The sequence below is a fragment of the Apium graveolens genome, chromosome 10 (assembly GCF_009905375.1).
Source record: "Apium graveolens cultivar Ventura chromosome 10, ASM990537v1, whole genome shotgun sequence".
In the NCBI taxonomy this organism is placed as follows: domain Eukaryota; kingdom Viridiplantae; phylum Streptophyta; class Magnoliopsida; order Apiales; family Apiaceae; genus Apium; species Apium graveolens.
The window spans coordinates 101,016,911-101,088,999 of record NC_133656.1 but is presented as its reverse complement, the minus strand read 5'-3'; the positions used below and the strand labels follow the sequence as shown (position 1 = coordinate 101,088,999).

The window sequence follows — 72,089 nt, the reverse complement described above, 5'->3', positions numbered from 1 at the left end:
TTAGGAAAGATGGCCAGACTCCAGCAGACCCAGCGCAAGCGCGTGGGAAGCGTTCCGCATCTTCCCGTTGGTGTTGTAGCTGCTATAGCTGCAGAGGTAGATCTATTGTAGATCAGACCATCTACTTTTGAGAATCAATTATGTATAATTATAACTTGTGGCAGATAATGGCAATTAACTGTAAATTTATCAAGTAATCATTTCGGGTTGTAATAACTTTTAAATTGTGGATTCAAAGACTTGTACTTATTTAAATTTCATCTCTGAGACTATAACGGGTTGTGGTGTGTGTTAGCGTGGGGTCACAGTATAAGGTTATTTATTATTAATTAAGTGAAGTGATATTGTGGAAAGAAAAACCGTGACGACCCGGATCCCCGACCCCGGATCTGGGGGTGTTACATGAGATTTGAGAATGAAGATTTAAATTCTGATCCTGAAAATTCTGATCCTGTAAGTTCTGATGGATTAAGTTCTGATATCATTGAAACTGTGGTAACAACTCCAAAGGAAAATGCACCTGTCCAGGGGGAGCAAGAAGAAGATCCTACCACATCTCAAGACTCTCGACAAGCATCAGAACCTGTCACTGGCTATTCAAGTTTTGATTCATCTAGTTCTGATGAGCCAAACTCTGATAATTCTGGAAGCTCTGATTCTTCAACTCCTGAAAAATCAAATTCAAATTATGAAGTCTCAGAGAGCATAACTACAGGGGGAGCATCAGAAAATGCTGATGGAGATAGCATGGATGATGGGGGAAGATCCAGTTCTAGAGATCAACTTCCATCTGCAAGGAAGTGGACTAAAGCACATACACCTGATTTAATCATTGGAGATCCTGAAGCAGGTGTCAGAACTAGAACTGCAACTTCAAATGAATGTCTCTATCATTCTTTTCTATCTCATACTGAACCAAAGAAAGTGGAAGAAGCTCTTCAAGATGCTGATTGGGTACAAGCAATGCAGGAAGAGTTAAATGAATTTAAAAGAAATAGAGTCTGGACCCTAGTGCCAAGACCAAAGAATAGATCAGTTGTTGGTACAGAATGGGTGTTCAGAAATAAAACTGACAGTGATGGCATAATTATAAGGAATAAAGCAAGATTGGTTGCTAAAGGTTACTCTCAGCAGGAGGGTATTGATTATGATGAAACATTTGCACCAGTTGCTAGATTAGAAGCCATAAGGATCTTTTTGGCTTATGTTGCTCACAAGAAGTTTAAAGTCTTTCAAATGGATGTGAAAAGTTCTTTTCTCAATGGAGAATTGAAAGAAGAGGTATATGTTGAACAACCTCCAGGCTTTGTAGATCCTAAATTTCCCAATCATGTCTACAGGCTTGACAAAGCACTTTATGGCCTTAAGCAAGCTCCAAGAACATGGTATGAGACTTTAGCTCAATTCCTTCTAGAAAGTGGATTTCACAGAGGCACAATTGACAAGACTTTATTCTACCTCAACCATGGAAAGGACTTACTTTTGGTACAGATATATGTTGATGATATCATATTTGGTTCTAATAATTCCAAACTGTGTGAGAAGTTTGCAAAGCTAATGCAGTCAAGATACCAAATGAGTATTATGGGAGAACTCAGCTATTTTCTGGGCCTTCAAGTCAAGCAAACTGAAGAAGGCACTTTTATCTGTCAATCCAAGTATACCAGAACTTTACAGAAGAAATTTGGAATGCAAGATTGTTCAACTGCATCCACTCCCATGGCCACTGCAACCAAGTTAGATAAGAATACTTGTAAATCAGTAGATATTACTAACTACAGAGGTATGATTGGCTTATTACTCTATCTAACTGCAAGTAGACCTGATATTATGTATGTTACCTGTCTTTGTGCAAGATTTCAGGCTGATCCAAGAGAACCTCACTTATTAGCTGTGAAAAGAATTTTTAAGTACCTTAAGGGTACAGCTGATCTAGGATTGTGGTATCCTAGAGAATCAGACTTTAAGCTAATTGGTTACTCAGATGCAGATTTTGCAGGATGCAAAATTGACAGGAAAAGCACTAGTGGAAGCTGCCAATTTCTTGGAGGCAGATTGGTTTCTTGGTTTAGCAAGAAACAAAAGTCAATTTCCACATCAACTACAGAAGCAGAATATATTGTTGTAGGAAGTTTTTGTGCACATATTCTTTGGATGAAGAATCAGTTACTGGATTATGGGTTAGAATTTTCTAAAATCCCTATTTACTGTGATAATCAAAGTGTTATTGCTATGACAGGTAATCCAATTCAACACTCAATGACAAAGCACATCAGCATTAGGTACCATTTCATAAGGGAACATGTGGATGAAGGTACAGTTGAATTACATTTTGTTCCAACAGATCAACGGCTAGCAGATATTTTCACAAAACCACTATGTGAAGCTACTTTTATAAGATTGGTAAATGAACTTGGAATGGTTTCAGGTTCTTTCTCTAAATCTGCTTAGTTTTTGTTCTCATGCATCAGACTTTAAAATCAGTCTTTACATATTGTATTATCTATATGTAATCTGTGCTTAATTTGAAAATTCATTAAATTCTGATTGTTATCTGATGTGGATTTATATACTCTGATAACTGTTTTGAATGTTCTGTGACTATTCAATCCAATGAGGATAACTGTGCTAGATGATGACCTAGTAGTCTTTAACATACTAGAAATCCCATGTTTGAATTAGTTGTTTATGTGGAAACTTATTAACACAAGCAGATTCTAATATTGAGCTTAGTCAAGTTTACTTTGTGTATCTTATTACTAAGTCACAAACTAGATTCTTGTTTCTTATCTGTCAAATTCTGATGTCAGTAAATCTTAAGAATGAACTAAGTGCTGATAAACCTCACTTATCAAAAGAAAAGAAAAGAAAAGAAAAGGATAAAAGTCAGGTACTCCTTTGAGATCTAGAGTAAAAATATGGAAGGGAAGACCCAAGTGCATTGCTGGTATTAAGTAATATGTATTAGAAAAGCAAATATTTTTTTTGGTGACTTTTCACACTCTATGATTACTAGAGAAATACTCTGATAACAGCATAAATTCTGATAAGCAGTTGTGACTCACTTACACTGAGAAGCCACTGTAAAAAGGAATTTCAAAAGATTCATAAAATGAGCACAAATAGTTGAGGTAGACTCATGCATAAATTTGTTCTATAGTAGACATCATGACTGATGACAGATTTTAAGCATTTTTCTTAGTTATGCCTTATTTCTAAGATGTACTGAAGTTGAACAGACTTTAATCTTTATCTGATATTTTGTTGAATGCACACACTTTCACTCCAGATGAATGATAAAAATTACTGTGGTGATTAAGTTATTTTTGACAAACAGTTAAGTGTCATTTGCATAAATTCTGAAGACAAGTTCTGATGGAAGTTCTTATGATTAAACTCTGAAGAAAACAAGTCAGTATTTGTCTGAAGAATCACAGAAAAAGATATTCACTATTTGAGTACAGAAGCCATGTTCTGATGACTGTTAAAATCCGATATAAGTTAAGTTCTGATATTAAATCCTGATGGAATCCTTGATGCTTACGTGGCATTTTTCTTTACTTGACTTATTTGTGGTAAAATATGGAACAGTCATATTTAAATCAGAATAAAATTGGGGTGAGATAAAAATAGTCATAATCAATATGGGTTAGTGGTTAACGTGTATGTCTTGAAAAACTGCATGTGCACGGTAATTGTTAATTATTTCCCGTGCCCATTAACTCTTGCTTTAGATCTTTTACTGACTGTTATTATTACACATCAGTCGAGGGATCATTATTTTTACTTGTAATTGTTAAACACCCCTCGCGTCCCTTGGTATTCTATTGGCTATTTAAACCGACTATTCTTTCAGCCAAAATATCTTCTATTTTCTCACAAACTCATTCTCTTTTTATTCTTATCAACAAAAATGGTTTGTTTCAACCTATTCCTGAACTATAAAACCTTCAATATTGAGTTGAGTTGTGATGATTGGCAATAGGAGTGGCATATCACTGCCATTCCTGAAGAGATCTGGAACTTTGTTCCACAAGAGGTTCATATAGACCTCTTGTTCTTTTCGATGGACTACCACCTCCATCTTGATCGTCTGGAAGAGGAAAGGAGAGAAGCTCTCCGTCAGCAAGAACGGATCATCCGTATTGCAGTGCTCTTCGTCAACAGCAGAAGGAGCTAGTCGATAGGTCTTCTTAGACTAGGACTAAGGCTGTTGATGTTAAGATTCTTAGAATAGGACTATCTTGTAATTTTTGCATGTAATTGATAAATTTCATGAAATGTACTCCTCTGATATATTAATGAAATTTCATTTAATTGCAAGATTTGTTCTTTGTTTCTCAAATTATATGATTGTGCATGTTTTAATTGTAATTTCTTAATCTTTACTTCATCATTTTTAACTTTATCATGTGATGAATGTTTTGATTTAATAATGGTCAATAATAAATTTTTATGATTTGAGGAAATAATTGAAGCACGGGTTCATGCATCTGAACCTGTGATAATTGAAGCTGGGAATGTTACTTCTCAGAAAGAAATAGCAGCTCAAAGTTCTGATACTTTGAAAAGGAAATTTGTAAATTCTGATGTTGCTGAAGCAACTCCTTTATTGGCAAGGAGATTGAAGAAAATGAAGGAAAGGAGGTATTTGGCTAAGGATATATCAGAAGATAATGAAGAAGCTGAGGAAGGGGATCAGGAATCTCTGATCTCACAAGAAACAATTATCATTGAAGCCCTTGTAGCTCAAGCCAAAGACACTGTTAATAACACAGTTCTTACCCCTCTTGTCTCTCCTATTAAAGCTACAGATGATGCTAAAGAACAAACTGATAATTTTGAAATAGATATTCATAATTTGAATATACCTGAAGTTCTTTATCTGGAAGCTCCATCTACATCAAAGACACCAGCTCTTGAGATAAATTCTGTTGATTAGAATTTAGATGATGTTATTCCTGAATCTCCAGTTGCTTCACACACTGTTGAGCTATCAGAACAGAATGAGTCTTCCTCAAGTTCTGATGACAGTGTTTTTGTTCAGACTCCAGTACCTACTCTGGGCAAGGAAGAATTGGTGAAGAAATTTGATGAAAGGGAAGCACCTATTCCTTGGGAGGATACTCACAGAGGTGTTGAGTGGACCAAGAAGTGGAATGAATCAGATTTTATTCCATGTTCTAAAGTTCTGATAGAGCATATTGCAAAAGCTGATGAGTTGCTCACAAATGCTGATTTCAAGACACAACTCAAGATCACAGCTCTGTCTACAAAACATCTTCAAGGTCTACATACTGCTACTCATGAAAAGGTTGATACACTCAGAGAACAAGCTAATAAGCTCGATCAAGTGCTCAATCTTGATAAAAACAGGTATATCATACCTATTTCTGAAAAAGTTGCAGCCATTGAGAAAACTCAAGAGAAGCAACAGGCCCAAATTGCTGAGGTTCTGGTTAATCAAGCTTCTCAGAAAGCTCAATTGGATGAAATCCAATCTTCAGTTGAACTTCTTCTTTCTCTCTTACTTCCTGATGATGCCAAAAAGGGGGAGAAGGTAGTTAAGTCCAAATGCTCACCTACTCAAGAACTGAAGAAAAAGGATGATAAAGGTGATGACCAGGGAAACTCTGAAAAGAGCAAAGGTCAAAGAAAAGTTCAAGGAAAATCTTCTATTCAGAACAAGTCAAGTTCTGATGATGTGAATACTCAAAGACTGAAGTCAAGTGGTGATAAGCAAAGTCTGATGTCAAGTTCTGATATTCTGATTCAGTCAGGATCTGAAGACTCTCAGAAGTTTTTGCAAACTCTGAAGTTAAAGGGGAAGCAGACTACTGTTTATTACAAAGATCCTAAAATCCAGACACTTGATGAGGAGATAGCAAGAAGATTATTTCTGAAACACAATCCAGGAATAGATTTAGAAAATCTCAAGGAGGAAGAAGCTAGATTTGCTGCTGAGAAGACAAATCCTAAGTCTAAAGCTTCGGATGCAAAGAAACCTCCAAGGCCAAAGGAAAAGGGCATTGTGATCAAGGAAAAGTCAAATTCTGAAACTTCAAAGTTCAAGACTAGATCATAGAATGAGAGCAATCCCAAAGACAAAGGGAAAGGAAAAATTGATGAACCAACCAAGTCACTGGACTTGAAAACTTCTCAAGATCTGATGAAACCAATGTGTAAAATGGTTCAAGTATCTGGTGATAATCTTGTTGAAGATAAAACTGTTCAAATTCTAAAAAGAAGAAAGATAAGTGAAGATTCTAAAATAACCTCTGACACTGCTCAAGTTTTTGTTCAGAATAAAGGACAGGAAGGTACAGAAGAAATAGCAAATTATGATCAAGCTATCAAGACATCAACTGCTGACAATGCTCAAGTTGATTTGAATAAATTGACAATTACTGATAAGAAGAAGCTGTTATGGAAGAAAGCTACTCCAGTTGAACCAAAGTCCAATCTCATGATTAATCAACTTGTTACATTTGGGTTGAAAGACAAGCAACCTAGAGATAGAGCTGGATTAGGTTCTGATGAGGAAAAGATTCAAACAGGAGTAGAGGTTACTCTAAGAGATCCTTTCATATTGACAGACAAACCATATGAACAAATCAAACAAAGGTACCTTGACAAGGTGTTGTCTGCTCAAGTTGTGATAGATGCTCATGATAAGGAGAATCTGAAAGAGAAATTAATCTTATTTCTCAATGATGGAAGGACTTATAGATTAGCTGCTTTTGATGTATTAAAAAAGTCTATCAGAGAACTTCAACATATTCATTATCTTCTGGAAGTAAAATCTAATGTTACAAGAATATGGTCATAATATATTTTAAAAGCTATAAGAGATCTATTCAAAATCTCTGGTATAAAGACTTCTCATTACAGTCCAATGATTACTGAAGGTGATGGAAGAGAAATTCATATGTTGAAGAATTCTGCTAAGGTGGAAGTTATTCTGAAAGGAAGATGCTTATGTTATAATGAAAATACTTCACATCCTAAGGTTATCAGACTTGGTGATGGACTTGAAAGAACATCCATTCAAGCTCTCAGAACAGCCATTTATCAAATTGGTGATAGTAATGAAAAAGAACTTATGCAGGTCAAAGCACAGTTAGCTGAAGTTCTGAAGAAAGCTGAAGATAATCTGATAAATGATTTTGTTAAGAATCATTATGGATTCAGATTGATTCAGTAATGTTGGTAAAGCTGGATATTTTATAAGTTGTAATTTATAGTCTTATTAAACTCTTATTGCATTTGAACTTAAGTGTTTTTGACATCATTAAATCTATTAACTTGTATATTCTTGCATAATTACAAGTTGGGGGAGATTGTTGGATATATTTGAGATGTCATGTCTAATATGTTTCATGTTTAGTTTTCAGATCTTAACTAACAGGAAATATCAGTACTTACTGGAATCAGGACTTACTGGAAATCAGGACTTAAGGATATCAGGACTTAAATTATCAGAAGATAATATCAGAAGATGGATATCAGAACTTAAGTACTGGAGGACTAACAGTTAAGGAAGGAAGTTGATTCACAGGAAAGAAGATCGAGACTAATACAAGAAGAAGATATGCATGGAAAGAGTTCGAGGACTAGAAGAATTATATAAGATATCTGGTTGATATATTTTAGGAGATAAAATTATATTCCATAAAAACTACAAGTTATCTTGTAATTGTGTGTCTATATAAACATATACACATGTTTACTCTATAAGAGTTACGATCATCGAGAAGATCATATATTGTAACCTAGCAGCTCTCGTGATATTTGTTCATCACTGAGAGAGAACAGTTCTATTGTAACAGAGTTTGTTATATCGAATACATCTGTTTTATGTTATTTATGTTTGAAATCGATTTGATTGCATTCTACACTGTATTCAACCCCCTTCTACGGTGTTGTGTGACCTAACATAGATTATATAGTAGCATATGAGTCATGTTGACTACTGTTTATGCAGAATAGGTTGATTAATTGTAAATATGAGATGTCTTGTAATTCTGCATAAGTGAAAAGAAATCAAGTGTCAAATAGCTACCCGACGGATGATCAACAAAGCTACCCGACGGATGATCAACAAAGCTACCCGACGGATGACAAGCATGTACCCGACAGATGATTAATTCAAATATTTGTTGAAAGTGACAACACAGTCACATGCGTTGGGTTTCCAAAAGGAATGGGGCATCCTGTTTAACAGGAAATTGAGAACAAAGAAGCATTACCATTTCTGTTGTGTATATGTTGTGTACTTGATGATTACATAAACAAAACACCTAAGTAGATTTTACTTAGTGAAATAATTTAGCACTCGACGGATAAGGATTATAGTCCCGACGGATAAATCATTATAGTCCCGACGGATGATGACTAATTATCCATCGAGTGAGTAGCTTATGTAATAATGAGTCTGTAGCACATTTCTGCATACACCTTTGTATACATTCTGTAGTAGTATATAAGTCATGTTGACTTTAACTAGATATGCAGAATAGGTTGATTAATTGTACATAGATGATGTCTTGTAACTCTGCATAAATGAATTGAAGTCAAGTGCCAAAATAGCTACCGACGGATGACTAACAAAGCCATCGACGGATGATCAAATAGCTATCAACGGATGTTTAATATAGAAGTCGGCGGATGATCAATGAAGCCATCAACGGATGATCATAAAGTCGACGGATGATCATGTACTCAACGGATAAAGAATTCAAATATCAGTTGACAGTGACAACTGGTCACATGCGTCGAAGTGTATACAAATGGAATGAGGAAGCCTATTAACTGGGTAATAGAGAACAAAGTAACAAAGCATTAGACGCGATAGTTTTTACAATGATCCTGTCTTTTGACTTTGTAATCTTGGTATTATATAAACCAAGAAGTAGCAAATAGAAACTAAGATCTGAGATACAAAAAGTGAGAAACATTTGTAAGCAGAATTATTAGCATTTCTCTGTATTCTCAGTAGTTCATATTTGTAAGCAGCTGTGAGCTTTCTTGCACACAGAGTTCTCTCGATATAATATATATCTCTGGTGGAATTGTTTAAATCCACCAGAAAGTTTTTAAAGACTCTTGCTTTTAATTGTGTTTTGATTCACTTAAGTTTTTATTCCGCATTGTGCTAATCAACACACTTATATTTATATTCGAGTTCGAACATTTTATTTTAAGAAAAAGGTTCAAGAATTCCATTCAACCCCCCTTCTGTAATTCTTGCTATATTGTTAAGGGACTAACAATTGGTATCAGAGCAAGCTCTTAACTTATAAAGAGTTTAAAGATCAAAACAATTCAGCAAGATGAACAAGAAGGATGTTGGAGTCAAGATTCCTTTTCTAGATAAAGATAATTACCATCATTGGAAGGTAAAGATGCATCTTCATATGCTTTCTGAAGATGAGGCCTATGTGGACTGCATAGAAAGAGGCCCTCATGTTCCAATGAGAGCTGCAACAGGAAACGAGCCATCAGTCCCCAAGCCAAGGCATGAATGGTCTGATCCTGACATTGAACAAGTCAGGAAGGATAAAAAGGCCATGAATACTCTGTTTAATGGAGTTGATGCAGACATGTTTGACAACATTATCAACTGCAAAACTGCCAAGGAAGTTTGGGATACTATACAGATAATCTGTGATGGCACTGAGCAAGTTAGAGAAAATAAGATGCAGCTCTTGATTCAGCAATATGAGCATTTTCACAATGAGGAAAGTGAGTCACTCACTGACATTTTTAGTAGGTTTTAAAAACTACTAAATGCTCTGAAATTACATGGAAGGGTCTATCAGACTAAAGACTCTAATCTGAAATTCCTTAGATCTCTTCCAAAGGAATGGAAACCAATGACAGTCTCATTAAGAAACTCACAAGATTATAAGGAGTTTACTTTGGAGAGACTGTATGGCATCCTAAAAACCTATGAGCTTGAAATAGAGCAGGATGAAAGGATGGAGAGAGGAAAGAAGAAAGGAGGATCCATTGCACTAGTTGCTGAGTTGGAAAAGGAGAAGGAAGTGAAGATAGAAGTTGTTGAATCAACTTCAAAGGTCTGTGAGAACAAGGGCAAGGAGCTTGCAATAGAAAGTGAAGACTCATTGAGCCAAGATGACATGGAGGACATTGATGAGCACCTAGCATTTCTTTCCAGGAGATTTTCCAAGCTCAAGTTCAAGAAGAACTTTGGAGCAACCAAGCCAAATAGAAACATGGTGGATAAGTCAAAATTCAAATGTTTCAAATGTGGCTTGGCAGGGCATTTTTCCAGTGAGTGTAGGAAGTCAGATTCCAGTAAGAAAGAGTTTGAGTCTGTGGATTATAAGCAAAAATATTTTGATCTACTCAAGCAAAAGGAAAGGACTTTTATTACACAAGAAAATGACTGGGCAGCAGATGGTCTGGATGAAGATGAAGATGTCAGCTATGTCAATCTAGCTCTAATGGCCAAGTCTGATGAAACAGAGACAAGTTCCTCAAGCAATCAGGTAATTACTACAAACCTTGCATATTTATCTAAAGCTGAGTGTAATGATGCCATTAATGACATGTCTACAGAGTTATATCATTTGCGTGTTACACTTTAGTCTCTTACTAAAGAAAATGCTAAAATCAAAGAAAACAATTTGTTTTTAAGTGAGAGGAATAATGAACTTGAGTCTCAATTTATTGATTTTGAGAAATTAAGAATTGAGTGTAAGATTGCTAAGGAGGAATTAACTGAGTCCTTGAAAAAGGAAGAAATTTTAAAGAAGCAGCTCGAGCGTGAACAAGAAGTGATTAAATCATGGAAAACATCCAGGGATGTCCATGCTCAAATCACCAAAGTTCAAGGAATCGAGTCTTTATGTGATGAAGCCTGGAAAAAGAACAAAGAGAAACTAGAACCTAATTTGGTAGATGGTCTGCTAACAGATGTAGACTCGACGGATGATGAGGAGTATCCGTCGGATAACAAAAAGTGTTATCCATCGAATGATGAAAATCCTCATCCGTCAACTATGAGCAAGCCCATTAGCAAAGCCAAACTAGTTAAGCTGAATGAGATGTATGGGTCCGTTTCCAAGAATTTTGTTTCAGGAGAGTCAAGTCAAGTTAAGAAAGGGAAAAAGGCTAATGTTGGTCACATGACTGTCAAACAGTTAAGTGACAGACTTGAAAAGATTGAGGTAAAAATAGAGACTAAAAGGAAAAATAATAGGAATGGTAAAGTAGGGATTAACAAACATAATAACTACACACCTGATAAATATGCTCCCAGAAAAATCTGTGTAGTGTGGTAGTGTAAATCATCTGTCTGTTAATTGCAAATCTGCCATGCCTACTTTTATGTCTGTGCAGCCTCAATTTCCTAACACGAATGCCATGCCTCCCATGCCTGTTAATGCTATGTCTACACAGAACATGAATGCACAGTTTGCTAATATGCCATTTGCACCTAATCCTTATTATGCTGCATACAGTATGCCACAAATGCCATTTAGCATGCCTTACTAGAATAACATGTTTACCCACAGCATGCCATTTCCTGTTAGTCATAGTATGCATGATAATTCTGTTGCAATGAATGGTTTCAAAGGCCTAACTCAAATGACTAAGAATGAATCTGAAATTCCTAAGTCAAATGAAATAAGGCCTAAGAAACAGAAAAAGAAAGCTAACAAGGCAGGACCCAAGGAAACTTGGGTACCAAAATCAACTTGATTTGATTTTGATGTGTGCAGGGAAACAGAAAGAATCTTTGGTACTTGGATAGTGGTTGTTTAAGACACATGACTGGTGATTCTACCCTGCTCACAGAGTTCAAGGAGAGAGCTGGCCCAAGTATTACTTTTGGAGATGACAGCAAGGGTTATACTGTGGGATATGGCCTGATTTCAAAGGACAATATCATCATTGAGGAGGTTGCCTTAGTGTATGCTCTCAAACATAATCTGTTGAGTATCAGCCAGCTTTGTGACAAAGGCAATTCAGTAACCTTCAACTCAGAAGCCTGTGTTGTGACTAATAAAAGAAGCAACAAAGTGGTTCTCACTGGTGTGAGAAAAGGAAATGTGTACCTAGCTGATTTCAACTCATCTAATGCAGAATCTGTAACTTATCTTCTCAGTAAAGCAAGTCAAGATAAAAGTTGGGTATGGCACAAGAAGCTATCCCATTTAAACTTCAAGACCATGAATGAGCTGGTAAAGAAAGAACTAGTAAGAGGCATTCCTCTAGTGGAGTTTTCAAAGGATGGACTGTATGATGCCTGCAAAAAAGGGAAGCAGATTAAAGCATCATTCAAGAAGAAACTTGATTCAACAACTGAAGAGTCTTTGCAACTGCTTCACATGGATTTGTTTGGACCAGTCAATGTATTGTCCATCTCAAGGAAAGATTTTGCCTAGTAATTGTAGATGATTTCTCAAAGTTCTCTTGGACATATTTCCTAAAGTCTAAAGATGAGGCTAGTGAAATCATCATCAATCACATAAGGCAAGTCAACAATCATCCTAATTTCAAGGTTAGAAGAATCAGGAGTGATAATGGAACTGAGTTCAAGAATTCAGTCATGAGAGCATTTTATGAGGAAAATGGGATTCTGCATGAGTTTTTAGCAGCAAGGACTCCACAAAAGAATGGAGTAGTGGAAAGGAAGAACAGATCACTTATTGAAGCTGCAAGGACAATGCTTGAAGAATCTAAACTGCCTACATATTTCTGGGCTGAAGCTGTAAATACTGCATGCTACACTCAGAATATTTCTCTGGTTAATCAAGCAAGATGCATGACTCCCTATCAATTGTTCAAGAACAAAAAGCCAACTCTAAACTTTCTTCATGTCTTTGGTTGCAAATGCTATATTCTGAGAAATCAAACTGATCAAAATGGGAAGTTTGATGCTAAAGCAGATGAAGGAATTTTTGTTGGATATGCTGTTGGTAAAGCATATAGAGTCTACAATCTAATAACCAACATTGTTGTGGAATCAATACATGTTGTGTTTGATGATAAAAATATTGAAGGACTGAAAGATGGAGATTACCATGAGAGCCTCAAATTTGATAATGTGGAGATGGTTAGTGATGACAGTGATGATGAAAGTGATCAAGAGAATGTATCTAAGGATAATGCAGATAAATCTACCACCAATGAAGCACAAAACTCAACATCTGTCGAGTTGCACAATGCTTCATCCGTCGGAAGGCAATCTGCGTTATCCGTCGGGAGACAACCTACTTCATCCGTCGGTACTCAAAATTCACCATACATCGGGTTATCAAAAGGAGCAGGAAGTCAAGACAGATCACCTATAGAAAGTTCTCCTTTCTCAAATCAAAGATCCACAAACTCAGGGGGAGTTTCAAATAGTCAAAACTCAATCACACATCAAGACAACAATGAGGTCTCTTCATCTAGAGCTAATCTACCTCAACAAAGGAAATGGACAAAAGATCATCCCTTTGAGCTCATCATTGGTGATGTTTCTTCTAGAGTTCAAACAAGAAGAGCAACTCAGGAAGAATGTCTATACAGCAGCTTTCTTTCCAAGGAAGAACCAAAGAAGGTAGAAGAAGCTTTGTTGGATCTTGATTGGATACTAGCTATGCAGGAGGAGCTAAACCAATTTGAAAGGAATAATGTGTGGAAGCTGGTACCCAAGCCTAAAGGAAAGAATCCAATAGACACCAAGTGGGTATTCAGAAATAAGATGGATAAAAATGGCATAGTTGTCAGGAACAAAGCTAGATTGGTTGCTAAAGGCTATTGTCAACAAGAAGGAATAGATTTTGATGAAACATTTGCTCCTGTTGCAAGACTTGAAGCCATCAGAATCTTCTTAGCCTATGTAGCCCATGCCAATTTCAAGGTCTATCAAATGGATGTCAAAAGTGCCTTTCTGAATAGAGATTTGGAGGAAGAAGTATATGTCAGTCAACCTCCTGGTTTTGAAGATCCAAATTTTCCAGAACATGTCTATTATCTTTTGAAAGCACTTTATGGACTGAAGCAAGCACCTAGAGCCTGGTATGACACTTTATCAAAGTTCCTTTTGGAGAATCACTTTACAAGAAGAACTGTAGATAAAACTTTATTTTTCAGGAATGTTAATGGCTCTAGTATACTTGTTCAAATTTATGTAGATGATATTATTTTTGGCTCTACAGATGAGAAACTTTGCAAAAAGTTTGTCAAATTGATGCAAAGTAAGTATGAAATGAGTATGATGGGAGAACTAACTTACTTTCTTGGTTTACAAGTTAAGCAAGTTAGTGATGGAATATTCATTAGTCAAACTAAATATATTTTTGATCTTTTAAAGAAGTTTGATCTAATGGATTGTACATCTGCAAAAACTCCCATAGCTACAGCAACTAAGCTTGAATTAAACACTACTGAAAAGTCTGTGGATATTTTTAAGTTATAGAGGCATGGTTGGCTCACTTCTGCACTTAACAGCTAATAGGTCAGAAATTATGTTTGCTACTTGTTTATGTGCTAGATTTCAGGCTGATCCTAGAGAATCTCACTTAATAGCTATTAAGAGAATTTTCAGATATCTCAAGGGAACACCAAACCTTGGCATTTGGTACCCTAGAGATTCTGGTTTTGATCAAACTGGTTATTCAGATGCTGAATTATGTAGGTTGTAGAATTGATAGAAAGAGTACAACAGAAACCTGTCAATTTCTAGGAAACAAGCTTGTGTCCTGGTTCAGTAAAAAGCAAAATTCAGTTTCTACTTCTACAGCGGAAGCTGAATATATTGCTGCTGGCAGTTGCTGTGCACAGATTTTATGGATGAGAAATCAATTGATGGACTATGGTTTGCAAGTTGAGAGGATTCCAATTTTCTGTGATAATACAAGTGCAATTGCCATCACTGAAAATCCAGTACAACATTCAAGGACAAAGCATATAGATATCAAGTACCATTTCATAAGGGAACATGTAATGAATGGTACTGTGGAGCTTCATTTTGTTCCAAGTGTGAAGCAACTTGCAGATATCTTTACCAAGCCACTGGATGAATCCACCTTTTCAAGGTTGGTAAGTGAGTTAGGTATGCTTAATTACTCTTAAATCTATCTGAGTTATTTTGTAAGTTGATATGCAGCCAGAAATTTAATTAATTTTTCAGTCCTGGATGAAATTTTGGCTAAGTCAAAATTTACATCTCGACGGATGACCCTTATCCATCGAGTTTGGTCATCCGTCGACACACAATTTGCTAATAAAAATCAATTACTTTTCTGGAATATTTTATGTCTCGACGGATAACAGTTTATCCTCATCCGTCGAATTGTCTTAATCTCAGCCGTTAATTCCCTATACATTATCCACCGAGTATACTTACAGTTTGTAAGCATTACACGACGGATAATGGGTGGAATTTTTACAGTTTATTTTTAAACGGCTATTTTAGGCAATTTCTATTGGTTAATTTATTTTACTTTATTATTTTTATCAGTTATTTTTGAGATAGTATAAAAGCTTATTTCATTACAATTGTTTTCTTTTATCATTCTCAAATTTAACTGCTCTAATTTCATTCTCTCTCAAGCACTTACTCTCCTTCTCTTCAAGCTTTTATTCTCTAAACAATGGCACCTGTTGTAAAGATTATGTCTCAAACTGGGTTCATTTATGAGAAGAATAATTTCACTGCATTAGTTAACAAGGGTATTCAGCAATCGGAAGACTATCACAAGATGATGGACTTTGTGAAGAATTGCAAGCTCAATTATGCCATGTTGGAATCACCCACAATCTTCTGTGAAGTTGTTGAAGAGATGTGGACCACTGCTACCTACAACTCTACTGACAAGACCATCACTCTAACCATCAAAGGTAAAGAATTCTGTATCAATAGTGATGTGATAAAAGCATGTTTCAAAATTCCTGATAACAATGTAACTTTACCACACAATGACACTGATATCATAAATATGCTTAATTCCATGCACTATGCACTTCCTACTTCTAAACTGAGTGATATTAGGAGAATGAGTCTTAGGAAGGAGTGGAGTTTCTTGTGTGATGTAGTTACAAAGGTTTTCTCAGGAAAGATCAGTAATTTTGATTCAGTGAATATTTCCATGCTTAACATGCTATATATGCTAGTTACAGATAAATTTTATAATTTCAGTGACCTTGTCTTGTTTGAGTTAGGTTTTAAATTAGGTGAGTTAGCTAAAAGAGGTAAGAATGTGTATTATGCTAGATTTCTTATGTTATTGGCTAACCACCTCTGTGAAGAGATTGTGCTTGAGAACCCTAACAATAAACTGGATTGTTGGGTTCAAGAGAGAAGGCTCATTGCAGATTTGAACAGGGCCAATCATCACAAGGATGTGCCAATGTTCTACTTTCCTGTAATGCAGGCACCTCAGGTAAGTGAGGTAAGTTCATCCATCCCTACAACTATTCCAACCTCCACAATTTCTTTGAGTTCAGGAGTAGTTATGGCAACTGCACCAATGACCAAACAGTTGCCTACCAAAGCTGCCAAACCTGCTACTATTTCCAAATCCAAATCAAAGAAAACCCCCTCTGGTATCTCTCAAAAGATGCCAGTTGAAAAATCCACCAAATCCAAAGAGGGGAGTGTGAAGGAGGGTAAGTTAGGTGAGGGAAGGGGTGAACATAAAAGAAACCCCAAGAATAAGGTGGGAGAGTTGAGTGAATCCCAGCCTAGCCACACTGCAGTGCTTAAAAAAGATAAAAGCTCACTTCTAGCTGTATCCTCCCAAAAGGATGTATTTATTGAACAAAGCTCTCAACCAAGAGCACAGGCTAAGAGGGTTAGGGACACAAGCTCACCCCAAACTTATACAAGAAAGAAGAAATCTAAAACCTCTGGGGATGCACAGGATACACACACAGTGCAAACTGGTGCTAAAGACACAGTCACTGCACCTTCTCATGTTCAGTTTGATGTGGCTCCAATAAATTTGGAGTCAAAGCCAAAATCTCTAGTTATAGAAGCACCTCAAACACCATACTCACCAACAAATTCTCTGGATGTGGATATGATAAACACATCAATTCCTGATTCCCCTTCTTTAACTCTGTTGGGGAAGCCAAAATCCAGTGCAAGTGAGCATCATCTTTTAGATGATTTGTTGGCTCACTTGCCAATTCTTTCAGAAACTGTTGTGTCATATGTGCCTAAAATTTCTTCAATCAGCACAGAGTCAACAATAGTTTCTCTTCCCACCTTATTCATTTCTACTCTCTCGACGGATATTGCTCATCCTTCGAGTAGTGATTGTATCCCGACGGATAAGCCTAACAGCAGTTATCCGTCGGATAGCAAAACCACTCACTCGATGGATATCACTCATCCGTCGAGTATCTCTGCACAACTTCAAACTTTAATTGTTTCAAGTGTAGAAGATTTAGTGGTTGTACAGTCACTCTTAGGATTGAGAGAACAGAGTGTCTTGAGTGAGAGGCTGGGTTGCTCCCAGGCAAAAGGAGAGGAAATGAGTGAAAACCTGCAATCCATTTCTTCAGGATTGGCAAAAGGGAGTGAGAGGAGTCCCACCTTAGTAGGTGAAGGTGAGGGTGTGAGGGTGGGGAGCTAGGGTGAGACCCTGATGCAACAAAAGAGAGAACATGAGAGAAAAGCAGGTACAGAGGATATAAGGGTGGATCCAGCCATTGCTTATGAGTCAATGATTGTGGATGATGCTGAAAAGGAAAGACAATTTCAGCAACATTACAAAGCTGTAATTGATAACATTTCCTTGGATGCTGACACTTTTACTCATCCTGTGTCAGCCTATCAACTGTTGGCTGCTCAGGGCAATAAGGAGGCAGAGAAGACTTTAAATCTAGTACATACTTCAGAATCTCTACAAAGGGATAAAGCTGCTGTCAATTTAATGCCTTCTACAGCTGGTGAGCCATCTGAAGAATTTGGAGTAAATTCTAATGATGATAACTCTATTTCATTTGATGGAAGCATGAACTTAGGGGGAGATGAAGGCCCAAGTTCCATTCGAGATCTACCTGAATGGGCATTGACAAAGGAGTCTATACCAGGATAATTCAATGTATCCTTAGTCAAACAAATCATGTCTATCCAAAAGGCCATTCAGAACACCTCAAATCCTGGTACCAAGGCTATTCTTCAAGCCCACCTAGATTCTCTACATCTCATGAAGCTACAACAATTAAGACAGAATCTGAGTGTGGATGAACTCAAAAAGGATATAGCAGACTTGAAGATCTATAATTCTGAGAAGCTGGATTCAATAATGCCCTATGGTACCATGCAGGATCTGCTCCTGAGACTGAGAAGAGAATCAGATGCTGAAAAAAAGCTGGCCAAATTGGAGGACAGAGTTCAAGTTATTGAAAACTCTGTAGCCACCATTCTTCAAAATCAACAGTATCAGACCAGTCTTCTAATACAACTGGCTAAAGCACAAGGCTTGACTCCTCAACTTGATGATAACAAAAAGGGGGAGAAAGGACCAAGTGAGGGGGAGAAACTTCAGATACAGATCAGTAAAGTAATTGTGCCTTCAATTACTGTCTCAAAGCCACCAGTTGCAGATGGTATAGATCTGATTCAAGCAGCAGCAGCTAACTTGAAAGTTGTTGAGAAAGAACAGTTGAGTTTGGTCAACTGGAAGAAGATTGATGAGGAGATACAGAAAAAGTTTGAACTTGTCAAGGAGCCAGTTAAGTCAGCCATCCATCACTCTCAAGTCAAACAAATTAGTGTGAATGAGATGAGCATGAACTATCTGGAAAGAGGACAATCTTCCTGCATCAAGTCTCTAAAGGCTGAAATGATTCTTAAACCAAGGGCAAACTACTCAAAATCATCCTTGAAGAACCCCTTGGACACTGTGTATGAGACACCCAAGCCTGATAAGAAGAAGCTTATGTCAGGATCAATTGTCTTCTATAAAGATCCAGCTGATTCAGTTTCTAAAAGGAGGATTGCTAAGATTTTCAGAAATGGGAAAGAAATTTGTGTGGTGGCTGGACACCCTCAATTTGCTCAAGCAAAGAGAGAAGAAAACGCAAGATTGAAGCAGGAGAAGAAGCAGGCTGCTCTAGATGCTAAAAAGGCTAAACAAAAGAGATAGCAGATTGCTATCTTGGCCAAGCTACATGCTGTAAATTCATCACAACAAATTCCCTCTCAACCATCTGAAGCAACTGAATCAAGGAAGCAAGTTGAAGAACAGCAGAATTCTCCAAATAAGAAGCAATTGGCTAAAAGAACTAAAAGGAAACTGGAAATTGTTGACAAGGAATTGGAAGATCAATTTCCTAAGGAATCCACACCAGCCACAACTCCAGCATCAAAACCCTTTGTGGCATTTAAAAACATAAGGGTGGTGGATCCCTACAGGAATATTCATGGTGAACCTATTGTGCCCAAGGATGAGCCAATAGAATGGGAGAACATACCAATTCCAGACTTCAATCTACCAATCCTTAGCAAGCCAAAAAGGACAAAGTCAAGAGCAGTCAAGAAAGTGAAGCTGTCACCTCTAAAATCCAAGTCTGTAGTTAAAGCTCAGCCCAAAGTCAATAAGGGATACTACTTGTACTTGTGTGACATCAAAGAATTTTCTGATCTAAACCTCTATCTGGATGAACTAGATGAAGTAAGAAGTATTGATGCATATAGGAACCTACCTGAAAGGTTAGTGTTCAAGTACAAAGGAGGAAAGGAGATTTAGTGGCCACTTCACAGGATTCTTCAAGAGAGCCAAGCTGTACTGATTAAAGTTTATTCATCCTTCAAGAAGAACTTTGGGTTCAACATCACAGCAAGAAGACTAGTATTGAAGAAGATTGAAGAACTAAGGAGTGTTAGAGCTAAAGATGCACTCCCAAAGACTCTTATCATCCCATACACAGGGAGAAGAGTGCATCTAAGGCCCTACTGGCTGATGGAGTTCTTAGATGACAAAGGGGTGAGAATATTCTTCAGATTAGAAGACCAATTAAGCATCTCCAGCAATGAGACTCTCTTGGAAATGCAAGAAAAGCTAAATCTCTCAGAATCTGATGAACTGGAATTCCACAGGCAGCTCCAAAATCAGATTGATGAAAACAACAGAAAGCTTGGAAGAAGATCCAGACCTTCAATAAACTAGAAAAATCTGCTCAGGCTAAGAGGAGCATCTTGAAAATGACTGTGAGCTAAACTTTGTATATTTTGTTATTTGAAGCACTTTTCAGTATTATCTACTTTTCTTTAAAGCTGTATATTTAGGGTGTTTTGTTATCATCAAGTATCTCTTAATTTATGGCTATAATTCCAGTAGACATAAATTGGGGGAGATTATTGTGCATATGTTGTGTACTTGATGATTACATAAACAAAACACCTAAGTAGATTTTACTTAGTGAAATAATATAGCACTCGACGAATAAGGATTATAGTCCCGGCGGATAAATCATTATAGTCCCGACGGATGATGACTTATTATCCATCGAGTGAGTAGCTTATGTAATAATGAGTCTGTAGCACATTTCTGCATACACCTTTGTATACATTCTGTAGTAGCATATAAGTCATGTTGACTTTAACTAGATATGCAGAATCAGTTGATTAATTGTACATAGATGATGTCTTGTAACTTTGCATAAATGAATTGAAGTCAAGTGCCAAAATAACTACTGACGGATGATTAACAAAGCCATCGACGGATGATCAAATAGCTATCAATGGATGTTTAATATAGCAGTCGACGGATGATCAATGAAGCCATCAACGGATGATCATAAAGTCGACGGATGATCATGTACTCAACGGATAAAGAATTCAAATATCAGTTGACAGTGACAACTGGTCACATGTGTCGAAGTGTATGCAAATGGAATGAGGAAGCCTATTAACTGGGTAATAGAGAACAAAGTACCAAAGCATTAGACCCGATAGTTTTTACAATGATCCTATCTTTTGACTTTATAATCTTGGTATTATATAAACCAAGAAGTAGCAAATAGAAACTAAGATCTGAGATACAAAAAGTTAGAAACATTTGTAAGCAGAATTATTAGCATTTCTCTGTATTCTCAGTAGTTCATATTTGTAAGCAGCTATGAGCTTTCTTGCACACAGAGTTCTCTCGATATAATATATATCTCTGGTGGAATTGTTTAAATCCACCAGAAAGTTTTTAAAGACTCTTGCTTTTAATTACTTGTGTTTTGATTCACTTAAGTTTTTATTCCGCATTGTGCTAATCAACACACTTATATTTATATTCGAGTTCGAACATTTTATTTTAAGAAAAAGGTTCAAGAATTCCATTCAACCCCCCTTCTGTAATTCTTGCTATATTGTTAAGGGACTAACAATTTTCATGCAAGTTATGAAGATTTTCAAAGATGCTGGAATAGAGTAGTGAAGCAACATGGAGTTTGACTTGATAAGTTTTGTTTTATTATCCTATCTTATTACCATGTAAACTTGGTGATATATAAACCAAGTGTAGCTAGTGGAACAACGAATTAAGAAAACACTTTTAGAAGAGAAATAGAAAAAGCTGTAACTGTTAAGAATTTCTCTGTAGTTTGTTTGTTCACTTGTAAAGCAGCTGTGAGCCAATTTGAACTTCACAGAGTTCTCAAATTGATATATATATATATATGGTGGATACTTTCAAATCCACCAGAAAGTTTTAAAGACTTATGTTTTTATTACTTTGTGTTTGATTTACTTAACTTGTCATTCCGCACTTTGCAAATCAAAACACTTATATATATACATTGAGTTAGAACATCTTTTGTAATTCAGAAAAAGTTACTAGAATTACATTCAACCCCCCTTCTGTAATTCTTGTTGCATTGTTAGGGAATAACAAAGGAATTGTCCAAGCAAACAACTTATCTAACAGGTAACTTATTATCATATTTGTTTCATGTATATAGTGTACAATAAATTTTTTCTACTCAAGTTTTTGTTCATAAAAAACACAGATGTTATTGGTGTCATTCAAGATCCACAACTCAGACTAGCAAGGTTAACAACAAACTTAACCAGTCTGAGACGCAGATGAAATTCCATTTAACTGATGGAACCACCTCGATTCATGTTACATTTTGGGATGCTTTTGCTGAGGAATTTGAAGACACACTTCAAGATGATTTTGAATATCCTCTTATAATTATAATATCATCAACACGAATTACCGAATGGCAAGGTAAATAATGTTCAAGTAGTCGTAATTGAAAATATATCATACATTCACTAACCTTTTTGTTAATTTCTTATGTGAAATTGATATTTTAAACATTGGAGCTACTCAATTTCTTTTGAACTCCCAACACCATAGCGTCATTCAAATGAGGGAAATGTATAGTTTCCCAAAAGTACATGATTTTCAGTTTTAGGAATAGTATAACTAGTTGTGATGAACAGGTTGAAACGGCCAATGTTTGCTAATGTGCACAAGGTTATTAGAAGGAATAAACCACCACAAATTCTCACAGTAAAACAGATCAAAGAATTTGGTGAAGATTACATTGAGGTGTTTTTACCTCCTCAATTATTCAATTAAGTTTTAGAACTACGTTTACATACTTAACCTATTACATTATATTTCAAGAAAAAAGTTTACTGTGAGTTGACCGTGAAAGATGTCAAGGTTGATGAAAAGCGGTTTAGGAACATTTGTTCCTCTTGCTACGCTCCAACTATATTGGTTGATAAAATGCAATTTTGCACCACATGTCAAAGAGATGTACCATGTCCTTTAAAGTGGTAATGTCAAACAGCTGTGCATACAACCCTAAAAATTACAATGCATTTTCATAATTTAACCGTTATTATATTGTTCCCTGACAATTACAACAACCAGGTTTGAGGTGGTTGTTGACGCTTTCGATGAGACCGTGGAAATTGGTGTTATACTAGAAAATCCAGCAGGGTAGACATGTTATTTCAAAGATGTTGATGAAATTTTTGACAAGGTAAACTCTAACAACGTAAGAACTCCATTTTAGACATTCACAAATAAACTAAGATGATGCAACTAATTTTGTCATTATTTTAGGAGAAGAACGGAAAAATGATTCCATCCATACTCAAAAGTCTTGAGGACAATGTCTACATGATTAAGTTACTCATAAAAAAATGAGAATATTCGCTTTAAATATACTGTTTATGCTGGAAAAGGTGTTACCAATGTATCTTCCCCAAAGATTGATAATGAAATTCCGCCAAGGCCCTTAGCAGAATCATGTGTTGAGGTAATCTAATAAAAACCTTTAAATTTTAACTATTAACCTAAGTTGCAAACTTACCTAAGTTACCACTGTTAATTGCAGCAATCAACATCTTCAATGAATCAAGAATCTATTTCTCAAGTTCTATGATGGAAGCAATTATTCGGCATGGATTTATTTTTCAATTCTTAATTCATGTACTTATGAGAACATGAAGTTTCTATTAACTGCTTAAAAAAATTCCCTATATAAAATTCAGAACGGGTTTTCTCTACTTTTTATTATGTTACTTCAACTAAGGTTTTTAAATTTTATTGGCATGTCATGCTAAATTAGATATTAGACGTAAATTTCTATTAATATGCTAAACAGAAAACATATACAACAAATTCGTAAAAATACTATAATAACATTCATAACCTATCTAAATTAATCCAACAGTATCACCAATATTTGTTTGGAACAGTTATGAACATCATTTTCAATAATACTTGGATCATTTTAAATACTAGTTCAAATTAAAATAAAATGGATATAATAGTTGAAATTTTAAGTACGGACATAATAAATATTTCAGAGCTTTCTTACTTTAAAGAGAAACTCTCCCAAATACCGGAAAACCAACAAGTGATCTTTCCCACTATTGTTGTCACAAACAAATTCATTCAATCCAACTGAGAAACGACATTGCCTTCCACTCCGCAAAGCATCGACCAATCATTGAGTACCATTCATCATTAGAGTAGTAGTTGTCCTTTTATTCCAGAGTGTGAAAACTGGTGCAACACTTGGTGCAATGTACTGTAATGGAAAAAATTCGATTATTGTAACAGAGATAGCAATGTTCTTCAATACATACATGAATAAAATGTAAAACATACCGCTCCATGGCAGCGTTCATCCAAGTGTGACTTCTTTATTGTCACAGAAAAGTTTAACATGTCCTCTTCATCATCAATATCGTTATCATCTTCTAGAATCATAGTAGATTAGTAACTTCATTTCAATATTCATTGAAAATGAAAAGGAAAAATTTTGCATATTACCTTCACTATTTTCACTACTATCACTAGAGCTGTTGTTATCAGAGTTAGTACTGGAATCCATATCAAAGTGATTTTTTACATGAAGCATAAGTACATTATTATCAATTTAAAGAAGCATGCATATTTAAATATGGGAAAGAATGTATTACCTTCAGAAATGACATCCATGATATCTGTTATATGAACAACCTCTGAATCAGATGGAGGAAACATAAAATCTGGAAATCGGTAATTTCTTGTGCAATCACGGAAGTGATTCATCCCTTGTGTGTCAAAAACTGACAATTCAAATGATGAATTACCATAATATTAAACACAAACCAATAGTCTTCTTAAATCGCATATTTTTTTAAAAAAATTGATGCATTCTGTATATCTTCTTCTCAGCTGGACATAACTTGAATTTGGATGTCATTAGACCACCGAGTAAAATGTGTAGGTTCTTTACAATTTCATTTCCATACTTGGAAACAAAGATATGCGGTACTTCCTGAATTTTATCCCCCTTATATTAGAATGTGTTTCAAACATATAAAATAAAAGGAATATGAAAGTTGCATAAAAGGCATACCAATTGTCCAAATTCTAAAGTATGGTCCGTTATCACCTTAAAAAACTTACGGCAACCTTTCAGAGTGTTGACGTCGCCTATAAAAATAGAGGTGAAAGTTATACATGAAACACGAATTTTTCACAGTTGCATGTATATAAAACACATACCTCCACATGCAGGACCCTGGCAAAGATAAATTGATTCAAATATACAGACTTTATACTTTAAATACTCATTCGTAGTTTTTAGGATAACTAAATCACCAACTGGTATATTGGCATCTTTGACAAACCTATTCCATTCATTGCCTAAAAGAAGTCTACCCAAAGCAGAATTTACAATAATTTCCCACTTATATTCTTCAAACCCTTTAGTTAAAGATCTAGAATTTCCATCCAACCCAATCCTTTCATAGCCCTCTTCAGAAAAGACCTGTATAATAACAAATTATTATTTCCCGGAAATTTGTTAACAATAATATTGATTCATATAGTTTTTATTTTACCTCTGTGAACATTTGACCCAAAACATGTTCTGCTTTAACTTCAAATGATAGACACCATCAAAATTACTAGGAGCATTATAAGAGAAATTCGAGGCAAGTTTATCAACTTCAATTGGTTTGAAAAGTATGTCCAAACCCGATGCATGCGTCGAATAAATCATCTCCACTGCATATGGATTGTAGACCTGGAACTTAAAATCAGCTTCACCTTCATAAGTCATAAGCACCATGTGGTATACTTAATACCATAAAAGGACATCATTTTTGTCAACTCGGAGATGCTCTTTCTCTCTTTCACATACTTGCCACTCCAAACCATTAATGGAGGACCATGAAGTTTCACTGTGGAAGGCAAAGTACGACAACAATCGAAATAGAATGGCAACGGAAGAAACTGGAAAAATAACAATTTCAGAATAAGAAAAATAAGAAAAATATACATAATCTAATTCATATGAATTTTAAAAGGTTAACATGAAAATACCAATTCCCCCTTCTCATAAAAGGTTGCATTTGGACAAATAAAGATGATCTGAATATCTTCTAAATCCATCACTATAGACAGTAGATTCGATTAAAACAAAGAATTTGAAAAAAAATGGACAGCGCAAACATGAGAAAGGCAAATACCTCTGAATTTGGATATGTGGCTGCTTCTGATGAATTACAGCTCTACCTCCTATGTTTGACTTGGAAAGCATGAAAAGTTTTATAGCTCATTAAACAAAATAGTAACCCTCAACTACTGAAATTAATGTTGTCAAATTTTTATGTTATATTTTTTTAACCATCAGAGACATTACTATAATGATCAAAATACTACTTATTTAATTTTCTAAATTTTAATAAGATGTTCAATAAGGATTTCTTCGAATTTCCATATTATTTGTTGGATTTAACTTTAAAGTAAATTCATAGTTTTTTTAATTTAAATATGTGTTATTTTAGAAGATACAATTAAACAATATACTAACATTGTAATGGAACAAAGAAAGCGATAAAATATAATAGTACTCTATGTTGTCATAGGATTCAAAGTAATGTTACCACACTTTTATATCATATTAACCTTCAATAAATAGAACTTATTTCTATATTATCGTATTATTTTAATTATTCTATAAATAAAACCAGTAAAATATTAAATATGATGACAAAAATATGAATACATAGGGCATGTTTGGAAAATCTTATAAGCCAGTTTATTGGATTATAAGTCCGTAACAGCTTATTAACGAGTGTTTTTCGATCCAACTTTTAAGTTGAATTTACAACTTATAAGGTGATAAGTTGAATGTTAGTAACGACGTACTTTTTCTAAACTTATTTTTGATTTTTTGTATTTTTATAAATTTTAATTTTAGAATATATATGTAATATCCGGGATATATCGTGTAATTATTTTTTCTAATAAATAATTATTATGTATGTTTAGTATTTATTCTGTGAATTATTTTGATAGGGATAAATAAATTATGATTGTATAATTAAATATTGCATTAATTGTACAAGCTGTGGGTTGCTAGGCCCAATAAAAAGATATATGATACTCATACCAGAAAGGTTAAGCCTGATAGACCAGATCAGGCCTGATGGAATAAAAAAGGCCCAAAAGCCCTAATTATTAATTAATTTCGTAATTAATTAATAAGGGAAAAATCAGCTATTGAGAAGAGTCCCGATAAGGATATAAATCCTTATAGATTAGCCTCAAGGGGACCTAAAAGGATAAGGAATCAGCTTCCTACTTCCTAGGACTCCTAAGTCTATCCTAATTCAGAGGCTTGTCCACCAAGTCTCCTATACCAAGTCTAATTCAAGGACTCCCACATCTATATAAGGGGCCTCACCCCACAAATCAGAACTACGTTTTTTGGCTTGATTCTCTAATTCACAGAGATACGTAGGCATCTCGTAAAGGCAGAATTAAGCTACGATACACGAGAGCAGCCATTAAAGGCCTTGAGCTCCCGAATCTTAGTAATAAATACAGCAAATAATAACCTTAGTTTTTTATCTATAACATTTGGCGCCGTCTGTGGGAAAGCACAACAACAACCATGGCGAGAACACGGAGAACAATTGGAGCTCTAGAGGAAGGAACACCATCAGAGACAACCCAGGTGATTTCATCAACCGTGGAGGTTCCTCCCCATTCAACTTATGCATCTACTCAAAAGGAAGCCCAGACAGGGGCAACTCAACCCCAGCTACAAGGGACAACTCCCCCGATTCAAGGTACGAATCCTCAAGTTCAACAAATACATATACCTGTGAATTCTCGACCCGTCGGGTATGAATATTCAACTATTGTTACTACTAACCCCCCTTATGGGATGCCCCTTCACCCTGAGGTTGGAGGAAGCGGATATGTTGGGCGAAGCGAAGCACGAGGGCGGTCGCCCCCCTATATACGAGGTTTGGGTCCTATCCCTGAGGATCGGGAATTTTCTGGTCCATACACTGAGAGAGACTCCGAATCTTCGGATGATGAAGTGGCCCCGAGAAGGAGGCGTCCTGGAAAAGAGCCAATGGCCGATGGAAAGCAACGCCCCCAGAGCACCCCAGGGGCGAATCCCCAAGAAGTGCAGGAAAGGATCAGGGCTCATGAGGCTGAAATCCAAAGGCTGAGACGTGATTTGGAGGCTCACCAGGCCACCAGACCCCAGATACTTCCTAGGGGGAGAAATCCTCCTCCTGTCATAGACATGGATGGTCCGGTAAGAAGAAGGGCTGCTGTCCCAAGAACTGATCCAAGCAATCTCCTTCCCCTTGGAGATCCTGATGATCCAACTCCACCTTTCACAGAAGAAATAATGAATGCCCATATTTCAAGAAAATTCAAGATGCCCACTATCAAAGCCTATGATGGCACGGGTAACCCCGCTAATCATGTTAGGACATTCTCTAATGCACTGCTGCTGCAACCCGTGAATGATGCTATAAAGTGTCGGGCCTTTCCTCAAACCCTGTCGGGTATGGCTCAAAGATGGTACAGTCGCTTGCCCCCAAACTCTATTGGATCATTCAGAGAATTAAGTTAGGCTTTTATTAAGCAATTCATTAGTGGAAGAGTCCATGAGAAAAGTTCAGCATCTCTTATGAGTCTTGTGCAGGGAGCTAAAGAATCCTTGAGGGATTACCTGAATCGTTTTACAAAGGAGGCTTTAAAAGTCCCAGACCTTGATGATAAGGTAGCCATGATAGCACTGCAACAAGGAACTAGGGATGAGTTTTTCAAGATGTCCTTGGCCAAACGTCCCCCTGAAAACATGTTGCAACTCCAAGAGAGGGCAGGGAAGTATATCAAGGTTGAAGAAAGCATGAGGAAGACCGTAGTAAGTAATGAGCCCACTGGAGGAAAGAAACGAAAAACTGATTTGGAGTATATCGCTAAGGACAAATATCCTAGAACCGAACAAAACCCTGATTCAACCCCCAAGAAGGGAGGACTTGGGCAAAAGTTCACTGAATACGCTAAGCTGAGTGCTCCTAGAAGTCAGATTTTGATGGAGATTGAGAAAGATAGAGATATTCGCTGGCCTAAGCCCTTGAAGGCTGATCCCGCCAAGCTAGATAAGAGCAAGTATTGCAGGTTTCACAAGGATGTTGGCCATGACACTGATGAGTGTAGGCAATTGAAATATGAAATTGAGTTTTTGATTCGAAAAGGAAGGTTGAACAAGTATACTGGAGATGGAGGGGACAGAAACAATAATGGAAGGAAGAACTTTGAAGATCGTAGGAGGGACCAAGATGATCAGGGGCGGAATCCCCAACCTAGAGGGCCGGTTATAAATGCAATTTTTGGAGGACCACGACGCCCTCGAGGACCTGTGATAAACACGATCTTTGGAGGTCCAACTGCTGCTGGATTGTCCAAAAATTCCAGAAAGGCATACACCAGGGAGGTTATGCATATTGTTGGCGAAGCCCCGAAGAGGGCCAGGACAGAAGTAACATTGGCTTTTGATGATTCCGACCTAGAGGGCGTGAAGTTTCCCCATGATGACCCACTCGTCATAACACCGATAATAGGAAATAGCCCGGTTAAGAGGGTCCTTGTGGATAATGGTGCTTCTGTGGATATCTTGATCCACGACACCTTTCTAAGGATGGGGTATAACGACTCCCAGTTGACACCAACCGACATGCCGATATATGGATTTGCTGGAGTAGAATGTCCTGTGGAAGGGATAATCAAATTGCCAACCACCATAGGTACGGAGCCAAGGCAAGCAACGCAGATGCTGGATTTCGTGGTGGTAAAGGCTATTTCAACTTATAATGCTATCATGGGGAGAACAGGGATACATGCCTTCAAGGCAGTCCCCTCTTCCTACCATTCAGTCATGAAGTTTCCCACCCGAAACGGGATTGGAGAAGAGAGAGGAGATCAAAAAATGGCTAGAAGCTGTTATGTGGCCTCTTTGAGGGCAGATGGAGTCGGGGGCAGGTTCTTCCTATTGAAGATATGGATATTCGAGAAAATGATGAGAATAGAGGAAGGCCAGCAGAAGAATTGGTTTCGGTTCCTTTAAACCCCAAGAATCCTGAGAGGATGACTTTCATTGGAGCCACATTAGAGGAGCCCCTTAGAGGGAAGTTAGTGAAAATTTTGCAAGAAAATAGTGATGTGTTTGCATGGTCAGCAGCTGATATGCCTGGCATAGACCCGGAGTTAATTACTCACAAGCTAAACGTGGATCCAAGCCGGAAGACAGTGAAACAAAAGAAAAGAAATTTTGCCCCGGAAAGACAAGAGGCTATAAAACAGGAAGTAGAAAAGCTCTTAGAGGCTGGTTTCATTGAGGAGATTCAATTTCCAGAGTGGTTAGCAAACCCTGTAATGGTGAAGAAGGCTAATGGAAAGTGGAGGATGTGTATAGACTTCACTGATCTGAATGATGCATGCCCCAAAGACTGTTTTCCGCTGCCTAGAATTGATACTTTGATTGATGCCACTGCTGGACATGAGATGCTGAGTTTCATGGATGGATTTAGCGGATACAACCAGATTAAAATGCATAAGGATGACATTCCAAAGGTATCATTTATCACTGACTTTGGTGTTTATTGTTATCTTGTTATGGCGTTTGGTCTCAAGAATGCAGGAGCCACCTATCAAAGGTTGGTGAATAGAATTTTTAAGGATCTTATTGGTAAGACTATGGAAGTTTATGTTGATGACATGTTAGTCAAGAGTCTAGTAAAGACTGATCATATAGCCCATTTAAGGGAAGCTTTTGAGGTCCTGAGGTACCACAAGATGATGTTGAATCCTACGAAGTGTGCTTTCGGAGTAGGATCTGGAAAATTCTTGGGATTAATGGTCTCAAAAAGAGGAATTGAGGCTAATCCCGATAAAATAAAGGCGATCCTGGACATGGAACCACCAAAAACTATCAAGGATGTTCAGAAGCTCACAGGAAGGGTTGCTGCGCTAGGATGATTCATCTCCAAGTCAGGAGACAAGTGCTTGTCATTCTTCAAGTCACTAAAGAACATTAAAGACTTTGTATGGAGTGAGGAAAATCAGAAGGCATTTGAAGAATTAAAGAAATATATGGGCCAGGCCCCGTTGTTGGCCAAGCCAGTTCTGAGTGAAGTTTTATTCTTGTACTTGGCTGTTTCAGAGAGCGCCTTGAGCGCGGTGTTGGTTAAAGAGGAACTGAAAGTCCAGAAACCCGTATACTATGTCAGCAAAATCTTGCATGGTGCTGAGTTGAATTATTCAACTATTGAAAAATTCGCTTTAGCCTTGGTAATGGCTTCAAGAAAGCTGCGTCCTTATTTTCAAGCTCACCAGATTGAAGTGCTAACAAATCAACCACTGAGAAACATCATTCACAGTCCCAAGGCAAGTGGGAGACTGATTAAGTGGGCAATAGAGTCGGGAGAGTTCGATCTCAAGTATAAGCCGCGCACGGCTATAAAAGCCCAGGCACTAGCTGACTTCGTGGTGGAATGTACCATACCCAACCAAGAAGTCGGGGGGGCAGGAAGATACCATACCTCAAGACAAGGGAGTCGACAATGGGGACAAAGAGAAGGATGATAAAGAATATTGGGTTCTCTATTTTGATGGGGCATCAAAAACAAACTCCAGTGGAGCAGGATTGGTTTTGCAAAACCCTGATGGATTCTTAATTGAGTATGCTATGAAGCTAGACTTCCCAACCACAAACAATGAGGCAGAGTATGAAGCCCTGATTGTTGGCCTTGGTCTAGCTGGGACACTTAGAGTAAAAAACTTAAAGGTCCGTGGAGACTCGAAGCTGATCATATCCCAGGTAAAGGGAGAATTTGAGGCAAGGGATGATACGATGGCTAAGTATGTACGCCTAGTAAGGGCTGTGATGACTCAATTTAATGAATGTCATGTTGAACACATTCCAAGGGAAGAAAATGCTAAGGCAGATGCGCTATCAAAGTTTGCTTCATCTGAGATAGAAGAAAGTTCAGGAAGTGTATACTTCCGTGTATTGAAGACACGAAGCATAGATGTTAAGCTTGTGGCTCCTATAGGCCTGGGGACGTCATGGATTGATCCCATCAAGGCTCACATTCAGACCGGTTGGTTGCCAAGTGATGCAACTAAAGCACGGAAGTTAACTATTCGAGCACTAAGGTACTCTTTGATAGATGGGATTCTGTATAAAAGATCTTTCGTGGTTCCTTACTTAAGGTGTCTCAGGCCCGATGAGGCACGCTTGGCTCTTGAGGAAGTGCATGAAGGTATTTGTGGGCAACACCTGGGGGGCAGGGCCTTGGCTCATAAGATAACCCGTTTAGGCTTCTATTGGCCAGAAATGATGGCTGATGCCAAAGAATATGTGAAGAAGTATGATCGCTGTCAGAAGCATGCACCAGTTGTTAGACAACCCCCCGAGATGCTGACCTCTATCAACTCCCCAATCCCATTTGCTATGTGGGGGATGGATATTCTAGGGCCTTTCCCTATGGCCACAGCACAAAGGAAGTTTCTGATTGTAGCCATTGATTATTTCACTAAGTGGATTGAAGCCAAGCCCTTGGCCAAAATCACAACTAAGCAGGTTGCACAATTCCTGTGGGAAAACATTATGTGCCGATATGGGATTCCCCGTATCCTCGTCACTGACAATGGAACACAATTCAACAATGAGGAATTCAAGAAGTATTGTGAAGAAAATGAAATTGAGTTACGGTTCACCTCTGTGGCTCACCCGCAAGCCAATGGGCAAGCGGAGGTAGCAAATCGGATAATCCTGGATGGACTACGGAAGAGGATCGAGAAGTCAAGAAATAATTGGGTGGATGAGATACTTCCAATACTATGGGCCTATAGGACTACCTGTAGAGTCACGACTGGAGCAACTCCCTTCATGTTGGCATATGGGGCAGAAGCAGTGGTTCCCGTGGAGATATCACATTCTTCTCCAAGAATTCAAGCTTTCAATGCTGGGGAAAATGAGGAAGGGCAAAGGTTGGCGCTGGACTTAATTGATGAAGTGCGAGATAAGGCACATGCAAAGATAGTAGAGTATCAGAAAAAGGCTTCGTTCTACTACAACCTAAGGGTTAAAGAGAGGTTTTTCAAACAAGGTGATCTAGTCTTGAGAAAAATAGAGGCTTCTGGTGTCGGACAGAAAGGAAAGCTAGCCCCAAATTGGGAAGGGCCGTACAGAGTCAAGAGCGTTCAGGGTAGAGGAACCTACAAGCTGGAAACTATGGATGGTTTTGAAGTCCCGAGGACCTGGCACGCACAAAACCTAAAGGTTTACTACGTGTAAGATAGGCGAAGTACGATTCTCACTTGTCATTGTGACAAGTAGGTTTAAAAGCACCTGGAAGCTTTGCTTGCGTAGGATTTTATATTCCAGTAGAATTTACATTGTCTAGTTATTATTGATTAGGGTCGAACCCATGCTATGTAAGGTTTTGAAAAACCAGACTTCATATTAAAGAGTTTGAAATTATTTCAATCCAAGGATGTTTAAGATTCAAATGCATATTAAGATTGTAAAGTCAAAACAGAAAGAGGTAAGAAAAGCAACATATAAAATATAAGCCCCGAAGGGTAATAAGTTCTGAATACGATTAAGTCAATACATAGAAAGCCACAATGGGCCAAACAAGAAAAACAAAATACTCAAAGATCCTTGAAGAAGTCATCATCGATGTTTCCTTCATCGGCAGCAGAAGAAGGAACTGGAATAGGATCAGCACCTCGAGGAGAAACAGTTTCGGCCTCAGCAGAAGAAGCAAGAATAGGAGAAAGAGGGATATCATCAAGAAGAGGCTCTTTCCCAGGAATATCAGGGACTGGATAGGCAGTGAGAGTCACCTCCGGAATCTTCTTCCCAATCTCCTCTACTATCTGCTCCCAACAGCTAGAAAAGGTCTCCGGGAAGTTAGCACCGTACTCAGCATTTAGGACATCCTGAAAGTCCTGAGATGCCTTATACTCAGCTATCACCTCAGCTCGGGCCCTTTGAGCATCCAGCTCCAGCTTACGAACTTTCTCCTTCTCATCCGCCAGCTCCTTCTCTACCTCACGGAAACGAGTGAAGTTGGCCTCGGAAGCCTTGAGGTACCTATCCCTGTCCCTCTCAGCAATAGTTAGGCTGGTCCTCACATCCTTCAAATTGTGAAGGCCATCCTGGAGATAGGTATCCATCTGCACGAACATATCAAAGTACAGTAAGTAATAAAAAAAACAGTTAAAAAAGGAAGAGGCTTACAGAAGCCACGGCCTGAGCACCCAGACGCTCAATCTGTAGGTCATCAGAAGACTCTACGATCTCAGCCCTGTCACGAGGCGTGATCACACTCTGAGACCAAACGGCGGCAGCCTCGGAACTCCCTACCACCGTGTCCCTCCTCTGAAGGCCCCAAGTAACGGTGAAGGGAGAGGTATCTTCATCAAGGCTAGGAGGCCTCTGGGATAAAAAGGTAGGGACGGCCTCCTGAACCGTTGTAACACCCCCAGATCCGGGGTCGGGGATCCGGGTCGTCACGAGTTCCATTTTCCTTAACAACACCCAATCTTAATAAATAATCAACTACTCTATACTTTGACCCCACAATAAACACACACACCACAAGTTATAGTCTCAGAGATGAATATCCAAAAATAATCACAAGTCATTTTATTCCACAATTATATGCCAATACACCTTAAACAGGTTTCTGAATAAATTTACATTTCTTTGCCATTATTACAATTCATAAATATACATAATCTGATACATCAAAAGTTGAAAGCCTAGCCTATTGGTAGTTCCTACCTCAGCTACGGCGGTATCAATGCTTCTAGAAAACTGCGGAACGCCTCCTAATCGCTTGCGAATCGGGAGCTTGGTTCTGTTCATCTTTTCTATCTGTTGTTGTGTGATGAAAGAAGAAAGCAAGGGTGAGCAGCAAGCCCACCAAAATAATATGTATAATGATTAATAGTATATGAGCCTTCTCATAGTACTCATGAAAGTCTTGGTCAAAAGAAATGAACCAAGTTTGATATCTTAATACGATGAAGTCGCAAAATATTCAGTATATATACATATATACTTTTCAAAATATTGGAAGTCCTCTTCCATGCATAATATACACAAAATCCCAGTGTATAACTGTATATATAAAAAAAATATCGTTGCAAGGTGATCTCATACATCTAACCTTGTCTCAACGTTTTTCTGAAAATCTTTGTCATTCATAAGACAATTATTAACTAGATATAAGTTTAAAAGATGAGGTTACCAAATACCCCAATATACTTATATCTTTCCCAATACTACTTGAACTACCACCGTTCAAGTTATAATTAGTTCAAAAGTTCATCACATAGATGAGACTACAAGACCAGATTTGAATAGATTAAATCTTTTAAAATATCATCAAAATAAAATGAAGTTATGAGATACTTCGTTTGATGTAAACATCATTTTGAAAACTTGACCCTGCCAACACTCAACAATCGCCCAACCGTAGCCTTTCTATCGAAGTGCTCTGGGTAGTGTTGCAGAAATTATCCAATTGGATGATGAACTCATTACGGGAGTTTGCCGCGCCAGGAAGACCACTTACGATGATCAGTCGTAGTAGTACAACCCCACCATTTTCTACATGTAGAGGAGAACCTGTCGGATTTACTTGTCAACCGAACACTGAACTCCTAAGGAATGGACCGCCTTAGCGGAACTTCCAGGCCATTTGGGCCAATATAATAAGGCTGGGCCGGCGCTACTCGACCACTTACGCCACTCCTAGTTCAGATGAAATCCATGACTCTGAAACGTAAAGCTCGTTTCCCCCTTTCCCCAAGTAGAAACTTGTTGATACGGCTCCACCAAGAAGTCGTACCTAGTTGAAAAGGAAAACTCACCGATATTTCCCAGGCGATGCCTGTTAATGGATTAACTTGTTCCAAGAATTTTACTTCCCGAATATTGGGTAAGTAATCAAAAACTCTTTTACCAAGACAGCAACCTTGTTGCGAATATAAAACACACCACCGAGCCGGATCCCCCAGGTTTTGAGCGAGTATTTAAATCCCCTTTTTAAAAGGAAGATCTTAAATATAAAAATAGTTTTGGGATCCGCTCTAACTTTTGAAAATCATTTTAAAGACTCGAAAACACTTTAAAGAGTGTTTGGAGTAAAACTGATTTAATGAAGTAAATCAGTCCCCAGAATATTTAGAAAATGTCTGAATATTATTATTTAAATAATATTCCCATAAAAAATAATCTTTATAAAATAATTGAAGTAGAAGTATTAAAACTTATACTTGAATTGAATAGCAAATAATCAAAGATATACTTATACGAAAGTAATATCTTTATTTGAATAATCAAAAATAAGTTTGATTATCGACACCTTATTCTTTAATAAAATAAAGAATATATCTCAGCAAATAATCGGAGTCATAGATCCTCAAATGAATATTCAAATAATATTCAATAAATAAAATAAGCTGAGTCATAATACCTCGAATGAATATTATAAATAATATTCATTAAATAAAATAAAGGAGTCATACATCCTCAAATGAATATTCAAATAATATTCAATAAATAATGTAAAGGAGTCATACGCCTTCGAATAATATTCGAAATAATATTCAATAATAAAATAAAGTTAAAGTTATCGAATAAACCTTATTCGATTAATAGTTTTAAAAACTATATCCATATATATATATATAAATAAATATATATATATATATATATATATATATATATATATATATACTCGGGAACATCGACTCCCGGTTTAGAAATATGTTCACCTTTTATCCCCTATACTAAGGGTATACGCAACTACTTGCTTATTTCTAGCATAGGTATTATGCAACTATAAGCATTGAAATCAACAGATAGATAACCAGATTACGAAACAGACATGCATATATACCATATTAGCATGCTCCAATATATCGCAAAATTTGCTAATAACAATCATGCAATATCACAAGATAATGCATATACATATATTTACATCACAACAACAGTATAACGGGTAGAAAACTTGCCTGAGCGACTGGGGTTACGAATGGCTCGGGACGAGTCTGGTAACCTATAAACCACAAGTAAGTTGGAATTAAACCAAAGTCACTTGTAAATCTATACTTTAACTAACTTAGACTCTAACGCTTGTTTTGCGCTCACTGATTCGCTTAAGCCACTCGGGTACCCTCGGCTCCACCATTTTTAATAATTTAACCTTTACGAGTTTTAAAGCGATTCCTTCGCGAGTGTCTTACCAACTGCCTAATACACTTACCATAAATGTTTCATATATTAATTAACCCTTTTTGGTCTTTAACCTATGTTTCAAAGTAAGGCGAGGGGAAAAGTTTCGTTCGCGAAACGCCGTTACTTGAAACGGTCGTTTCTCCTAAACCGTGCATCGGAATCGAACGAACTACATATCAAAACGAAGCTCGTAACATGAGCTATCTAAACATGGCAGTGGTCATAATCTAGAAGGGGGTTCTCGGGTCCTAATGTTATGCACAAAAACAGTCTACAGAAAATCGGACGTTACGACGGCTATGTTTACGCGATTTCCCAAATTTTAAACCATTCAATACCAACCACAAATCAACCCCAATTCAATCATACAACCAATATTCCTCAAAACCACATCATAACAGCCCCAACAAATCCACATTAACCATTTATACTTATTCCTCACATGAACTAAAAGCTTTACTTAGGTTCTTTAACTAATTACCAAGATTTACAACTCCAACAATGCAACAAAACCAACTAATCTCTACAAACTCAATCAAACTTCAACCAATCAAGCATCATGCTTCACATATGCTATATCAAACACATTCAATCCTAATTACTCAAAACTAAAGCTAGGGTTTGTAGTTTATACCTTCCTTGGAGAGTGGAGAATCAAGAGAATGGCTTGGAATCACCTTTAAAGCCCTTATCCAAGCTTAATCTAAACAAAACTTCAAGAACACAAATTTTAGTTCTTGAAAACACTATTCATCTTCTTCTTTCATGATTTATAGAAAAAGATTGGCTTGGAATTAGAAGCTTAAACTTATAGGAAGTATGTAATTATCCATGGGGAAGCTTAGATAATTACCTTGCTAAATAGTAAGTGGAGGAGCTTGGACTTTCATTTTTTAAGAAAACCACCCGAGAGCTTCATGAACAAAGCCTTGGTTGCTTTTGATTTTTGATGAAAATGATTTTTGCTTGGCTTGGTTGCTTGGTTTTTGTGCTTGCTTTAGTCAATTACCTTCTTGCCCTTGAATTTGTGTGGTTCTCATTCAACCACACCTCCTTCCTTCCCATGTCATGCTTATATCATCCTCATGATGTCATCCTCCCTTCCTTGTCCTCTTTCTATTGGTTGGATGACATCATTCCCACTAATCCCTTTGATTAACTTCCTAATCGTTTGCCTAATGACCGCTGATCTGTTATACGGTTCGCTTAACTTTCGTTCTCGTTTATCGTTTGAAGGATCATACCCGGGATCTTATTACTTAGGTTCCCTTAACCTTTCTCAATACATTATATTCCTTTTTATGATCCTCTATTATAATCCTTTAATTTAAATCCTTTTTATCCTGTTACCTTATACTCAATTCTCTCCGTATCTTGTGGATTTCCGGGAAAAACCAAAGTGTTCAGAATTGGATTCTGACGATCTTTACATACACTTATATACCACATAGAGTACTAATAATATCCCATAAGATCAATAACAGAACCCCTACATAGCGTGGCATGAACAGTTTTCTCATTCAGCAAAAACATTATTCATAAGGGTTTCAAAAATTTCCAAAAATTGGGGTTATTACAACCGTGACTGAAGGGCCGTCACCAATCCTAACCCGCTTGTCGCGGTGGGTCTCAACAACAGAGCCCTTTACGGCACGGGCCTCCCGCTTCTTGAAGATTGTGTCCAAAGCGGCCCTAGCTGCAGGCAAATACGAGCACGTAAGAAAAAGGACAAATAGAGAATGGAGAAAATGGAACAAAAAGGGGAAAGAAATACCCTCGGGACCAAGGTCACTTAGACCTAAACCTTGCAAATTACCCTCTGAAAGGATGAGAGCGTAATGGTGCAAGTTATCGGCAGTAATGGCCTTGATGGCCGCATCCTCATCTATCCCCAATTTTAGGTCTCTTAAAGACTCGTCTATACTTTTTGAGAAGTTGGGCCTGAAAAAATGGTCCCAACCTTCCTCGGAATCCAGAAATACATAAAACCACTCACTCTTCCATGTTGGATACGAGTCGGGATTGGTGCCAGAAATAAAGCAGGAACGAGCCAAGGATCTATGAACTATTTTGACCCATCCTTGGTCCTCAGAAGCATTTACAAATTTAAATAAATAATGAAAGACACAAACATTTGGCTGAAAACCGTCTTTACGAGATTGGGCCATATAACAGTGAATAAAACGCCAAGAGTTGGGTGTGAGTTGGGTCGGACAGACTCGGGCCTCAGCCAAAAGGCGAAAAACAAAAGGATGAGGAGGTAGGCGAAAACCAGCATAGAAGGTTTCCTTATAGACCCGAATGGCCCCAGGTTTTGGGTAGCAGGCCCTATCATTTGGGCCTGGAGCCTCGGCCCTATAAGGGTGAGAAATGCCAAAAAGGCGGGCTATGGTACCTACTTGATCTGGACCAAATCTAGAAGGATAATTATATGCATCTAAGTGTAACATGTTAGGAAAGGCTTGCCCAAATTCAGTTAAAAGATCCCTAAGAGAAATAACTGAGGAATGTACAAGAGATTTTTTACCTCGGCTGGCCCTAGAGGGACGGGCAACAGCTTGGGGGACATGGGAGTGAGATGAATCAGAATCCGCCATGGATGAAGACAAAAACCCAGGAAGCTCTTGAAAGTAAGTAAAGAAGATGAAGATTCAAACGGAATCTTCAAAATAAGCCCAGAAAGCGGCGGAGTAGAAAGCCGAAAATCGCTTGGAGGTGGCGATTCTTGAGAGACTAATTGCAGAGTTGAAGTTTAGAAATTTTTGTGAAAGTGAAGTGTGAGAAATGAACTCACACTCCACCTCTTATATAGAGGAGCTCAAAGATGCACAAACGGGCCTGGGCCTAAGAAAAAGGCGGGAAGCCCATAAGATTTGAATTTTGAAAAGGTTTAAAATCAAAGTTCATTGAATGAATCAAGGCTCGAACAGCCTCAACAACGCCCAGGATGCATCATCCCTAGTCGTTGTTAGAAGTGTGGCTCCTAGGCGTGGTACAACAACGCCCAGGAAGCATCTGTCCTCAACAACGCCCAGGGTGCATAATCCCTAGCCGTTGTTAGAAGTGTGGCTCCTAGGCGTGGTACAACAACGCCCAGGAAGCATCTGTCCTCAACAACGCCCAGGATGCATCATCCCTAGCCGTTGTTGGAAGTGTGGCTCCTAGGCGTGGTACAACAACACCCAGGAAGCATCTGTCCTCAACAACGCCCAGGATGCATCATCCCTAGCCGTTGTTAGAAGTGTGGCTCCTAGGCGTGGTACAACAACGCCCAGGAAGCATCTGTCTCCAACAACGCCCAGGACGCAAGTTTCCTAGACGTTGTTAGAAAACAGTCTCCTAGGCGTGGGTGCACGACGTCTAGGATCTATGAAAGCATCTGTCTCCAACAACGCCCAGGACGCAAGTTTCCTAGACGTTGTTAGAAAACTGTCTCCTAGGCGTGGGTGCACGACGTCTAGGATCTATGAAAGCATCTGTCTCCAACAACGCCCAGGACGCAAGTTTCCTAGACGTTGTTAGGAAACCGTCTCCTAGGCGTGGATCAACAACGCCCAGGAAGCATCAGCCTCCAACAACGCCCAGGACGCAAGTTTCCTAGACGTTGTTAGGAAACTGTCTCCTAGGCGTGGATCAACAACGCCTAGGATGTATTGAGCAGCAAAAGTTCTATTTTTCTGATCATTTAATTAGAAATTAGGGAAAAAATCCAAGGAAATTCCTTAAGTATTTTCTGAAAAATGTTAATATTTTCAGAAATAAGGAATAAATCCAGAAAATTAAAGGATAAATCCCAGAAATTAGGGGAAAAATCCAGAAAAATAAGGAAATTTCCTTAAATATTTTCTGAAAAATGTTAATATTTTCAGAAATAAGGAATAAATCCAGAAAATTAAAGGATAAATCCCAGAAAATCCCAGAAAATTAGGGAAAATCCCAGAAAATTAGGGAAAAATCCCAGAAAATTAGGGAAAATCCCAGAAAATTAGGGAAAAATTCCAGGAAATTAGGGAAAATCCCAGAAAATTAGGGAAAAATCCAGAAAATAAGGGAAAAATCCCGGAAATAAGGGAACAATTCCTGGAAATTAAGATAATTCCTGAATAAAAGGAAAAATTCATTGTAAATGTGTAGGTCGCTCCACACTTTACGGAAAAGCGAAACCCTGTAAGGGAACAAATAGACTTAACTTCTGCGAAACCTAATCAATGTTTCCCAAAAGTTGGGGGGCAAATGATTGGGATAAATAAATTATGATTGTATAATTAAATACTGCATTAATTGTACAAGTTGTGGGTTGCTAGGCCCAATAAAAAGATATATGATACTCAGACCAGAAAGGTTAAGCCTGATGGACCAGATCAGGCCTGATGGAATAAAAAAGGCCCAAAAGCCCTAATTATTAATTAATTTCGTAATTAATTAATAAGGGAAAAATCAGCTATTGAGAAGAGTCCCGATAAGGATATAAATCCTTATAGATTAGCCTCAAGGGGACCTAAAAGGATAAGGAATCAGCTTCCTACTTCCTAGGACTCCTAAGTCTATCCTAATTCAGAGGCTTGTCCACCAAGTCTCCTATACCAAGTCCAATTCAAGGACTCCCACATCTATATAAGGGGCCTCACCCCACAAATCAGAACTACGTTTTTTGGCTTGATTCTCTAATTCACAGAGATACGTAGGCATCTCGTAAAGGCAGAATTAAGCTACGATACACGAGAGCAGCCATTAAAGGCCTTGAGCTCCCGAATCTTAGTAATAAATACAGCAAATAATAACCTTAGTTTTTTATCTATAACATATTTGTTAAGTGTTAAATGTGTTTGGATGTATAAAAATAATATTAATTGAGTATTTTAATTTTTATATGTTCAAATAAAATATAGATAATTGTCATATCTTCCTATTTATTTTTATGTTGTGATATGATTTTATAGAAAATATATGGATTTTATAAAATCTTTTTCCGAGTATTTAAAAACTATTTTCTACAATCGGGAACCAACCGACGTCATCCGTTTTTACGTTTTTATAACCCAAAACTCTTCCGAGAACTCCTTCCTAACCTAATTGCAATATTCCGATCATTTTCCATGTTTCGACCTTTTCGATCTGGCGTACGGTTTGTCATGTGCGGGTCCCGGCGTAATATTTTTGATACATTATTCGTTTCGGTAAATCAATAAAACTCGTATTTTCGATAAACGGGATCTTTTTATTAAACTATCACAATTATCACCTCGTAATACGTGTAACCAGGCGCTAAGACCAAGACCGCAGTACAAATTGTACTGGTTTGGATAATTATCCCGAAAACCGGTGCCGTTTAGATCAGTTTTTATAAATAAACGTACCATTTTGTATCTGGAATGATCCAACGGGATACTAATTTTCCGTAATTATAAATAGCCTTTACCGTATTTTATTTCGTACCGAAAATCATTTGCAGACAGTAATTATATAAATTTCCAGAGAAAATCTATATATGCATATAATCTTTCTGAGAATCAAACCAACAAATCAAGGTGTTAGTGATTTCTGTTTGGAAAGCTCGAGTAACCAAATCGAAGGTCTCAGAGTGTTCTATCAGTTTCTTCAAGTTTCAGAACTGCAGAAATCAAGGTTTATTTTCTATATTTTTATTTATTTTCGAATTAATTTGATTAAAAATATGAATTTTTGTTCGGAAAATTGTTTGAATGATTTGATGATTGCATGTTGTAGAGCTTATTTCCCTGATGATTTTGATATATTATATGATTGATTTGGAGTTCAATAACATGTTCAAAATTGAGTTTGATTTTCGAATTTTGAAATTAGGGTTTATAACCCGTATGAATGTTCTTAATTGAAATTTAGGGCTTTTTGATCTAAGGGTTATTAGTTGTTGTATTATAGTGGGTTGTGTTGCTTATAAAATTTGCAATCGATTAGTATATAGCTCGTTAACAAAGGATGTTTGAATCGAAGGGAGTTGTGTTTTGAAGTTCACGTTTCCGGCGAACTTCTCGGCCAAATTCCGGCCAACTCAGGGATGAGTTGAGTGATTTGATGGCATGGTTGTGTTCCTGGTATTGTGTAGATGTGATATGGAGGTGGTGGTGGCCTGAGCATCCCTAGATCGATTTCTCCGGCGAAACAGGGTGTTTTCCGGCGACCCCCCTATAAATTACAGTTTAGTACCTGGAATTTTGGGGACGATGCAGTTTGGTCCCTGAAGTTTCTAGAGTTTGCAAAAATAGGATTTCTGTTTTAAAAATGTTTAAAAATCATATTTTCTATTTATTTTAATTATAAAAATCCATTTTTAATTTCTGAAAATTCCAAAAATTATTATTTTAATTCCAAAATTATTTTTAATTCAAAAATAAATCTGAATTAATTAGTTAATTAATTTCAGTTAATATTTAATTGATTAATTGGTCAATTAATTCGAAAATTAATTGATAAATTGATTTAATTAATTATTAATTGATTTTAATTAATTATTTAATTAGATTTAATTATTTAAAAATGATTTAAAAATTTCGAAAAATAGTTTCGAGTTTTAAAATATTATTTTAAATTGTTTTCAAGGCTCGATAATTATTATAAAATTGTTTTGAAGCCAGATTTGGCCAACCGAACCTTGTTTATTACTCTGAAATTGATCCGACGACCCATTTTAATTCCGAAAAATGTTTTGAAAATCATTTTAAATACCCGAAAGCCTGTTTATGACCCGAAACTTCTTTATAAATGATATATCATTGATTATTTGACGTGTTATGTGTTATATGTGACTTGTTGGTTGACTGTCGGTCTATATGTTCGGTGTTTACTTGTTTATAGCGTAACATTCAATCCATTAATCGGATTTGGGTGAAACGAAGGGTAGATATAAGTATGTTTCGAATAGAATCGTATAAGTTGAGTATTGATAGATGCTTATGATATGTGAGCAGAAGAGACAAGGCGTAGGAAAGAGAAACAGGTAGTCGAGGAGTAGACGGTTGTGATTGGAAGTTAGTGTTGTATAACAAGCTAGCACCAGGCAAGTGTTCTGAACTTTCTCGAGATATATTGTAGTTGATTGATAGTCCTGTTTTATATTGCAAGTGCTTTGAAGCACTGAACCCTAAACCCTGATTTCAGTTATTGATCTTGAGCCGTAAATTTTATTCTTTCTAAACCATTGATTGTTGTACACCCAGATACGAACCACAAATATACGATACTACTCCACAAATACATACAAACTAAATACCAAACACTGAATCGAATTACTTACATACTCAACCCATTGTACCTTATGATTTGAAAGTCCAATTCCTGGTAACCCTGAAACATTGATTACTTTGTTATCCAATTCTTTCATTACCTAACGGCCAAGCTTTGAAATTGCCATATTGATCCTTTATGAAGGTTGAAACCATTTCATTAGTGAACATCCAACATTGTTATGATTCTGTTTATTGCTTTACATTGTTTATTCTGTTATTATGTTAGAATTGGATTGTTTTATAAAATTGTGGACCAGATTCGTGGTCAGACCATATAAATGGTCAAGTTGGGCCAATGTGTGCCTTGGATCCAGTAGTTAGAGAAGTGTTGTGTGCTTTGCTCGGGGTTAGTGCGTGACTGATCAGCAGCCTAACCTTGGTTTTTAAAATGAAAATATAATATCCAATTCTAAATCATAATTCATTGTTCACTTGATATCATAACTTTTTTCACTTGATGATCATTATTCTCAGTCTTGTCTTTTAGACTTGCTGAGCTAGTTAGCTCATTTGTGCGATATTGTTTATGTTCTTTTCCAGTTAAGAAGGAACCAGTTGGTAGCGAGGATCCCCAGTCCAGCGCGAGAGCTAGGGGTTCAGGTTGATCGAGTTAAGCTAGTAGGCATCTTTTGGAATAATTTAAATTTGTAAAAGTTTGTAATAATGCTTAATACTCAGTTCTGAGTTTGAATAGTTGGGATTTGGACGGTTTGTAATATAAGTGTGTGTTTGGCTTGTGTGCATACTTTAACCTGTTGCGATCCGTGTTAGTTGGTAAGTAGGGTCACTGCATATTATTATTATCTTTATTATTGTTATAAGTAGGTTATAAATAAGGTGTGTGTATGTGTGGACCCCAAACTCGGACCCGGGTTTGGAGGGCGCCACAATATATTTTTAAGTGTTAATCTAACTTTAAGTATAAGAATTAAGATATTATATATAAAAAAATATTTATCATAGTTCATTTAAATAAAAACAGTTCTGACTTATAAGTTAAATTATCCAAACACTTGTATAACTTATATTCATTTATCAACTTATCACTTATCGCTCATTTATTCACTTTAAGTGCACGTTTGGGAAATCTTAAAATAAGTAACTTATGACTTAAAATGATTAAGTGCGAAATAAGTGATAAGTTGATAAATACTTATAAGTTCTATAAGTGTTTGGATAAATTTACTTATAAGTCAGAAGTTTTTTTACTTAAATGAATTAAAACAAATAATTATTAAATACAATTATCTTAGTTCATGAATCTTAAATTAGTAAATATTTAAAAATTTATATTTTAAAATCAAAACTTTAGAAAAAAATGAAAAAATGAAAATAAGTTGGAAAAAAGTACGTTACTGCCAACTTTCAACTTATCAGCTTATAAGTTGTAAATTCAGCTTATAAGTTGGGTCGACAAACACTCGTCGATAAGCTGTTACGGGCTTATAAGTGACTTATAAGTATATTGCTAAACAGACTTATTTTAAAATTTATATTGCTAAACAGACTTATTTTAAAATTTACCAAACGACCTTGAAAGGCAAAGCGGTCACATTTACTAGTAAAATATAAAAGCGAACGGGCAAAGCGAGTAAAATTGCAGATAGAAGTTCCGATCCAGTGTGAAATTGAATCTCACAATTCAATTACTACAAAATTACTCATCTTTCAGCCACCGCCGGAAAACTAGATCAGCTACCAATGGCACTCAATCTCCGTCAGAAACACACCGGTAACCACCTTTTTACAGATCCATCTCTCTCTCTCTCTCTCTCTCTCTCTCTCTCCCCCTCCCTCTCACTGTATATAGTGATTCTCATTTCATTTCATTTGATAATTTGTATAAACAGGAGCTCTCTCTCTCTCGTATATAGTGATCCTAATTTGATTTAATTTGATAATTTGTATAAACAGGAGCTCTCTCTCTCCAGTGTATAGTGATTCTAATTTGATTCTAATTTGATTATTTTTACAAACAGAATGCATAATCCGTATGTTGAATCTGAATCAACAATTAAATTCAACCACTGCAACTGCTAATGAAGAAGTTTATAAGATCCTCATTTACGATAAGTTTTGTCAAGACGTTCTATCGCCTTTAATTCATGTTAAGGATCTCCGTAAACACGGAGTTACGCTGTATTTTCTGATTGATAAGGAACGTCAACCGATACACGATGATGTGCCTGCTGTTTATTTTGTACGTCCTACTCACCGTAATGTCCAACGGATTATTTCTGATGCGTCGAGAGGGCTTTACAATTCGTTTCATTTGAATTTCTCTTCGTCGATACCGAGGGGGCTTTTGGAGGATTTGGCGTCAGGGACGTTGAGTTCGGATTCGATTCAGAGAGTTGGGAAGGTGTATGATCAGTATATGGAGTTTGTTACCTTGGATGATAATTTGTTTTCGCTTGCGGATAAGAATTGTTATGTGCAGTTGAATGATCCATCGGCTGGGGATAGGGAGATTGAGGAGATTGTGGAGAGAATTGTTAGTGGATTGTTTTGTGTTCTGGCGACACTTGCGGTTGTTCCGGTTATTAGGTGTCCAAGAGGTGGCCCGGCGGAGATGGTTGCATCGTTGCTTGATCAGCGGTTGCGTGATCATTTGTTGGTGAAGAATAATTTGTTTACGGAGGGTGGGAATTTTTCGGGTTCTTTGCAGAGGCCGATTTTGTGTTTGTTCGATAGGAACTTTGAGTTGTCTGTTGCGATACAGCACGATTTTAGGTATAAGCCTCTTGTTCATGATGTGCTTGGATTGAGGTTGAATAGGTTGAATGTGCAGGGGGAGAAGGGTGGTATGAAATCTTTTGAATTGGATAGGCTTGACCCATTTTGGGTGGCGAATGGATCATTGGAATTTCCTGGAGTTGCAAATGAGATTGAGACTCAGTTGAACAAGTATAAGAAGGATGTAGATGATGTCAACAGGCGGACTGGTGGAAATGCGGGAGCTGAGTTTGATGGGACGGACTTGATTGGCAACACGAAACATTTGATGAGCGCAGTTAATTCACTGCCCGAGTTAACTGAGCGAAAGAAAGTGATTGACAAGCACACCAATATTGCTACTGTGTTGTTAGGTGAGATCAAAGAGAGGTCTTTGGATTCTTATGCTACAAAAGAGAGTGAAATGATGGTTAGAGGGGGAATAGACCGGAGCGAACTTATTGCTGTACTCAAAGGAAAGGGAACTAAGATGGACAAGTTGCGGTTTGCTATCATGTATCTAATTTCAACTGAAAGTCTTCCTCCATCAGAAGTAGAAATGGTTGAATCGGCTCTTAAGGAGTTTGAGGTAGATACCAGCGCATTTCAGTATGTCAAAAAGATCAAAGCATTGAATATATCATTAGCATCTGCAAGTTCTGCCAGCAGAAGCAATATAGTTGATTGGGCTGAGAAGCTATATGGACAGTCTATCAGTGCTGTAACTGCTGGAGTTAAGAATTTGTTGTCTAGTGATCATCAGCTGGCTTTGACAAGGACAGTTGATGCGTTGATGGAGGAGAGACCCAATCCTGAAATTGAATCTTACCTTCTGTTGGATCCTCGTGCTCCCAAGTCAAGTGCCGGTTCAGTTACCAGCCATCTGAGAGGACCATTCAAGGAAGCTATTGTTTTCATGATTGGTGGAGGTAATTATGTGGAGTATGGAAGCTTGCAAGACCTTGCTCAACGTCACCAGCCCGCCAAGCATATTATATATGGAACAACAGAAATTTTAACGGGTGGGGAGTTTGTAGAACAGCTTGCAGCTCTGGGGCAGAAGATGGGATTAGGAAGCAGCAGCAGTGTTGGTCCAATCCCTTAGAACCGGAAGAATCTATCTTTGTGATGCAAAACCATCGGTCATTTGTGTATTAGAATATGCCCTACAAAACCCTAGTTATATATACAATTGTATACCCTATGCTGTTCATCGTAGGAGTGCATGATATGTCCTCTTAAGTATCATCGTAGGAGTGCATGATATGTCCTCTTAAGTACCTGCAGGTTTCTGAAATCCTAATTTTGATCTAGTCCCTGCATTTGTTCACTTTCTTTAAATTTCTTTGTGTAGTTTTATTCCGAATCTATTTATACATTCCTATTTTTTTAATACATGAATCCACTTTTTTCCTGTCAATTCCTCTGCTTTTATTCTTTGGTTTTGTTCATGTTATTCGTCTCTAATTATAATCAGCCGGTGTAAGCTTATGACTGAAACTTGAAAAGTTGTACTTGTTTAGTTACTCAAACATAGTCTTACTTATTTTAGTTGTGTGGCTTCTAGGATTAATTTTTGCAGCAAGTTGATCATAAACCATCCAGGTGCTCTTACTTTTTTGAGCTTCTGATCTAAACACAGTTCAATGCAACAACTTCAAGTTGCCAACAAAATTCTACTATTAACAAAGCACCTGCCATTCCTTTAATCTATCACCAATTTTGAAACCTAACAAGAATCCCAATTATTAGGTCCAGAGAACTTCTGCTGCAAACTATCTAAAGTTTGGATGGATGTCCCCTTTCTATTAAATAGAATGATGTACATTCCCTGGTTTCAATGTTTTGGAAATTGTGCTTGATGCTAGCCTTTAAGATAATAAATTTGAACATTAACATTACAACGTATGGCTAAAAACTAGGCTGCATTGGGCATGGCCTAATTCAAGTACTCTAATAAAATATGTTAAATTTCTGTGTTGCTGCATGAACTAGGTTCTTTGCACATTATTTGCATACCATTAGATTTGCATCAGATTTAGGAGGATCCATTCGTGACGATGATGCCAGCTTCCGTGTTTGGTATCCAATATGATCACAAAGTAAAGGGGTATCTGAGGAAATTTAGTAGTATCAGTCTGTTAGTGATATATGGACTTAAATGATATTCTCTTGTAAGTACTTTGTCTTGTTCCATGTAATATGTATCTTATGAAAATTTGAGATGATTCTGTTGATGATATATGAGCTTTAAGTACTTCGTCCATGCCATAGTCAGCTTGGCTTCTCGAATTGATAAAAGGTAAAGAAACAGAATGGGTCTTGACTTTGGCTTTTGATCTAGTTGATCAAGGTTTCTGCAATTCTAACACTAATCTACTTGCAATTGTCCACTTGCTTAAAATATATATATATATGAGTGTTCATAACAGTTGTGTGTGAAGTTTTTGAACTATGGATGGGTTTTGTCAAACTCTCTATTAACTTTTTTTCTTTAGTTGGTGGTTCACATTAATATTCTTTTCTTGGTTGTATTGAGGTTCTTATTGTTGTAGTCTTATGAAGCAAATCAAGTGTGCTTATTGGTGAATTAGAGCTAGTCATAGTGTGTGTGTTTTTTTTTTGGCAGGGTCATGGTGTGTTTTAGATGATCTTTTTGGGAAGTAGAATCAGTTGGTGGTTTGTGACTTGTTTTGGCTTTAGAGTGTATTGAAAAGGTATATACATGTAATGCCTTCCTCTTTTCAGTATATTCAATGGTTCAAATTTTACGTACATATCTCTTTTAAGGAGTTAATTACATTTTGTAATCTTTATCTTTCATTAAATAACAAAATTATATACTTATTTTCAAAAATACAGTTTGCAACCCTAACTTTCGATATCAAATACAATATGCATCCTTTTAAGAATTTTGTTAAACATATTTATATTTTGGAAGGTAAAATTGAAATTCAGTAAAATATTTAAATAATAATTTTAATTTTTTTAAATTAAACTAAAAGTTAGAATTTTAAATTATAAAAAAATATTAATATCAATTATTTTATATTTTACTCAATATAATTTTTAAAATTTTAAAATATAGATATATTTAGAAATTTTATGATTATATATAAACATATATTTTGCTTAATAAACATATTTGAAGTATTTAACATTATGATTAATTTAGCTGCCAGTATTGTATAGATAAAAATGCTCTAATTATCAAGTAAAATCAGAAGAAAGTCCGGGAGCAAACGACGAGCTACTTGGGGAGTAGAACATTACACCAAAAATGGAGATTGGATGAACTGAGAAACATGTTTATTACAGTTTATTATTAGAATGACTTTTTTGAAAGATAAGAAAAGAAAAGAATTTGAAAATAAGTTTTCTTTTGTGTTTCCCATTTTTCTTCCCACTTTTTAGATGACGGAAAAAAAGGTAACAAATAATATTTGTAAAAAAGAAAAGAGAAAATTGCATTTTACACCCTTATATTTGGCCAAAAATCAATTTTATATACTTATTTTCATAAATTGCAGTTTACATCCCCATACTTTAAAATCCGCTTCAAGTTGCACCTTTTTTGCCAAATTTTGTCAATTTTTTTGCCCAAATTATTGTCTTCAACAACATATATAATCTATTATTGAAGAAAAAAGATGAGATATATTGTCAGAGATAACAATTTGGGCTAAAAATTTAGCCAAAAATGGTGCATGTTGGAGCGGATTTCAAAGTAGGGGGATGCAAACTGCAATTTATAAAAATATGTATATGAAATTGAGTTTTGGCCAAATATAAGTTGTGCAAAATGCAATTCTCTTAAAAGAAAATAAAAATTGATCTGGTGGTTGTATTCTCATTTATTTTGCGGCAAATAATTTGACTTTGTGTAATATATTTGTCGGTGAACGGACAATCTATTTATAAAAACTTAACAAAATAATAATATATTACTTTTAAGATAATGTAGTCTAATTATAAAAAATTAAGATGATAATATACTGTTGTGCAAAACATACCCGTATTATAATAAGATTAAGTCAAATTGAAAGCCCTAAGAATTAGTTGTATGATAATCTAAATTTGTATTTTGTACTATATTATTTGAGTCTGTAAAAATGTCAAAGATTAAACTGAAATATTTTTCTATAAACAGTCTTAAGCCTAAAAATAAACTCTGGAAGAAGATCAAGAAGAGAATGCCTTAGAGAAATTGTAGATCAAGATATCTACAAGTCACAGATCAAGTCATATGGAGAAGTCATTCGAGAACTCCAGAATGACTTATCGAGAAGTCCAAATTGGTCTATCGAGAAGTCCCAGAGATATCGACAAGTCAAATGAAGATATGAAGATTGGAGATATCGACAAGTCATTTCTGCATATCAAGAACTAAGAGATATCGACAAGGCAAATGAAGATGTAAAGATTAGAGATATCGACAAGTTATTTCTACATGCAGAGATTTGGAGACCTCGACAAGCCAAGTTCACTTATAGAGAACTCAGAGATCTCGACAAGTCAAAGTTACCTATCGAGAACTCATAGACCTCGACAAACCAAATTTACTTATAGAGAACTTGGATACCTCGACAAGTCAAAACACTTATAGAAAACTAAGAGATCTCGATAAGCCATTATACTTATCGAGATGTCAGTTCTCTATAGATCAAACTAGAGATCTCGATATGAAACTCAAGTACAGAATGCAGACAAGTTAAATATTCAAGATTATCAATCAACAAACGATCTAATCACTTAGATTGAAAATTCTACAAAAGCAGTTTGAAGAGTACAAGATCAAAGGTCAAGATTAACTGACATATGAAAGTCACAGATTCAAAGGATTTGCAAAGATACACTAAGCCAGAAATGAAAATTTTTAGAGATAATTTAAAGTAGCGTTTAGTACATTCTATTGCATGCTATGTAAACCTGTGTTTACTAATCTATAAAGTAAATACTGGTCATTTTCTTTTGAAATTGTATCAAACAGATCTAGTTTTCTTGTAACTCTCTCAAGGAAGAAGCTGAGTTCTTTACTTACAAAGAACCCAGGATTTGTAAAAAAACATTGGCTTGATTTTAATACAAAATTAAGTGAGTTTTAAAATATTGTGTGCACTGTTTAATTTCAGGTAACATAATATAACTGCATTTCTAATATGCTTTGTTCACCAAGTAACAAATATTCAAAAAGCCTTAAAATTGTCCAAAACACATTAACCCCCCATGTGTTGTATTCATTACCTAACAAGTGGTATCAGAGCAAAATCTGAAGCAAACAAATTAAAGATCTTGGAAGAATGAATACACAGAAGATTAGCAGTATCAAGAAACCTGCCTTTGATAGTCTAATTACACATTATGAAAAAAGAAAATGTTGTTGTTTATAAAGATGGCCAACCCATTATATGTTCAGATTCTCAAGAATGGTCCTTTCACCCCCATGGAAAGAGTTGAGTTATCTACAGATGGAGACATGGTCATTCCAGCTCATTATGCTCCTAAAGATCCCTCAAAATTTACTGAACCTGAAAAGGAGAAAGTCTCTCTGGATAATGGTTTGCAACTGATTTTAATAGAGTCACTTGACAATGTATTGTACAATAACATTATCAACTGTGACACATCCAAAAAGATCCGGAAGAAGATAAAAATTCTATGTGAGGGAACATAGGAAGTTAAGTCAAACCAAAGGAGAATTTTGGTATCTCAGTATGAGGGTTTTATGGCTAAACCAAAGGAGAGAATAAATGGTGTTTTTGAAAGGTTCAATAAGCTGATTAATGACTTGCAGCTTCATGACAAATACTATGAAGCTGAGGAGGTTAACTTGAAAATTTTGCTCACCCTTCCTGACCATTTATAACGGAAGATATCAGCTATAAGAGAAGGGAGAGACTTAGAAAGATGACATTGGATGTTTTATATGGTATATTAAAAACCTATGAACTGGAAATGATTCAAAGAAAGTCTTTAAGAGCTGATCAATGGTACATTGTTGATGGATCAAGTGCTCTAGTAGTTAATGAAAACCAGTCATCTGATGATGAATAAGAAATCTAAATTTCAGTTGTCTCAAGAAATGAGCAAAAGAACAAGGAACCACAGAAGCAAGTTATTCTTAAACTTGAAGAGGATGAATTTTATACCTTAGATGAACTGGATGAGTTAGATCAGTTCATGGCTTACTTAACAAGAAAATTCTCTAACATTAGAGTAAAGAAGCCAAAGTTCTTCAAAAATAAGGGACAAACATCCAACAAGGACAACAGCTGGAAAAGAAAAGCACAATATAACTCTGGTGGCAAAAGTGGCTACAAAACAGGATATGTTGACATGTCAAAGATCAGGTGCTTCAGTTGTGATGAATTGGGCCATTTTGCTAAAGAATGCAGGAAGCCAAAGAAAGTAAAAAGGTACAAGGCTTATCTTGAATTGGAAGCAAAGTATGAAACTCTTCTAAGAAAGTAACATGATAAAGCTTATATTGCAGAAGGAAAGAGTTGGGATGATTCTGACAATGATGAAGATGAGGAGTTTGGAAACTATGCACTTATGGCCTTGGAGCAAGGAGAGTCATCCTCATCAAAAATAAAGGTACAAACTCTTACTACTATTGATTTGAATGCTAGTCAATATAAGGAGACTGTTGAAAAGATGAGCATGGAAATTTTCCGCATCCATACTAGCTTGGTAACAGCTACTGAAGAGGTCCGTAGGTTATCAAAAGCTAATGAGAAGCTTGATATTGAGAAACAAGATCTAGATCTGCAGCTTGTTGAGCTTGAAACTGTCAAGCAAGAAAATGAATATCTAAAGAACAAGCTAAAGTGTACTACTGAGATAGAATCTGTGTTGAGGGAGAAGCTAGAGAAGAATGAAGTGAAACTGAAATCATTTAGAAATGCATCTTAGTTAGTTGGTCAGTACCATGAGAATAACAAGCCATGTGCTAATATAGCTATTGGTTTGGATTATGATGCATTGAACAACAACAGGAAAGTTGAAGGTGATAAGGGAAAAGCAACTGTAAGTGAAGATGTCCCAGCTATGCTGAGAAAGGTTGGTTCACCTATGTTCGAATCATGTGAAGTTAATTTCAGTGAAAACGTTGATCATAAAGTAAGAAATTGCTGGTGAGGAAAATGAAAAGAAATGTACAAAAATAACTCAAACTTCTAAAGCTGAGAAGAAGCCCATGGTTGATCAAACCCCCAAAAAGCCAATCAAGGAGGTTAAAACTGAGAATGCAGGAAAGAAGAAGAAAAACAGAAATGGGAAGATTGGGATAAACAAAAGCAATAACTTTGCATTTGTTGCAGATGATCCTAGAAAACAGTGTTAGAAATGTGGCTCTACCAATCACCTAACTCACCTTTATAAAAAGGCTCCAAGAATAGGAGCATGCAAATATAAATGAGCAAATACTGAAGATCCATATTCCTTCTGTGATAAGTTTGATTACATTCCTTGCAACATGGAAGTAATGACAAGTTACCACAAGCTGAAAGTAGACCCCATTGTTTGAAAGCTTGTTGAGCTTGAAACTTTCAAGCAAGAAAATGAATATCTAAATAATAAGCTAAAATGTCCTACTGAGATAGAATCTGTGTTGATGGAGAAGCTAGAGAAGAATGAAGTGAAACTGAAATCATTCAGAAATGCATCTCAGTTAGTTGGTCAGTACCATGAGAAGAACAAGCCATGCGCTAACATAGTTATTGGCTTGAATTATGATGCATTGAATAACAACAAGAAAGTTGAAGGTGATAAGGGAAAAGCAACTGTAAGTGAAGATGTCCCAGCTATGCTGAGAAAGGTTGGTTCACCTACGTTCAAATCATGTGAGGTTAATTTCAGTGAAGAAAAGTTGATCATAAAGTAAGAAATTGTTGATAAGGACAATGAAAAGAAATGTACAAAAACAACTCCAACTTCTAAAGCTGAGAAGAAGCCCATGGTTGATCAAACTCCCAAGAAGCCAATCAAGGAGGTTAAAACTGAGAATGCAGGAAAGAAGAAGAAAAACAGAAATGGGAAGATTGGGATAAAAAAAAGCAATAACTTTTCATTTGTTTCAGATGCTCCTAGAAAACAGTGTCAGAAATGTGGCTCTACCAATCACCTAACTCACCTTTGTAAAAAGGCTATTAGTGAGCCAAGAATAGGAGCATGCAAATATAAATGAGCAAAGACTGAAGATCCATATTCCTTCTGTGATAAGTTTGATTGCATTTCTTGCAACATGAAAGTAATGACAAGTTACTACAAGCTGAGAGTAGACCTCAAAAAATCAATATTGGAACTACAGCTAAAAAGGAACATGCAAATCAAGCAATGAACACCATTCTTTCTCAATCAACTCATTCTAATTCTGCATATTTTGTTAACAAGAAGAAAGTACCCAACACTGCTTGGGTTGCTAAACACACTTAATCCTCATTTTGTGCAGGACAAAGTGAAGAAATTTATATGGATAATAGACAGTGGATGCTCAAGACATATGACAGGTGATATGGCCCTGCTATCATAATTTGAGGGGATGGTTGGCCCATTAGTAAATTTTGGAGACAACAACAAAGGTTTCACAATGGGATATGACAAATTGATTTTTGGAAATGTTGTCATTGAAAATGTAGCATTGGTTACTGGTCTGGAAGTAAATTTCCTAAGTGTCAGTCAATTCACTGATAGAGGATTCAATGTTAAATTTGACAAAGGAGAATGCTTAATCATCAATAAAAAGATCAATGAAGTTGCTCTAAAAGGTATAAATAAAGGAAGCTTATTTGTTGCGGATCTGGACTCAGCAAATGAGGATGAAATTTGTTACTTCTACACCAAGGCATCTGAAGAACAAAGCAAGTTGTGGCATAAAAAACTCTCTCACTTGAATTACAAGGCAATCAATACTCTAGTTAAAAAGGAGTTAGTGAGAGACATGCCAAATTTGGAGTTTGCTCAGAATGAGGTATGTGAGACTTGTCAAAAAGGAAAAATAAAGAAATCAAGTCACAAGAGTAAAACTGTGAATTCTATAAGTGCACATTTGTAACTTATTCACATGGACTTATTTGAACTAGTTAATGTCTTATCAATTTCAAGAAAGAAGTATACACTTTTGATGGTGGATGACTACTCAAGGTACACATGGGTAGAATTTATGCACTCTAAGGATGAAACTCCACACATCATAATTGAACACGTCAAGAAGATTTAGAAGCTAGCTGAAGATCAGAATTGTGTGAAAAGATTGAGGAGTGACAATGACACATAATTCAGAAATACAATTTTAACTGAATTTTGCAAAGACAAGGAGATTGTTCAAGAATTCTCAGCAGCTAGGACACCCCAACAAAATGTTGTTGTTGAGAGGAAAAATAGAACATTAGTGGAAGCTACCGGAACAATGTTGCAAGATGCCAAATTACCAACAAGTTTTTGAGAAGAAGCTGTCAACACTGCATGCTATACTCAAAACAGATATCTCATCAACAAAATCTTGACAAATCACCCTACTCAATCTTATCTAAAAGAAAGCCTACTGTGAAGCATCTTCATGTGTTTGAAAGCAAGTGTTATGTTTTGAAAGACAACTCTGAATATTTGGGAAAAATTGACTCTAAAGTGTTTGAAGCAATTTTTCTGGGATATTCATTGGAGAGAGCTGCCTACAAAGTCTATGTGCTTGAACAAAAGAAAATTATGGAAAGCACATATATTACTTTTGATAATGACAAGTGCCCAGACTTAGAATGCCTTGATAAAAATGAAGTCGAAGCCCTACAATTTGAAAATCTCAAAATTGATAGTGATTCTGAGGATGATGCTGAAGTCAACATAAATGACATAATAGATGAAGAGTTAACTGAAAAAGTGAATCATGAGAATGGAAGCTCATCTCAAATACCTGAATTTGATAGCACAAACTCATGGGAAGAAAGAGAAGAAAATTCTAGAAGTCATGCCAATGATGAAGAAGAAGCAGAAAACACAAGTCAACAAAATCACACAAGGAAATGGGATAGAAGTCACAATACAGATGCAATTATTGGTGATCTCAATGCTGGAGTGAGGACTAGAAGTGCAACTATAAATGAATGTCTTCATGCATATTTTCTTTCACAAGTTGAGCCTAAGAAAACTGAGGAAGCTATACCTGATCCTGATTGGATATCTTCTATGCAAGAGGAGCTAAATCAATTTAAAAGAAACAAAGTTTGGGAGTTGGTTCTTGCACCAAAGAAGAACAAAGTGGTGTTCAGGAACAAGATGGATGAAAATGGGATTGTCACCAGAAACAAAGCAACGTTGGTTGCAAAAGACTACTCACATGAAGAATGAATTGATTATGATGAAACTTTTGCTCCAGTTGCAAAACTTAAAGCAATAAGGATCTTTCTTGCATTTGCTGCACACTCAAATTTTAAGGTGTATCAAATGGATGTGAAAAGTGTATTTCTTAATGGTGAGTTGGAAGAAGAAGTTTATGTGCAACAACCACCTGGCTTTGAAGATTCAGAATTTTCAAACTTTGTATACAAATTACTCAAGACTCTCTATGGACACACCGTCAGAATTTTTGATCAAACATTGATTCACTAGAGGAATAATTGACAAGACTCTCTTCTACAAGCAGCATGGTGATGATATGATCCTAGTTCAAATTTATATGGATGATATCATTTTTGACTCTACTAATGAAAAGCTATGTCAAAGATTCTCAAAGCTCATGCAGAGTGAATATGAAATGAGTATGATGGGAGAGTTAAGTTACTTACTTGGACTATAAGTCATCCAAAGGAGTGATGGAATCTTCATCAGCCAAACTAAGTATGTCATGGATTTATTGAAGAAGTTTGGTATGGTTGATTGTTCACCTGCATCTACACCTATGTCTGCAGCTACTAAGTTGGATGAAGATATGAAAGGAAAAAGTATAAACATTTCAGGTTATAAAGGAATGATTGGATCTTTACTGTATTTAACTTTTAGTAGACCAGATATTATGATTGCAACATTTCTGTGTGCAAAATTTCAAGCCAATCCAAAGGAATCACATTTGATGGTTGTGAAGAGAATTTTTAGATACCTAAAGGGGACTCAAAACTTGGGATTATGGTATCCTAAGAGAATAGGTTTTGAAGCTGTTGGATACACAGATGCAGATTTTGCTGGATACAGGGTTGACATGAAGAGTACTAGTGGAAGCCGTCAGTTTCTTGGACAAAAACTTGTATCCTGGTATAGCAAGAAACATCAATATTTGTCAACTTCCACAGCTGAGGCTAAATACATAGTTGCTGGAAGTTGTTGTGCTCAAGTGCTTTGGATTAGAAATCAGCTAATGGATAATGGCCTACTGTTACACAAAATCCCAATTATGTGTGATAATACTAGTGTTATATCTATTTTGGCTAATCTAGTTAATCATTCTAGAACAAAGCACATTGATGTAAGGTACCATTTTATTAGAGAATATGATGCAAATGGTACCATTGAGCTTATTTTTGTTCCAATAGAAAAACAATTAGCTAACATTTTTACTAAACATATGGATGAAGTAACTTTCACTAGACTTGTAGGTGAAATTGGAATGCTAAACTCTTCATCCTAAAGTCAAGAACTCAGCTAATGTTTTGCAGCAGATTAATTTCTAGTAAATTAAAATTAATTTGATTTAATTAGAAATTAACTAAAATATGAAATTATAAATGTTTCATATTTCTCTGCATATTTATTTTTCATTTTACTTATTGTCAACTTGGAATTTTTCAAATTCTAAGTAAACTGTCTCTTTGTTAATTCATATTGTCAATATATGAAGTTAATAAAAGATAGATCTCAAAAACAACAAAAGTATATAAAGAACCGAGTTCTCAATAAGTATAAATGACTTCTCGATAAATCATTTTGAGAATTCTCGAAATAGTTCTCGATAAGTCAGTTTTGGACTTCTCGAGTAGACTCTCGATAAGTCATTTTGACTTCTCGATAAGTCTTTATTAGAATTCTCGTGGACATCTCGATAAGTTATTATGACTTCTCGAATGACTTCTCGAATAAGGTCATTTCTAGACTTCTCGAATGAACATCTTGATAAGTCACTCTATGACTTCTCGATAAGTATTGTAGAGTTCTCGAGTAATCCAGTTTGAGTTCTCTACAGGTATAATTTAAACTTATCTTTAACTCGGACTAAAATAATTTAATTTAATAAATTATTTTCAGTATTATACTTTTGATAAAATTTATTCTGGTTTTATTTTGATTTATTCAAATAAAAATTGAAAACAATTCAATCCATTCAGGACAAAATGGGTATTTATTTGACATGTCGACAAGTCATTTTCTAGTTCTCGATAAGAGTCAGAAAAATGACATATCGATATGAATCTATTATCTCAATATGACTTCTCGATAAGCAAATTCCAAACGTCCTTTTTTTGGTTCTCGATATATCATTTACCTTTTACTATAAATACCCAGACATCTCGGCATACACCTCTTTACGCTTGCGAGATCTCCAAGTGACCTAATTTTTCCAATTCTCAACCGCTCTCTCTCATTTCAAACTCTCTCTCTACTCTTTCTTACCCACTCAAATTCAAACTATTCCAATGGCATCAAACACAGTTACACCTTTCATCCCCAAGGAGGGCACCAATTACCTCACTTTTACTGATGCAAATCAGCCTCTTGATACTTTCAAGAGTTTTATGAAATTTCTCTTTGAAACTTACTTTGCAGGTGCTCTAGCAGCAAATCCAGTCATGTACTTGGATGTTTTAGGGGATTTCTGGAACACAGCTATGATAAGAATAGTGGTGCAAGAGAACCAAACTGCTTCTATGGTGGTTAATTGCTCCATTCAGGGTCAACAAGTAGAATTTTCAGAAACTAATGTGAACATGGCTTTGGGAATTCCTACTGAAAACTTGATGGAGGTTGCTACTCAGGATGAACTAGCATAATTCATGGACTTCGTCAACTGCAGTGAAAGGATCAACCTAGTCAGTCTCAACAAGAAGAATTTGAGGAAGGAATTGTCATTCCTGTTTGACTCCATTGTGAGAGCATTCACATGTAGGAAGACATACATGGTATGATAATATTTCTAGTGTAGTTCAGAAACTGGTATTCTCCATGGCTCACAACAGACACATATGCTACTCAGCACAAGGCTAACTATGCATTTGTCTTCAAGAGGTAAGGAAATTTTCTTTCCTAGGTTTATAATGTCTACTTTAAATCATAAAATTCGAGATATTTATTTACTTAATGGTATAGATAGAACAAAAAGAGGCAATTGTAAGCAACTGTTCAAAATTTTATTTGGCTCACTTACTACAAAGAACAAGATAAGTGTGAATCTCAAAATCACTTCATTTATGTTGGAGAAATTTAGGACTTACCCTTATCCCATGCCTGCCATGAGGTCTACTATTACATCTAGTGCAGTAATGGTTCCTGTACCCGTAAAAGAACAAATACATGAACACCAACAGGGATCTTCCTATACTGAAACCCTTTCTTCTTTACCATTAGAAGCTAGGAAACCAACCACTTCATCCTCTCAAAAGGGTGAAGTGAGTAAAAAGAAGATAAAGCAGGCACCCTTAACAGTAATCAATGAGAGTGGTGAGGACCAAACAGAACAAGAGTCACCCTTGGTCAAGAAAACAAAGAAGGTGAAACAAACTGAGATGACCACTCAAGCCACCTCTGCATCCTCCCAAAAGGGTGCAGTTGTAAAACATGGATTAAAAAAGATTCATGGGCATCCTCTCAACAGGGTGTCTCTATTGAAAATAGCACTATCCCTAGTGTACCATGTAAAGAGTCTGCACCATCACTTGAACAAATTCAAGTATGTGAAAGGATAAATAAGGATGACACACACAAAAAGAGCACATCTCTTGAAGCTCCCTCATTCATTCAAGGGGAGCTGCCAACACTCAACTCTGAAATTCAAACTCTAATTTCTCAAATTTCTTCATCATACAATGAATCACTTGAATTTGACTCTCAAGTGTTGCAAACTTCATGTGACATGGTGTCTGAAACTGTGCTCACCACCAAGGAATCAAATTTAGTTAGTGAGAAGCTACATGCTGGGGTAGACCTTGATGTCACCAACACAAACACATGGGTTTCATCAGTTTTTACTGAAGACCTTGTGGTGGATACCAATGCACCTTCATGTGCAAATCAACCTTCACAGGTTGTAAGATTTGAGGGTAGTACTCCTGAGGGGGAGCTATCTAAATCCTCTCCAATTCAATTGGAGTTTCATCTTGCAAGAACAACTCCCCTCAAAACCCTAGCTGAGATTGCACTCAAAATTGAAGCTAGGAGTTCAATTGCCAATGATCATGTTATAGGGGATGTAACGACCGAGAATTTTGCGTCGTAATTAAGTAAGTAAAGTATGTGTTATGTGATGAGATTATGTGATTAAGTGGTGATTATTTGTCTTATCTGTATACTAGAGTTAAAGAGCGTGGATAAAAACGTTCCAATTTAAAGAGTCAGCTTAAAAGTAAAGCTGTGGTTTCGGGCCGTCAGGTAGAACGGAACCCGTCCTAGTATGAAAATTAAATAATATAAAATGTGAATTATATGTGAAGTAAATGAATGAAGTATTTCGTCTTAAGAGACGTGTTGATTGGCAAAGGTAATGAGAAGCGTATTCGAAATGCTGAGCGTCGGGCCGTCAGGCTGAACGTGACCCGGTACGCGTAAAAAGAGAATAAAGATTAAAGAGGGATAGATTCTATGATCAGACCTGAGTCGTTATGTGACTATATGTGTGTGATTGCTTGACTGTGTGCATGATTATATGTTCTGTGTTAATTTCTGTGAATTTTAAAGGAATTATGTGATTTACATAAGGGTTTATTTAACCTTCGTGCATTTTTATAAAATCATCTGAGATGGATAAAAACATGGGATTCGTTCTGTTATCTTCGTAGAGGTCTTAGAGACTTTTTAAAAATGATAAGTGAATTTAATTGTGGGTCTTTGCATTTTTAAATTGATTTTATGTGGAAAAGGTATTTATTAAAGCGAGTTTGCGAATTTATATAAAATCAACCGCTCGCTCAAATTCTTATTATGAGTAATGGATGAAAAGCTAATTTCGAGACCTACGTGTTAAAATTGTCATTTTCAATAATTCTCGACTTTCCGAGAGAGAAATATTTTTATTTTGAATTTTGTTACATTTGAGTAAAAAGAGAAACAAAATGCAAATTAAAAAGGGAGTTATTAGATTACCATTTTGCCCTTGTGTTGGTGGAGTATAAATTACTCCTTCCTCCCCATTTTCTTCTTTCTTTTCCGTGCACTCACTCTTTTCTCTCCTCTTTTTCTTTCACTCTCTCTCTCTCACTCGAACAACTCTCTCTCGGCTCTCTCTTCAATTTCTCTCGGTATACCTCCTTTTTCCTTGATCAAACTTATCAATCATCCCTAATTCTTCTTGATAAACACTTATGTGTAGGTAGAAGTGTGTGCATGTGTGTATTGGTGCTTGTATGCCGAAGTGTGTGTGTGTTTTTGGGTTTGGTTTTGAGCCAAGAACCGAGGGCTTGCTTGATTAGTTCGTATCCTATGATTATTGTGCTGAAATCAGTTTGCATGTGGTGTTGATGCATTTCTTTTGAGAAATCGGGGGTTTCGTGGTTGGACACCCTCGAATGAGGGCACCACCGTGAAGCCACCGCCACCGGTGATGAACTCCGGTGAACCGGTGGTGAGCTATGATGTTAAAAACTGAGCTCTAGAACCTTAAGATCACTTATTTATGTTTGCATGTGGTGTTTTGATTAAAAGGCCGAATGGCCCTTACTATTTTAAGGAAATCAAGTTGATTATATTGAAATGCATGAGTCATTGATTTGATGTTGAAATATAGGTGAATTTGTGATTCAAGAATTAAGAATATCAAGTTGCATGATTGTTTTTGAAAAAGGCCGAATGGTTTTAATCTTTAAGGTTGTTTGATTTGAATTAACTTGTTTAAAATGATGAGGGATTGTTATTAGATTAAAAAGGAATGAAAATATTGTTGCATGCTAAGTTTAGGTTCGAATTTTTGTGTTAATAAGAAAGGAAATTGATTTTTGTTGGATAATCTTGGTAAACACTAAGTATAAATGGACTAAAAGTGATTGCATGTTAGTTTTAAAAAGGATCAAGATGTGCATGTCAATGATTTGTCCTTGGGATGTGAATTTGAGTTATTGTCGAATGAAATTGAGTTAAAATAGATTAATTTGATGAATGAATGGATGTATGTTGTAATTTAGATAAAAATCAATTGTGTTAAGGAACTTAGTTGGCTTACGTGATAAAGATAAAGTGTTTGATATTGTGCCAAGTTAACATTGAATTGCATGTGAGCATGTATGTATGTTTTGGTTCGAATGGTTGTTGATCAAGAAAATGATGCTAGTTTAAATGTGGAATCATGTTAGAACTAAAGTTGTATGGTGTAATTTTGAGAAATTTGATTGTATATGTATAATTATGGTTCGGATTTCTATGATTAAAAGAAAGGAGAGTGGTTCTTTAAAGGTTTTTAATTGAGATACGTGTTTATGTGAATTAAAGTGAGTATTTGATTGATTTTATGGTGGGTATTTGCAATAAGGCCGAATAGGCCATAAGAAATAAAGGTCAAAACTTGATTTTGGTAATTGAAAGAATGATTGAGTGTTATAGGTGAAAATCTTTGATTTTGCTTGATGTTTTGATTCGAATTAAGGAATAAAAGAAAAGGGAATTAAGTCGATTGATAAAAGTGATAGTATGCACGTAAATGTTTGGTTGAAAATGTGTCTAGTACTCGTAAAAGAGTAGTGTTAGTGTGATTTGAGAAATAGCCTAGGTCAAGCGAGTACGCTTTGATTGCTAGGTATATAAGGATATAAAAACTACGAGAAAGAATTGTGCTATGTGCTATGTGCTGTGTGCTTATTTGTATAGGCTATACTCGTATAGTTCGAGTCAAAAATATAATCGAGTTATCGTATAGAGTGATCGTTCCGGGAACGAGAGTTGGAAATCTAATTAAGATTTCTGGTTTTATTGTAGATTCGGAGCGTGAGGGCATTCGGGCTAGGAAAGGGAAAAGTATATTAGGTGGCAGTAGTTCACCCCTCAGGAAAGCAATTTCAGGCAAGTAACTCTGATTACTTGTGTAAATGATTATAAAGGAAATGTTGTTCATACCATGTAGAGTATTGAACTGTTAAAGTATGAAACCCTTGCTTTATGAAACCCTGATATTGATTTGAAGTACCCTTTGTTCTTGATAACCTGTTATCGATAATCCTATTGATCTCACCCGTTGATAATCTGCCTTTCTGTTCAAGTTTCCTATAATGCCATGATCATATTGAACCTTTAATTATCTTGGTTAACTCTGTTTAATGATACCCTGTTTCTCTTGATCGCCCTAATGATCCCTAAGTTATTTCTGATCCTTCAAATTTAGTACCTTATTAACCTTGATACAGAATTCTTGAGAATTGTTCCTTGCGTATCTTTGATTCACTCCCTGAACTTTGTTTCTTTAAAAATCTAAATTAAGAATGAGTTTCGACTTGAAAGAGTCCGAATGATTTCAAAGGCTTGGTAATGATAAAATGAATTTTAGAAAACCTATTGTTTTCCAACTCAAGGTTTTCCAAATGAATTCCTGATGGATTGGATTGAGACGTAAGAGGCTAGTGGGACTAGTCCAGTCATGGTAAGAGACTAGTGGGACTAGTCCAATTTAAGGCTGAAATTATGCCGAATGGTACCTTAAAGACCGGAATGGAGGTCGATACGGGCTGATCACCCGTATATAATGAAATGGAAAGATAAGTGATCCAATCAAGGGTTCTAAATGATTATTTAAGAAAAGGAACTGAAACTTTTATTCAGTAAATTGATTTTTGGAAATGAAAATGGTTTATACTGTTTTGAAAAGAGTTGATTATGTTATTGTGGAGCTTAGAGCTCAGAACCCTGATTCCTGAAATTGTTGATCATATGAATGATTCTATATCTTGAAATACTGTTGCTTTCCTCTACCGAAAGATCTATTTTGATCCTATAATGATTTGTGTTGAATGTCGGCTTTCATCCTGTTTCGAGCCTTGTTTCTTGAAAGCCCAGTTATTCTTCAAATACCTTTCCTTATCTCAAAGAAAACAAAAAAAAATGAATATACGGAAATCTGCCACCTAGATTAGCTAAAACAGAATGCCCTAGTTTGTTCAAAGCATATTGAGAATTGTTATTGTAGAACTGCTATTTAGTTACTTGCTGAGTTTTATACTCATTGTTTTGTCTTAATCTAACCATGGCAGTTAAGCAAGAAGATGGCCAGGCTTAGGCGCATTGCTCGTAAGAGCGTACCTGGTGGTCCCTACCGTGTTGAGGGCTTCCAGTTGCCAGAGCAGGTAGTACAGGTTATGAGTGAGCTCGCGCCTAGTAAAGAGGTGTTTAAAGATACAATGGGTTATCTGTCGGTTCCCAGCCGGAATCGATATTGATTATTTAATAATATTTTGGGTTTGTAAGTTATATTCGGTGATTGGTAGTTGTAATCTTGTCTCATACTTTATCCTGTTGATCCTGTTAGTAGTTAATCGGGGTTTATGCATATTTAATTAGTAGATTAGAGGTGTGTGAGTCCTCATTTCCTAACCCCGAGATTGAGGTCGTCACAAGGGAGGCAAGTTTAGCACATTCAAGTGTAAGCTCACTGCAAAATGAGAAAGGGTTTGAAACTAGAGTACATGACAATAACCTAGTTAATTACCCTTCAATTCCAATGGAGGTTCCCACCACAAATGGAGAATAACAAAATGTCATAACAACAGTTCAACCTGTGAGTCAAACTGTGACATCTATCACATGTGGTTCTATTACATATGTTAGTCCCTTAACAATATAGCAAGAATTACAGAAGGGGGGTTGAATGGAATTCTTGAACTTTTTCTTGAAATAAAAATGTTCAACTCGATTATAGATATATTTGTTTTGATTAGCACAATGCGGAATATAAACTTTAATGAATCAAAACAAGAGTAATTAAAAACAAGAGTCTTTAAAAACTTTCTGGTGGATTTAAACAATTCCACCAAAGATATATTTAATATATCGAGAGGACTCTGTGTGCAGAAATGCTCACAGCTGCTTATACAAAATAGAACTACTAAGATCACAGGAAATGCTAAAGATAGTGCTTACAAAGATTTCTCTGTGTTTGTTTCTTAGCTCTCTTAGTTATTTTTCTATTTGCTACTCTCTTGGTTTATATATTACCAAGATTACAAAGTCAAAAGAACTGAATAAATATAAAATCTAACAGTCTTGATCTTTGCTGCTTTTCGTCCTCTATTACCCAGTTAATGGGCTTCCATAGTGTGTTTATATCCAACTCGACGGCTGTGTGTCAGCTTTCACTGTTCAACTGATGTTTGAATCTTGATATAATCATCCGTCGACTTTCAGATCAGCCGTCGATGACTTACTTGATCATCCGTCGACTGCTATTTTAAACATCCATTGAAAGTCATTTGATCATCCGTCGAAGCTTTGTTAAGCATCCGTTGATAGCTATTTTGGTACTTGACTTCATTTCACTTATACAGAATTACAAGACATTGCTTATGTACAGTTAATCAACCTATTCTGAATATCTAGTTAAAGTCAACATGACTTATATACTACTACAGATTCTATACAAAGGTGCATACAACATTGTGCTACAAACTTATTATTACATAAGCTACTCACTCGATGGATAATAAGTTACTCATCCGTCGGGACTAAAACGAGTTATCCGTCGGGACTATAATTCTTATCCGTCGAGTGCTACATTATTTCACTAAGTAAAATTTACTTAGATGTTTTGTTTAGGTAATCATCAAGTACACAACATATTCACAACAATCTCCCCCAATTTATGTCTACTGGAATTGTAGCCATAAATTAAGAGATACTTGATGATAACAAAACATCCTAAACATATATCTTTAAAGATAAGTAGATAAAACTGAGAGTGCTTCAATTTAAACAGGATATACAAGGTTTGGCTCACAGTCAGTTCAAGATGCTCCTCTAGCCTGAGCAGATTTTTCTAGTTTCTTGAAGGTCTGGATCTTCTTCCAAGCTTTCTGTTGTTTTCTTCAATTTGATTCTGGAGCTGTCTGTGGAATTCTAATTCATCAGATTCTGAGAGATCTAACATTTCTTGCATTTCCAAGAGAGTCTCATTGCTAGAGATACTCAATTGGTCTTCTAATCTGAAGAATCTTCTCATACCCTTGTCATCCATGAATTCCATCAGCCAGTAGGGCCTTAGATGCACTCTTCTCCCTGTGTATGGGATGTTAAGAGTTTTGGGTAGTGCATCTTTGGCTCTAACACTCCTTAGCTCTTCAATCTTCTTCAATACTAATCTTCTTGCAGTTACATTAAACCCAAAGTTTTTCTTGAAGGATGAATAGACTTTGATCAACACAGCTTGGCTTTCTTGAAGTATCCTGTGAAGAGGCCACTGAATCTCTCTTCCTCCTTTGTACTTGAATACCAACCTTTCAGGTAGGTTTCTGTATGCATCAATTGCCCTTACCTCATCCAGCTCCTCCAGATAAAGGTTTAGGTCTGAGAATTCTTTGATGTCACACAAGTACAAGTAGTCTCCCTTGTTGATCTTGAGTTGAGCTTTGACTACTGCCTTGGATTTGAGAGGTGACAGCTTCACTTTCTTGACTGCCCTTGATTTTGTCCTTCTTGGCTTGGTGAGAATTGGCAAGTTGAAGTCAGGAATTGGTAATTTATCCCACTCTATTGGCTCATCCTTTGGCACAATAGGCTCTCCATGTATGTTCCTGTAGGGGTCCACCACCCTTATGTCTTCAAATACCACAGAGGGCTTTGATGCTTGAGTTTCAGCTTTAGTGGATTCCATTGGAAATTGATCTTCCAATTCCTTGTTAACAATATCCAACTTTCTTTTTGTTCTTTTATCCAATTCTTTCTTTCTTGGAGATTTCTTCTGTTCTTCAATCTTCTTCTTTGATTCAGTAGCTTGAGTTGGTTGAGAGGGAATTTGTTGAGAAGAGTTCACAGCCTGTAGCTTGGTCAAGATAGCAAGCTGTTCTTTCTTTTATTTAGACTTCTTTGCATCTAGAGCAGCTTGCCTCTTTTCCTGCTTCAATCGGACTTTTTCTTCTTCCTTTGCATGAGCAAATTGTGGATGTCCAGCTACCACACAAATTTCCTTCCCATTTCTGAATATCTTTGCAATTCTCTTTCTTGAGGCTGAATCAGCTGGATCTTTGTAGAGGAGAATAGATCTTGACAGAAGCTTCTTTTCATCAGGCTTAGGTGTCTCATACACAGTATCCATAGGGTTCTTCAAAGATGACTTTGGATAGTTTGCCCTTGGTTTAAGAATTATCTCAGCCTTTTTAGTCTTGATGCAGGAAGATTGTCCTTTCTCCAGATAGTTCATGCTCATCTCATTCACATTGATTGGCTTGACATGAGAGTGATGGATGGCTGACTGATCTGGTTCCTTGACTAATTGAAACTTTTTCTGTATCTCCTTATCAATCTTTTTCCAGTTGATCAGAGTCAACTCTTCTTTATCAGCATCTTTCAAATTTGCTGCTGCTGCATTTATAAGATCTATACCATCTGCAACTGGTGGCTTGGAGATAGTAATTGAAGGTACAATTACTTTGCTGATTTGAACTAAAATGTTCTCCCCCTCAGTTGGTCCTTTCTCCCCCTTACTTGATTCTCTCTCCCCCTTTTTGTTATCATCAAGTGGAGGAGTTAGGCCTTGTGCTTTAGCCAGTTGCATGAGAAGATTTGTCTGAGTCTGTTGATTTTGAAGAAGTAGAGCCACTGAATTCTTAATAACTTGAACTCTGGTCTCCAGCTTGGCTATCTTCTTGTCAGAATCTGATTCTCTTCTCAACCTTAGTAATAGATCATGCATGGTACCATATGGCGTTATTGAATCCAATTTCTCAGAGTTGTATGTCTTTAAGTCAGCTATCTCCTTTTTCAATTCATCCACACTGATATTTTGTCTTGAGTGTTGGATCTTCATTAACTACAAAGAGTCTAGATGAGCTTTAAGAATAGCCTTGGTACCAGCATCTGAAGCTTCCTGAAGGGCTTGCTGAATAGCTGTTACTTATTTTACCAAAGACACCTCAAATTGTCCTGGTGTAAATTCCTTTGCCCATGCCCATTCAGGTAAACTTAAAGCAGAACTTGGGCCTTCAGCTCCCCCTAAGTTCATGCTACCATTCAAAGAACTAGAGTCATCATCATCAGAATTTACTCCAAATTCTTCAGATGGCTCTCCAGCTTGAGGAGGCATCCTGTTTACAGCAGCTTTATCTCTTTGAAGAGATTCTGTGGTGTGCACTAAGTGCAAAGTCTGCTCTGCCTCCACATTGCCCTGAGCAGCCAACAGTTGATAGGCTGAAACAGGGTGAGTAAAAGTGACAGCATCCAAGGAAATGTTATCAATTACAGCTTTGTAATGTTGCTGAAATTGTCTTTCCTTTTCAGCATCATCCACAATCATTGACTCACTAGCAATGGCTGGTTCCATCCTTATTTCTCCAGTACCTGCTTTTCTCTCATGTTCTCTCTTTTGTTGTATCAGGGTCTCACCCTGGCTCCCCACCCTCACACCCTCACCTTCACCTACTAAGGTGGGACTCCTCTCACTCACTTTTGCCAATCCTGAATGAATGGATTGCTGAGATTCACTCTTTTCCTCTCCTTTTGCCTGGGAGCAACCCAGCCTCTCACTCAATGCACTCTCCTCTCTCAGTCCTAAGAGTGATAGTATTACCACCAAATCTTCTGCACTTGAAATTATTGAAGTTTGAAGTTGTGCAGAGACACTCGACGGATAAGTGATATCCGTCGGGTGAGTGGTAAAGCTATCCGACGGATAACTGCTGTTAAGCTTATCCGTCGGGATACAATCACTACTCGACGGATGAGCAATATCCATCGAGAGAGTGGAAATGAATGAGGTGGAAAGAGAAACTATTGTTGACTCTGTGTTGATTGAAGTTATTTGAGGCACAGATGTCACAATAGAATCAGAAAGAATTGGCAAGTGAGCCAACAAATCATCTAAAAGATGATGCTCACTTGCACTGGATTTTGGCTTCCCCAACAGAGTTAAAGAAGGGGAATCAGGAATTGAAGTGTTTATCATGTCCACTTTCAGTGAGTTGGTTGGTGAGTATTGTGTTTCAGTGGCTTCTATAATGAGAGATTTTGGCTGTGACTCCACATTTATTGGAGCCACATCAATCTGAATTTGAGAAGGTGCAGGGACTGTGTCTTTAGCACCAGTTTGCACTAATTGTGTGCCCTGTGCATCCCCAGTTGTTTTGGATTTCTTCTTTCTAGTGTAAGTTTGGTGTGAGCTTGTGTCCCTAACCCTCTTGGCATGTGCTCTTGGATGAGAGCTTTGTTCAATAGCCACATCCTTTTGGGAGGATGCAGCTAGAAGTGAGCTTCTGTCCTTTTTAAGCACTGCAGTTTGTTGGGAAACTGCAGTGTGGCTAGGCTGGGATTCACTCATCTCTCCAACCTTATCCTTGGGGTTTCTTTGATGTTCACCCCTTCCCTCACCTATCTTACCCTCCTTCACACTCCCCTCTTTGGCTTTGGTAGATTTTTCAACTGGTACCTTTTGAGAGATACCAGAGGGGGTTTTCTTTGATTTGGATTTGGGAATTGCAGTTGTTTTGGCAGCTTTGGCAGGTAACTGTTTGGTCATTTTCACAGTTGCCATAGCTATGCCTGAAGTCAAAGAAATAGAAGAGATTGGAATAGTTGAGGGTATGGATAAACTTACCTTACTTACCTGAGGTGTCAGCATTACAGGAAAATAGAACATTGGCACATCCTTGTGATGGTTGGCTCTGTTCAAGTCTGCAATGATTCTTCTCTCTTGAACCCAACAAGCTAATTTGTTGTTTGGGTTCTCAAGTTCAATCTCTTGACAAAGATGGTTAGCCAAAAGCATAAAAAATCTAGCATAGTAAATATTCTTTCCTCTTTTGGCTAAGTCACCTAATTTAAAACCTAACCCATACACAACAAGGTCACTGTAATTATAATATTTGTCTGTAACTAGCATGTCTAGCATGTTAAGCATGGAAATGTTCACAGAATCAAAATTACTGATTTTTCCAGAAAAGACTTTAGTTACTACATCACACAAGTAACTCCATTCCTTCCTAAGACCTAGTCTTCTAATTTCACTTAGTTTTGCAGTAGGAAGTGCATAATGAATGGAATTCAGCATATTGACAATATCAGTGTCAGTGTGTGGTGCAGTTACATTATCATCAGGAATCTTGAAACATGCTTTTATTACATCACTATTGATACATAAATCATTACCTTTGATGGTCAGAGTGATGGTTTTGTCAGTAGAGTTGTAGATTGCTGTTGTCCACATTTCCTCAACAACTTCACAATAGATTGTGGGTGATTCCAGCATAGCAAAACTTAACTTGCAGTTCTTCACGAAGTCCATTATCTTATGATAGTCTTCAGATTGCTGAATCCCCTTATTGACCAAGGCAGTGAAGTTGTTCTTCTCATAGATGAACCCAGTCTGTGATATGATCTTTACTACGGGTACCATTGTTAGAGAAGAAAAGCTTGAAGAGAAAGGGGATTTTTGCTTGAGAGAGAATGAAATAACACAGTTGAATTTGAGAATGATAAAAGAAAATGATTAGAATGAAATAGGTTTTTATACTTTACTCAGACTCAACGGATGAAAATAATAAAGAGAAGTAAATTACCCAATAGAAATTGCCTAAAACGACCGTTTTAAAATAAGCTTTAAAAATTCCACCCATTATCCGTCGTGTAATGCTTATAAACTGTAAGTATACTCGATGGATAATGTTCAGGGAATTAACAGTTCAGATTTAGGTACTTCGACGGATGAGGATAAAATGTTATCCGTCGAGCTTT

The 72,089-nt window shown here is 36.6% G+C and overlaps 1 protein-coding gene across 1 annotated transcript; it reads left to right on the top strand.

Moving 5' to 3' along the window:
• Positions 1-45,901: 45,901 nt before the first annotated feature.
• On the top strand, positions 45,902-48,437 carry LOC141689974 (SEC1 family transport protein SLY1). Its single transcript, XM_074494530.1, has 2 exons — positions 45,902-46,059; positions 46,307-48,437. Exons 1-2 carry the CDS (start codon positions 46,029-46,031, stop codon positions 48,145-48,147), a joined length of 1,872 nt encoding a protein of 623 aa, XP_074350631.1. The 5' UTR covers positions 45,902-46,028; the 3' UTR covers positions 48,148-48,437.
• Positions 48,438-72,089: the final 23,652 nt, after the last annotated feature.

What these genes read in the sequence shown, in the direction of transcription:
- LOC141689974 (XM_074494530.1), top strand. Translation starts at nt 46,029, where the DNA reads ATGGCACTCAATCTCCGTCAGAAACACACCG. An exon ending in TCTCCGTCAGAAACACACCG is followed by an intron (nt 46,060 to 46,306) that starts GTAACCACCTTT and finishes TTTTACAAACAG; the next exon opens with AATGCATAATCCGTATGTTG.